The sequence below is a fragment of the Propithecus coquereli genome, unplaced genomic scaffold (genome assembly GCF_000956105.1).
Source record: "Propithecus coquereli isolate 6110/MARCELLA unplaced genomic scaffold, Pcoq_1.0 Scaffold567, whole genome shotgun sequence".
In the NCBI taxonomy this organism is placed as follows: domain Eukaryota; kingdom Metazoa; phylum Chordata; class Mammalia; order Primates; family Indriidae; genus Propithecus; species Propithecus coquereli.
Window position 1 is genome coordinate 52,269 of NW_012151585.1, and position 55,543 is coordinate 107,811.

The window sequence follows — 55,543 nt, forward strand, 5'->3', positions numbered from 1 at the left end:
GGTTCAAATGAACGTTTTATATCATGTATATTTTACCACAATAAAGAGAAAACAAACAGAAGCAACCTATTGTTCAAACAGCATATAAAAGATAAAACAAAAAAGTAGATGTCCTCGAAATCTCACCGTCTATTATTAATATTAACAGGTTGGACTATTTCCTTTTGAACCTTTTAATGATCCCACACAATCAAGTACGTGTGAGCAAAAACAGGCCCTGAGGTCGGAAGGGAACGTGGGCTCCAGATGCCAGCCAAGCTCCTCATCTCTGTCTCTTTGAAGGACAATGTCACCTCTGCGTCCCCAGGTGCCGCGTGGCAGGGTCACGGCCAGGTCAGAACACTGACGATCACCGCCATCCAGTGATGTTGTGGACATGTCGGGCTCAGTGCTAAGCTCTTTACGAGCATGAACTCACTTAATCCTCACCCCAGCGCCGTGAGGAAGGTACGTTTTCATGCCCGATTCCAAGCCCATTCCATAAATGAAGACTCAGAGCAAAGGAGGCGCCCGATCACATCAGTAGGAGGGATGAACCGTGAGGTTGTGGGGATGTACAGAGATGCCCCGGTCACCTCAGCGGAGGGGCACCTGCGTGCTCTGCAGCCATCCCTGAAGTTCTGGCTTCCCCGCTGACTACACAATCCCAGGGACAGGGCTTGTGTCGTCTTGTGCCCTGCTCGGTCTCCCTGCAGCCCTGCAATGCAGTGGCGTTCACCAGATATTTGTGGAGAGAATCACTCTCATTCACTTCTCTGTTTCATCTTCCCCCACACTCCTGTGAGGTAGCGCGTTAGGAAATGCAATTGCTGCCGGCGTTAGTCATCTGGTTCTCGGGTGAGACGGGGTGACTTCCTCCGGGTCACACGGCCGGAGCCCGCTGAGCTGGAGTCTCCGGCTGCTGGCTCCTCTCCCAGGCCTTTCCAATCCTGTTGGTAAAGAACAAAGATATTAATTGGGAGGAGGAGCCCTTTGAGTCATTACCAGCAACAATAATAATACTAATTACAATCGTACTCATAATCCTTAACTCCTGTCATCCCCGTATCCATAGCGCCAATGAGGTGGCTGCTGCTATCACCTCCAGCAGAGCTCTACAGCCAGAGAGGCTGAGTAACTCCCTCGACATCACACAGCTAAGAAGTGGCAGAGCCGAGATTCAGGCTCCATCTGGTTCCAGAGCCCATAAGCCACGTGCCACAAACGGGTCCCAGGAACATCCTCTGCAAAGAGACTCCTGGCTGAGTTGTCATGAGGGAGGCCGAAGGAAGCGTCCATTCATTCTCTCCTTCACTCATTCAGTCTCGGCCTTGGCTGAGACCCACCTGTGTGCTCTGCCAAGTGTCTGGGCCCAGGACACAGCAAGAGCAGGATGTGACCCCCCACTCCCCCCAGGGAGGCTTTGGCCAGGCAGGAGAGGACAACATAATCACGCCGTTCGTGGTTTCGTTAGCGCACAGATGAGCGCCGCGGGGAGGGTGAAGGCTCTGTCGGCCTGTAGCCGGGGCTGGGGGCTGGAGCCTGAGGATGGCAGTCAGGGACCAGAGAGGGACAGCACTGCAAGAGAGGGCCCAGCCCGGGCAGGAGTGCAGCTCCGACTAGCATGCAAGGACGGCGGGTGAGAGAGGAGGAAAGGGTTGGGGGCCAGCACCGACCTGCCTGGTGCCCGAGTCCCCCATACAAAACTGGGGCTACCCTTGCCACCTTTACTTTCACCATTATCCTGAGAGAGCAAGGGGGAAGGGCAATGTTAAGAGTTCCCATTCCTCCCCACATTGCTGGGCTTCAGCGCAGCATCCGAGAAGGGTTTTTACTTTTAGAGATGGGGTCTTGCCATGTTGTCCAGGCTGGTCCGGAACTCCTGGCCTCACACGACCCTCCCATCTCAGCCCCCTAAAGCGCTAGGATTACAGGCGTGAGCCACTGCGCCCGGCCTCCAATAAGCATTTATTTCATGACACCATGTGTCTGCACAGCTGTTTGCACTTGACAACGTGCTTGCTGCCTCGTGTGACCCTCAGAACCACCCGGACAGAGGGGAGGAGAGCAGGTGTCAGCCCCCGTACACAGGAGGAAACTGAGGCCGGAAGTGGCAGCGTCAGAGGTCCAGGCTCTCCTTTCTCGGTGGCCTCTTCTCCTCCATAAGACACACTTAACAGCACCTTTGTCTCTGGGTTGCTGAGGGCTACGTGACATAATCCGGGTAAAGTGCCAAGCAGGCGGAGCTGAGCAAGTAAAGGCTCAAGGTCAGGGTTCAGTAAATGGTGGCGGCTGTCACTGTCATCATAAGCATAGTCATGCTCTTACGGTTCCCACACTCACCGTGCTGGGCCCGTGCCAGGAGCCGGGAGGGAGGAGGTATAGGATGCGGCCCCTGCTCTTAAGGAACTTACAGTTTCAGGGGAGGCAGCTCATTAGTGACCTGAGGAGACCAGCAAAGCACCAAGGAAGGACCAAGGCTCCGGGGAGCGTTTAGGGCAGGCACGGCAGGGGCTGGAGTCAAAGCTGCCCTTGGAAAGCAGCTCAAACCGCTGCCACGGAGAAGGGGACGAGGACGCTGCAGACACTCGGACGGTTCGTGGTGGGCGTCCCCAGGGCTGGAGCAGACGGGGCGAGGCTGGCGAGGCAGTGGGGGTTCCCCCGATGGGGCTGGCGGTGGAGCTCCCTATCTACAGGGGAGCCGGCGTCCCTACACTGGCGGGGGCAGGACACGCCGCGGGGTGGTCGCCATCAACGCAGCAATGAAAACTGCAGGCTGTGTCATTTCATGAAGCCTCCACCCGTGCGGCAGATCCTCTTTGACAATAGCACTTACTTGGAATTTCTTTCTAATTATAGATGTAAAGTGTGCAGAATGCAGAGCGGTGGGACTTGTCGTGCACACACGTGTGCATCACGCACACACAATGGGGGCAAAGCCATGCACAGCTGTCACCGCCACAACCCCGGCCAGCCTGTCGGAGCGCTTCCTTCCCGCCTCTTATTTATCCCCCAAAGAGGTCGATGCCAAGTGCCAGCAGCCGGGGTGGCTCTGGGGAGACGGGGCATTCAGACTCGGCCTTGAAAGAGGGGCAGGGTTTGAAAAGACCACCAGGAAAGGAGAGGGGTTTTGGACGAGGGGACAGCTAAGGCACAGGGGCTGGGGAGGGGAACGAGGCAGGTGAGCATTTGCGGAGCACCTACCCACGGGCACCTCTGTCACCTGAAACGCGAGTTGAGTTACTGTATCCAATCTTCCCGACGACTCCTGGAGCGGGGACAAGAGTAACCTCATTTTAGGGTGTGGAGACTGAGGTTCGGACCCAGGACCAGCTCGCTCCCAAGGGAAGGGGGGCTGCCTGGGATGAGGACGGGTAATATTGGGGATTGGGCCCCTGAGCTCGGGTGGCCTGGGCCCTCAGGGGCCCGTCCTTCTGAGGAAGGGGACGGAGTATATAGAGTCAGGGCAGGAAAGGTGAAGGACGGGGCATGAGGGGACTTTGCCTGTCCCCGTCCCATGCCAAAGGGGCTTTATCGGGGCACTGCAGACCCGGACAATTGCCACTGCCCATCTGAAGCTGGGCTTCTCGGAGCGTGGCCTGCAGCCCTCGAGCCGGAGATAAGGCAGCCCCGGTCATGGGGCTCTAACTGTTGGTGCCACAAGGCCAGTGGCCAGCTGTTGCGGAGGCCTCTCCGGCGTCTTCTGCCTCCCTCCCTGGCTACTCCGGGCTGGGGAGGTTGGGGGGACAGTGTAGGCCCAGCGAGAAAAACAGCAGTGACAGTGATTTTTAAACCCCCTCACATTTATGCTGTGCCTCTTGGGTCACGAAGCACTTTTACTCCCATCTCGATGTGACAAGGAAAGGTGGGGCCCCAGCGCCAGCCTGAGGTCCTTGAGCCGCTTGCTGGCTGCGTGACTGTGGTCACGTGACAGCGCCTCGTTTGCAAAATGACAACTGTGACACCATCTCTCCTTCTCTGAGCTCAGTGTCCAGCCTGTTGCCACCGTCCTCCCCGCCCTCCCCCGCACCCTCCCCTTTCTCCAGAGGACGCCACCTTTGCACCGTGCCAGACACCCCGGCCCTGGCCAGGCCGGAGTTGAGTCAGACCTCGGTCTCCAACATGCCACTGGGTGGACGGGCCCAGACAGCCAGAGGAGTCTTGTCCCGACTCCCATCCGGCAGCCAGCGTTTGCCAGGCCCAGGGGAGGCCGGGTGGGGGGGAAGGAGGGAGGGGAGGAGCGGAGCCCCCGACGGGAAGGCTCCGATTTTGCCAGCGAAGGCTTTTGTGCTCTGGAATGCCAGGCCAGGGCAGTCGGCTCTGCCAATGAGGAGCCTGGCCTCCAACAATAATGTTTTTCCCTGGGTTTTCTAGAATGCATCAGCTGCTTTCTAATTTGAACCATCAGGAGAAGGCTCACATGTGCTGAGTCTCAAAACACCCGTAGAAAGAAAACTGCTTCCCAAGCCAGACGAGAGCTGGCCTGGATGGGGCTTTGGCCGAGGGGCCCCTGCACGGGAGGCTGGGAGTCCCACCCCAGGCCCCTCCTGTCCAGCCCAGGCCCTCAGCTGGGCCACACTGGTGGCCGTACACGCCACCCACACCCAGGAGGGCCCACTGGGCATCAGAACCCATGCGAGGCTTTTGGAGCAATCACTGCAGCTCTTACTGTAGTTCGTGTTCATGGGCAAAAGTTGCAGGCCGGCGACCATGCCCACTACTTAACGCTCGCTATCTCTCAGCCACCTACCACCATCCCATTCCGTAGGAGACAGCGATGTGACTCTCGAGGTGAGAGGACCATGCGTAGAGTCCCCCAGCAGCAGTGGAGAGAAGGGTTCTGGGTCTGCCACAGGGCCCCACTGCCAGGCCTCGCTGTCCAGCAAATAAAAAATGTTAGGCTCACCCCTTCATACCTTAGGATGGCTAGAATCAAAAAGTCAGATAAGGCCGGGCGCCGTGGCTCACGCCTGTATCCCAGCACTCTGGGAGACCGAAGTGGGAGGATCTCTTGAGGTCAGGAGTTCGAGACCAGCCTGAGCAAAAACGAGACCTTTTCTCTACAAAAAATAGAAAAATTAGCTGGGCGTAGTGGTGAACACCTGTAGTCCCAGCTACTCGGGAGGCTGAGGCAGGAGGATCGCTTGAGCCCAGGAGTTTGAGGCCGCAGTGAGCTATGATCATGCCACTGTACTCCACCCTGGGTGACAGAGCAAGACCCTGTCTCAAAAATAAACAAAAAATGTTCAAAAATTGACCACGGTGATGGTCGCGCATATCTGCGAGTACACTAGAAACCACTGAATTGCACACTTTAAAGTGTGTGAATTTTGTGATGTGTGAATTCAATCTCAATAAAGCTGTTTTAAAAAGAAAAGGGTTCAGGTGCAGCCTTTAAGGAATTCCCAGGTGAGAGAGGACGGAGAAGCGACAGTCCCTGTCACAACCACAAGCGCAGGTGGGGCAAGGGCAGGTGGTGGCCTGGGGAGTGGGGCTGGCTGAGGACAGGTGTCTGAGTTCTGGCGTGAAAATAAGTTTCCTGACAGAGGCCACATTAGTGCATTTCTTGCCATGGGAAGAGATGAGGACACCGCTCAGCCTAGGGAGCTGGGATGAAGGGAGAGGCAACCCAGGAGGGCTTCCTGGAGCAGGTGGTATGGGGCTAGTCCCGAAGAATGAGTCAGGCAAGAAAGTAAGAGGCAGAAAAAGATGTCTCAGGTGGTGGCGGAGGTGGAAACCCACTCAGGAAATGTTCTGAGGGGCAGGGCTGGAGTGGGGCAGAGACAGAGAGGGGGTTCCTGCCTGGTATAGCGGGAAAGCGCCCCCCCCGAGTCCGCCTCGACTCCCCTGTGTTCTCTCAAGCAAGCCCCTGCCCCTGTCTGGGCCGGGATTCCAACAGAACCCTTCTAAACAGGTGGTAGACGGAATCAGGAGGCCCCGTCAGGTGTCAGGGCCTGGCAACAGAGGGGCCGGTGGGGCTGGGCGATGATCGCTGCCCACAGGCCATGTCCCCCTCACCCCCAGGCCTCCCCAGGAAACACAGCGACTGAGGAGAAATCGAAACAGAAACACAGGTGTCTCTCCCCGGGCGGATTCCAAGAAAGAAAAGAAAGCGGCCGTAAAGGAGAAAACGCGTGAGCTTTGAAGGGAGGAAGGAAGCCCGAGCCGCGAGAGGAAGCGAAAGAGAGGGTGGGCGTGAGAGAGAAACGGGCCCCGCGCAGGCCACGCCGCCACGGCCCACGGCCACCTCAGCTGTCGGGGTCGGCGAGCCCAACGACAGGTGGCTTCGAGGGCAGAAGTGTGTGTGGAGCAGGACAGGCCCTGGCCACGGTCCCGGCTGGCTCCGTCGGCCTCCCGTCCTCTCAGCCCCTGTCCTCTCTTCCTTCCCCGCATGGCCTCCCTGAGTCGCCGTGGCGCTGACATTTGTGGGCCCTGAGTCTGAAGCCACGGCACCTGGGTTCGGCTTTGGCCCTGCCACGTCTGAAGGGCGATCTCTGATTGTCCGTTTGCTCATCTGTAAAATGCGGTCACCACGGCTGCTCTGCCCCTGCTGTCAGCGGGTACCAAGCGCTCGCTTCACGTTCGTGAAGACATTCGGTCAGCGACGCAGATCGAAGGGACAGGCACGTCGTGGGCATGACGTTAACCTCTTGCGTGGCTTTGCGCAGTGTTTCCGCCTTTCCAAAGCATCTTCCCATCTGTTCCCTCCTCTGAGTCGCACAGCACCGAGGGAGGGAGGCCAGGCTGGTGTCCCCATGCCCATCCGCTGGGACAGAAAACTGCGGCTCAGAGAAGCGGCACCACGCGGAGGGCAGGAGCTCCAGGGTGGGCTCCTCGGGCCTGGACGCAACCCCCAGACTCCTCTGCTTCCCTCTGGCCCTGTTGGCCCCCAAGCTGGGGTGATGAGATCCTTGTGGTTTTCACAGGCAGGAGACCACCCCACGCCCCAAGTCAGACTTCCCTGGGTCACAGGGAGGGCGTTCAGTCTGGGGCAGGGAAGATTCCCAAAGGTGTCCTCAAATATTTGAAAGCCTCTTAGGTAGAAGCTGAACTAGGCCTGTTCTGGGTGGTCCCAAGGGCAGAATGAGAACAACAGCCCTAGGAGGTGCTAGGAACATTGTGAGAGGGACATTCAGAATACACTGATCTGGTTCCAGAGGGAACAGGCTGCCTGCAGGGTGGTGAGCTCCCCGTCACTGGGGGTGCTCAAGAGCAGGTCTGGGAGTTACTTGGTAGAGGTAGCTCAGAGGTTAGCCGAGGGCTGGGCTCCTCAGCCTCAGCACGATTGCCACTCTGAGCTGGGGGCTGTCCTCGCACTGGAGGACAGTGGTCTCTACCCACTAGACGAGCCTAGCATCTCCAGCTGTGACCACCAAAAAGGCTTCCAGACATTGTCATGTGTTCCCTGGGGCAGAATCGCCCCTGATGGAGAACTACTGGCTTAGGTGACCTTTCGGATCCCCTGAGAGCCTACGCAAGGAACCGCAAGAATCACTGTCATTTTGGGGGGCCCGTGTGGCATGCATGCTGCTAAGTGCCTCATCTCATCCAATGCTGAGACCTTCGTGGTGGGACTAGTCTTCCATCTTCTGCCCCACTCCTCGGCTGCTTCTCCAGCTCCTCCCAACACCCCAGATTAAGTGTCGCTGCCGGGGCAGGCCCTCCCTGTCCCTCACCTCATTCACAGCCCCCCCCTTTCTAGCACCTCTTCACTCCCCTAAACAGCACGGTGTCCCTGTGCCTCCACGGCTGTCTTCCCGCTAGATGTTGGGTCCTGGGGGGCCACCCGGCTCTTGCTCGACTCTGGGTCCCCACATCGTGGGGCCTTGACACACGGGCACTGAGGGGCCGAGGCAGAGACGTCAGCGCCGCGGTGTCAGTGCACCTGCCTGGGCCAGACCCGGCTGCCCGACTCTGCGGCCTTCATGTCCCCTGAACGTGCCCTCGGGAAGCAGCCGCTGCCCCGCATGGCCCCGGCTCCTCTGTGCCCAGGTCTCCGACCCAGACGCCGGCCAGTGTCCACAGGAAGGACGAGGGACAGGACGTGTGGGCAGGACCCTCCCCTGTAGGAGGAAATGACCTGGATAGGGAGGGTGACCACAGCCTCGTCCTCCAAGCCCAGATACGCGAGCTGGTCCCTTTCTGCAAAGCGGGAAGGAGGGCACTTCGGGAGCAACGAGGGGAGTCCCAGCTGGGGCACGGTCAGGCGTGGGGCTGTCTTCCTGGGTTTCTTTTGTAAAGTGAGGACGATTTGAACCACATTGGTGGTTTCCAAACTTTTGTGGGTGTTTTTATTTTGTCTTTAAGCAAAAGGAGCCTCTGCTTCTTAAAGAAAAATCTCACGGAATATGCCAATGTGTAAAACCCCACCCCAAAGTGTCCCCAGGTCACCTCCCAGCCCCGCAGGGCTCCTCAGAGCCCATTTTGAAACTCCCAGGGTTTCTCGGAGGCCCTTCTAGCTGCTGTGGTCTGCGATCCTGTAACCAACCCCATCTATGGTGAAATGCACCCCAACATTGGCCCCTCAGGGTCTTGCAAGGCTGGGGGTGATAGCGGTGACTTGGGTTATCCTTGAACATGTTGAGATGGAAAATTCTGGTCATCCGAGCATTCTGTTTATTTCTGCGGGTCCCTGGGTAGACAGGAATCTACAGCACCCAGCAAAGATAAACGTATGGAACTCATTACCCCAGAAAGGGTTACGCACCAGGGACGTGAGCCCACTTGGGCAGGCCCTGCTGTGTTTGGTCCCAGTGGGACAACAGTGGCCACAGCCCCAGGAGAGCAGCTGCCCCAAGGCTGGAGCTCTGAAAGGCCTCGCAAGCATTTTCTCTTCCCTCCGGGGTTTGCTGCATCTTTTTCCCTTTTTTACTGATTAAGAAACTAGGGCTCTTGGCCGGGTTCACGCCTGTAATCCTAGCACTATGGGAGGCCGAGGCGGGCGGATTGTTTGAGCTCAGGAGTTCGAGACCAGCCTGAGCAAGAGCGAGACCCCGTCTCTACTAAAAATAGAAAGAAATTAACTGGACAACTAAAAATATATAGAAAAAAATGAGCCGGGCATAGTGGCGCATGCCTGTAGTCCCAGCTACTCGGGAGGCTGAGGCAGGAGGATCGCTTGAGCCCAGGAGTCTGAGGTTGCTGTGAGCTAGGCTGACGGCACGGCACTCTAGCCCAGGCAAGAGAGTGAGACTCTGTCTCAAAAAAAAGAAAGAAAGAAAGAAACTGAGGCTCGGGGAGGTGGAGTCGCTAGCAAGTGGCTGAGACCAGAGTTGTCACCATCAGGGCACACCCACGCCACCCACCAAGCATCCTGAGTAAATCTGAGCTTGGTCTCCTAACCTGGAAATCGGGGCTGTTTGGGGAAGGTTTTGCTGAGAAGGAGATGTCTGAGCCAATCTAGAGGCTGAGTAGTCAAGTAACAGATGTAGGCAACAGGGAACAGCATTTCCCCCAGAGGGAATAGTCTGTGCTAAGGGGAAGAGGTATGAGGAACCCTCCTATTGAATGATTCTTCCAGCTAACTGCCCAGGGTGCTGGTGGGCCATTAACGGATGATGAGGAAGGAAGACTGAGTGTCCCGGGATCAATATCTCAGAGGAGGAATAAGCATTCTCCTTCCAGAGTCAAATTCTCAGGCTTCACGGACCCTGGGGCTGACTGTGGAGAGCATTCCTGACATTTGTGAGAATCTCTGAATCAGTTCTTGCTGGAGCTGGGAGAGCCTTTTAGAGATTATATTAGTTTCCTGTGGTTGCCATAATAAATCACCACAAACTGGGTGGCTTAAAATAACAGACATTCATTCACTCACAGTTCTCGGGGCCAGAAGTCTGAAATCAAGGTGTCAGCAGGGCCGCACCCATCCAAGGCTCCAGGGGCGGATCCTCCCTCGTCTCTTCCAAGTGGCTTCCAGAAGGTGCTCCAGGCATTCCTGAGCTACGGCTGCATCACTCTGCTCTGCCTCTGTCTTCATGGGGCTTCTGTGCGTCTCATATCTCCTTCTCTCTTTCTCTTATAAGGACACTTGTCATGGGGTCTGGGGCTCACCCGGATGATCCAGTGTGACAGCATCTAGAGGTCCTTAATCACATCCACAAAGACCCTTTTACCAAATGAGGTCCCATTCACAGGTTCCAGGACGCAGACATGTCTTTTAGGGGGCCACCGTTCAACCCACTGCAGGGACCAACCATTCAACAACCTCATTCTGCAGTTGGTAACGCTGAGGCTCAGGTGACACAGGGATCCCCCGGTTCCCCAGGAGCCTCGTCCTGAAGCCACCATTGTCATCGTCGCACAACACACATATCGCTTAGTACAGGCCAGATGTTCTGTGCTGGACATCCGTCAAATCAGAGTAGCCCCATTCTAAAGGGAAGGAAGAGAGGCACAGAGAGGTCTAGGAATTTGCCCAAGGTCACACAGGCAATCTATGGGCCTGTGCTGTCCCCTGGAAACACCACGTGTGAGGTCTGCATGCCTCTGAGGCCTTGGGAGGATAAAAGAGGAGCCCACGGTGTAGCTGGGAGACAGACACACACGGGGTCATTACACAGACTGGGGGGCAAGGGACGGCCAACCTGGGGATGCGGAAGAAGAGCTCACAGGGCAGAGGCCTGAGCTGAGCCACCTCCAGGGAGGAACAAAGCCTGGGGAGGAACAAAGCCTGGGAAGGATGTTCTAGCAATGGGCAGGGAAGCTGGAATGAGCCATGTCCTAGAGACCACAAGCAGTTTGGTTTTGCTGGTATGTAAAGCCAGAAGTGGGAGGAACGAGGCTGAGGGGTGGGCAGAGCACAGGCTGAGGCTTTGGACTCGATTCCGAGGGTACTAGGGAGCCACAGAGGACTGAAGCAGGAGCTGCATCAGTCAATTTGTGTTTTTAGAGAGATTACTGTGGCCTCAGTCTTGACTTCTGTCCTGGGCCAGGCCTGGTGAGGCCAGGGGTGGGTGGGGGTATCTCTGCAGGGACCTCTCCTGAGGGTGACGTGTGCCATGCACCCAAAGTTCACCTCCAGTTCCTTGCTTGGCAGGGGTGGGAAGGAGCTGCAATTTGGGGCAGGAGGAGCAGTGCCTAGTCACTTCCCCTTTTGTTCAGGAACCCCAGGTCACAGCTTAAGCCTGGGGCAAGGAAGAGAAAGGGCTACAGACAGAATTTAGCCGGCGCTGGCCCCCGCTCAGGCCAGGAAGCGGTGGCCTCTGGGAAAGACACTAGCAGGACCTTAAAGGTGGGGTCGCGCCAGCATTTCCCAGATGGCATCCACAGCACATCGTCCTGAGAGAGCTGCTGGAAGAGTCCGTGCACACACTGCGCACTCAGTCCCCACCTGGCTGTCTAAAGGCTCTGACAAGTCTCGCAACAAAGACATCGTTTTGGTTTGGTTCAACCCAGTGTTGCCCAGACTTTTTTGATGTAAAGGCTTTTTTTTTTCTTTGAACATGGATGAACTCCCTTGCGAACGGAGAAAGCAGAGCTCACTTTGGGCAATACCGGTACAGAAGTTCCAGACCAGACCGCACGGCCTCCCTGGAAAACGAATCTTGCGTTTCCACCCTGGGGTGCCAGTCGCTGGCGGGAGGCCAGGCACTGAACGAACACGTGAATGGAAGTCGAGAATGAGGACTGCTTCTCCAACAAGGCTGGGATGGAATTAAGTAGCTGAATGCCTATGAGATGAGCTTTATGTTTGTAAACTTTAAAGCCCTGCTCACCTGGAAGGGGTGACTACTTAATATGGAGTTGTATTTCGAGGGGCCTCGCTCCCCGCCGACTCACCAGGGTCTGAAATTCCACCATTAGTCACTTGCTCGTCTTAGCGCACCGAAGGCCCCAATTAAAATGTAAATGAGCAACTGGTGGTGGCTGCATGGAGCCACCGGCATCCCTGACAAGGCCTCCTGTCGTCATTGTTGGTGATTTGTCCCTCTGATTAATGGGCAGAGGAGGGGTCTAGCTGGGATGACTCAGAACCAAGAGCTTCTATGTGGGAGAGGGAATGCGGGGTGTGAAATGACGCATGCGCGCTCCGGGGGCCCCAGGGAGCAGGGCTAGACCACCGTCACACCACCACCCTCACCAGACGGGCCTGGGCCGTCACCTACCTCCAGGGGCACCTAAGTAGGGGGCTTAAAGGGTACCAGCCAAGCCCGTCCCTTATGGCCGGGAGTGGCCTCTGGCCCATTTGGCCAAGGGCAGCTGGTGGCACAGGGGTCTGCAGGAAGCCCACCGGCACGGCCCTCCTGCTGGGGTCAGGCCAGCCTGGCCAGCTGTGGGCTCGGGACAGGACGATCCCTCTGCGCAAACAGGAAGGGAGGTACCTGCTGGCCTCTGTCGGGACTGGGCCCCTCCCCATCCCCTTCCCCCCAGCCCCGCACCCTTGTCCTCCACCAGGTGGCAGCCTTCCTGGCCAGTGTCCCCTCCTCTTGGACCAGAGGATGAGATGACAGGCACCTTTTGTGGGGTCTTACCCCAAGGGGTTAGGGAGAAACGCTGCCTCTCCACAGAGCCAGCACATTCCTGCCCTAAGCAGCCCCGGCTGCCCTGAGGAGGCAGCAGATGGGGAAACTGAGGCTCCTCCTCCATCAGGTCCCTGCTCACGTCACTTCCCCAATCATGCAGCTAAATCGGCACCCAGCCCCCCACCCCCAGGCTCTGGGAAACCATCCTCATCATTTCTGCCAGGGCATCTTGTCACCAGCAACACCATCTTGTGTATTTATGGACTTGCTCATCACCTCTTGCCCTAACTTGAATCGAAGCCCCACAAGAGCAATGACCCGAGTCCAGCCGGTACCTAGCATGTCATAGGCATTTGGTAAATATTTGTCGAACACACAGAGGAAGTAAGAACTGTGGCCCACACAGGGGAAAAGACATGGCCAAGCTCATTTAAAAGTCAGCAAAGGGTTGGCTTGAGAACCCAGGCCCTTGGACTCCCAGGCCAGGGCTCTTCCAGGCTGTGTCCCCAGGGTGACTGAGGTGCCACCTTCCTCTGCACACATCTCCTCTATCCACCACCCAAAAAAGAGGGCAGTTATTTCAGGGTCCCCAGACACACCCCCCCACCACCATCAGGCAATAGTTTCTAGACACAGACCAGGGCTCTGCAAACTTTTTCTGCAAAGGGTCAGATACTACCTATTTGAGGCTTCATGGACCATTAGGTCTCAGTAATGACTACTCTATTCTGTTACAACACACACACCAAAAAAAAAAAAAAAAAAAGCCAGAGACAATATGTAAATGAATGGGTGTGGCCATATTCCAATAAAGCTTTATTTACAAAAACAGGTGGTGGGCCAGATCTATCAAATCAAAATTCAGGACATCCAGTTAAATTTGAATTTTAGCATCCTGTGTTTTATCCGTAACCCTAGGCTGATGACCCGTTGGCATAAACTCTGGGTTGGTGTGAACCTCGCAGTGACAGGAGGAGAACGACCATCGTGAAATGTCCACTGCATGGGGCACTGGGCCGGGCGCCATCTGTGTATTATCTCAGGCCTGTAAGGTGAGGCATAGGGTCCCCTTGTGCATACAAGGAAATGGGGACTCAGAGAAGAAAAGTCAGGGGTCCCAGTTCCCATAGCTGGTCAGAGACAGAATCAGGTTCCAAACCCAGAGCTGTCCAACTCTAATGCCTGTACTCTCTTACACCAGCCTCGCTTCATGATGGGAAAACCGAGGCTCAGAGAGGTCAAGTGACATGTCCAGGGCACACAGCAATGGGGAGCCCTGCCTGGGACCAGGAGGGAAGACCTCCTAGCTCCCCACCCCTAGAGCTTCCCAGGGACAGCCCAATGCTTCTGTGTATGAACTTGCATTGTTGTTGACCTCTTAGGTTCCCGTGTGAGTGTGTATACGTGTGTGCACACATGTACACACACACACACACACATGCACACAGACACAAGACCTGAAGCCAAGTAGCCAGCCTGTCAGCTTTGGGGGGGTCTCAATTGTGCCTCCTATGTCACCATAGCCTGGCAGCAGATTAGGTGCTAAGAGATGGTGTCTTGATTGACGGGTTCATTTTGACCAGGGCTTCTTGACCTCAGCACTGTGGACATTTGGGGCCGAATGATTCTGTGTCATGGGCGCCTGTCCTATGCCTTGTAGCGTGTTTAGCAGCATCCCTGACCTCTAGCCTCTAGACACCGGCAGCGACCCAGCAGTCGCGTGGGACAACCAGAAATGTCTCCGGACATTGCAAGAGTCCCCCAGGAGGAAAAATCGCTTCCAACTGAGAACTACTGATTGTGAACCCCTGAGGTTGGAACCTCCTCAAGGGACTCATCCTCCCCTCTAGAAGCCCAGGAACCTCCTGAGCCATTGGCAGAAACGTTCTGGGCATCCGGAATGCTGCCAGGCTCTATGTGGGAAATCCCAGAAAGCAGAAGTCAGGTTTGTCTTGGCCAAGCCGCGGTAAAAGTCGCTGTGAGCACAGAAGAAACCCCAGCACTGCAGCCTGTGTTCCATGGGCAGCCAGTGATGGTTGGCCAGGGCTTCCCTGGATCTGTCTGTGACCAAATCTGCCCAGGACGTGTTCCGGGGTCTTTCCCCATGGACCCAAGTGGACTCTGGATGTCGGTCCCGGAATCTGTGTTTCCTCTGTTTCTTTCTCACCCCGCCCTGCTCTGTGCCCCCAGCAGGTGTTTGGGGCCAATTCCTGAAGGCCCCTCGGAGGGAATTAAGTGGAGAGAATTGGGGTGCCCAGGGCTGCCAGCAGGAAGGAGGAGGTTTGGAGAGGGGACTTGGGGTGCATGAAGGCTGCCACGTGGGTGGCTGACTTCTTTGCGTCAGGCTGGTCTGGTGGAGACAATGACCTCACCTGCTTGGAAGAGCCCTTGGCGGCTGCTTGGATCTGGGGTCGGGGAGGGGTCCCCAGGGCCAGACAGAGAGGAGCTTGGGAGCTGAGAACACCTCCCCCCTGGCCTGGCTGCAGCCCAGCGTGGCTGCCTGTGGTCTGGCCCGGGAGCAGGGGACAGACCTCCCCCATGGCTGGCACCCACTCAGCGGCTTCTTCCCAGCCACGGCGGGGAAAGTGAGAGGGGCTGACGTGGGGCTGACCTCACGCCCGCTCCTCCCCCAACCCTAGTGCTTCCCTCGGGGGTCCCTGCTGCTGGGAAGTGGGGCCTCCCGGGGGCGCTGGGGGACGGGGAGGCAAGCAGAGAATGTGGCTGGCCGAACTGAGTGGGGGGCCCTGAGACCCCAGCCAGGGCCAGGGGCTGGAGTGGCAGAGACACCCCACCCAGTACCTCCTCTGTGGCCTGCAGGAGACAGGAGTTTTCCTTAGGAGGATCAGCAAGATCGGAGGGCTTGTGAGAGTTCTAGAATGATCAAGAATGGATGGCCCTTGTGGGCGGGGGCGGTGGGTAGAAGAGGGCAGAGCTGGAAAGGACGAATCCAAGACTCGAACCCGGGCATGTCAGAGCCCTGGTCCTATGCTGGGTGCTGTACGCCAGCTCCTATTGGACTGGAATGAACAGAGTCCCCCGATGATGGCACAGAAATGCAGATTCCAATTCCCCAGGTCCCAGGTGGGGCCAAGATCCCGTATTTCTAAGCTCCCAGGGGTGCGGACGTGGCTGATCTGAGCCCTGCTCATTTTACATCGTGTAACACGGTTAAGTGCCTGACGCAGGCCTTTAATAAATAGCATTGACCTGGGTAAAGTCCCTGCCATGTGCTCCGAGCATAGTAGGTGCCGAATAAACAGTAGGTCCTCGTGATACATGACCGGATGAAGGATGAACCTGGAGAACTCTGGAGCCCCATCTAAACGGACAATTGGAGCTAAAATGGACTTAGAAGGGTCAGAACTGAAGGAATCAAGGAACACTTCATGGAGGAGGTGACATTTGAGCCTTGAAGGACCAGAAAGAGTTTTCCACGTGACAAACGAGAAAGAGCACTCTACACAAAGGAAAGAGCCAGAACCAAGGTGTCCAGAAGTGAAAGGATGTGACATTGACCATGCCTCCGAGCCACAGCCATGACCGAAAGGAAGCAGGTGTGGGGAGCAGCACTTAGAAGGTTAAGACAGGCAGGACGAGCGAGCTATGTGATTTGCAAAAATACTGGGCCCCTCCTTCAAAACGGCAACGGCGGCGGAGCATTAAACAAGCACAGGGACCTTCTACACGAGTGCCCTGGGCGGCTGCCCAGGTTGCGCACACACGGAGTCTGCCTTGCAGTGGAGAGCTAGGCTGTGGTCCACAAGGAGAAGATGTCCTACTTTGTTGGCAACTGGGCAGGAACTTCGAAGGCTTTGGAAGGGAGGAGGTGGTTTAATCAGACTGGAAGCCTCGAGGCAGGGCCGTGAGCCCGAAGGCTGTGGCCGCAGTGCAGGAGACAAGCGGCAGGACTGTGGCAGGGGTGCAGAGAGGAGGCGGTGGCCTGGGGCCATGTGCAAGCTGGTTTGGACACACTGGGCGCAGGTGGCACAGTAAGCGTTGGAAGTGTATGGTGCGTGTACTAGTGTCCTGGGGCTGCCATAACACGTTACCAGAAACTGGGTGGCTTAAAACAATAGACGTTTTTTCCCTTACAGTTCCGGGGACCAGAAATCCCAAATCAAGGTGTCATCAGGGCCACACCGCCTCCAGAAGCTCTAGGGGGGCCCTTCCTTGCTTCTTCCGCTTCTGGTGGCCCCGGGTGTTCTTGGCTTGTGGCCACATCACTCTAGTCTCTGCCTCTGCCTCCTCCTCCTCTCTCCCTGTGTGTCTCTTATAAGGACACTTGTCATTGGCTTAAGGCTGACCCAGAAATCCAGGGTGATCTCACTTCGAGATCCGTAACTGAATTACATCTGCAAAGATTCTTGTTCCAAATCAGGTCACGTTCACAGGTTCTAGGGACTAGGATTGGGCCATGTCTTTTTTGGGGGGGCCACCGTGCAGCCCACTGCAGCAGGACATGCAGGCAACACCCCGTCTGAGGGGGCACCAGGAGAGAGGGCAGAGAGGGTGCCAAGTTCTGCACCCACGGGCTGCTGTGCCAGGCCTCTGCCTGTGGCATGCTTCTCATCTGCAAAGAACCGTCCTTCTGGGGAGCTGGGAGGGTTCCAGCTGGCCTGCCAGGGCTCGAGGGGCAGGAGGAAAGCGCCCGCTGACAGATAGAGCCCTTCCCGGCTTTGATTCATTGACTGTCTGGGCAGGAGCTGGACTGAGCCACTAGGAATTACAAAAATGCCTCGCACATACTTTCCCCCGGCTGGTGGTTTTGTGCTTGGCTAACCCCTACTGCTGCCCCCCCACACCACTGCTTGTCTGTGGCTCTCGCCCTACATCCCCCGGCCCCCCACCCCAGACACCCTCTCTTCACACACCCTCCCCTCGCCCCCAGGCACTGGCGTGCAGCTGGAGTGGGCGGGGCTTGACCGGGTCCTCATAATTGAAATTTTTGTCCCTTGAAGTGAGTCCAGAGCAGGGTGGTGCTTCCCCCAAGTCAAAGGGACGGATCCGAGCTGGGGCCTCTGCCGGGGCAGGAGGAAGCTCGGGAAGTGTCCTAGATGCCTGAACCAGTGACCAACAAAAGGCTTTCTCTCTGGGTCCCAGAGGACCCATGTGGCCTTGGAACGAGGCAGAGACTCAAGGCCACCAATCCCCAAGTCCCTGCCCTGGTCATGGTGCCTTCCTTCCCGCCCCCTCCTCACAGCGTTGCTCACAGACCACCTGGTGTCCCTCCAGCATTCATGGCTCTTCCAGGAGGGAGGAAGCCCCTCACCAATAAAAAGGTTTTTAAAATCCCGGGGACAGGGTGGAAGCTTCTGAGGCACATTCAGCCCCTGCCTGACCTTCAAAAGTCCACCCTTAGGTCAGGTGGACAGAGCCCCAGTTTGTGCCTGTGTCATCCTGGCCCCTTGTGGAATCCCCTTGATTGGACTGTATTTTAGTCTGTTTTCTGTTATTCTAACAGAATATTACAGACTGGGTAACTTACAAAGAAAAGAAGTTGATTTAGCTCCCGGTTCTAGAGGCTGGGAAGTCCAAGAGCATGGCGCCAGGGTCTGGTGAGACCTTCCTGCTGCATCGTGACACAGGGGACAGGGGGGAAGGCACCACATGGCAAGAGATGGGGAGTACGTGTGTCAGCTCACGTCTCCCTTCTGCATCTTATAAAGCCACCAATCCCATCATGGGGGCCCCACCCTGATGACCTTATCTAATCCTAATTACCTCCCAAAGGCCCCACTGCCCAGCAACATGAATTTGGGGCTTAAGTTTCCAAAACATGAAATTTGAGGGACACATTCAAACTACAGCAGGCTGCATTGGGTGTTAGGCACCAGCTTATGCAAAGGCAGCTGCAGAAACAGCCCCCCAGGAATCCACACACCTGCACGGCAGTTGTGTCTGCAGGTGGGGCCCCTCATGTCACCCACTGCCACCCACCATGGGTCTCCAGGGAGAAATTCCCCTTGGAACCCAATCCCAGGACAGGCTCTGCTTTCCCTGAGACTCCTCTTTCCTGATTAGGAGACTCACGTGACAAGATCACGTTTCCCTCTTTCCTTGAGCTGCCAGAAAATTCAGAGCCAACTTTGAAGCTGAGCCGTGGTGATTACAGCCACAGCCCCCTGAGATTTGAAATGTTTATTTTCTTTCTTTCTGTGTTAGTTTCTTTCTTTCTTAGTTTTCTCTTTCTGTTTATGTTTTCTCTGATCCTGATTCTATATCCACTTTAACAGTATTTTTATTACTCATCTGTGCCTTCTGTTGTAAGCTGTTTTACAGGCTGTTTACAAAAAGAGGACTATTAATAGGGAAATAAATACATCGTGGTTCCATTATGACGTTAATATTTATTGCTGAAAATGTGCTTGTTTAGCATAATAAATGGATTCCCCTTCTGCGCTGTATTTGGATTTAGAGCAGAGGTTACCTGGGAGACTCTTCCTTCTCCCAGTAACTAGCCCTCGAGCTGCTGGTGCACAGAGGCCCTTACCGGGTGGGCAGACATGTGGTGCCCATGGAGATGCGCAAACACCAAGAGCATCTCTCACAAGCCCAATGATGCCAGGATAGTCCCTTGGCCTCCCTGGGCCTCAGTTTCCTCATCTGTGAAATGGAGAGAGTAACCCAGTCCCAGCTCACAGAGCAGCTAAGAGGTTCTCACGATGGGTGGGAAAACGATTTGTGAACTATGAAGTGTGGGGCATCACAGAGCCCGTGGGCTTGGGTTCCTGCGGGATGGGTGCTGGTGATTGTCCCTTTGTGGTGTGGGGGGGTCCCATGTCCTGTTGAGCTCCTCAGAGCCAGGAAGGGAGAAGTTTCCACGGGGATATCTGAAATTTCCAACTGACTCACCATATGCCTGAGATCAGGGGCTCTCTCTCTCCTCAATTCCTCTGGGCCTGGGACTCAAGGTACCATCAGGATGAATCAGCTGGGACGTTTGTCCACCCTGCTCGCACCCTCCCCATCAACCTGTCAGTGGCCTTGGACTCAGGGCTGTCCAAATCCTCCCTTCTGCATTCATGGAGGTGGGGGAGCGCGGCCCCCTTTCCCCTGCAACGTGTCTGAGATTCACTCTGCTTTGCCCATCTGCGCCCGTGCATGACAGGGCTGGCCCCGAGTCCCAGGGCATTTCTACCTCCCTACTTGTTGGCTCCTTCGAGCAACCTTGTGAAGCAGACAGGATGGCGTTCATCACTGACTATTGCAATTTCACAGATAAGAGTGCTGAGCTCAGAGAGGGTCACAGGACCGCACGTGGTACAGCCCGGCCACAGCCAGGCGAGGACCCCGGTGTCAGGGGCAGGGCCTTCCCGGCAGAGCAAGCGCCTCCCTTCCTCCCACCAAGGGATTGTTTTCGCCTCTTATTTGGAGAGTGACCCAATAACCAATTAACAGCCCTTTGTTCTCTGTGGCTGGGGCAGGGCCCTCTCCCAGACTGGAGAATTCCCCAGAGGGAGGCAGGGAGAGCCCCCTAGGCCCTGCCCAGCCCCCACCCCACTGGGCCCCACTTAGGATCTGACACCCCCATAATTCCCTCCCTTTCTGCGCTTTGCCATTTGTTTTGTTTCACTCTAGTTTCCCAGTAAACGTTTCTTTCTGAAACTCTTCGACTCTGTCTCCCCTGAGTGGAAGGGAGGGGTGTTTCCAGCGCTGGGCAGCAGGGACAGGGAGGACGTTGGCGTTGGTGGGGTGTGGCCGATGGCCCCAGCCAGCCCAGAGGGGCGGGAGACGCTGGAAGCTGTACTTCAGGGGGGGCGACTCAGAAACAGCTGTGGGCCTGACTGCCTCGGCGATCTGCACTTGGCCGTGGCCTCCTGAGGAATGAGAGATGAAAGCGCAGGGTGGCCGTCCTCCAACTTTAGTGAGTGCACCGATCGCCTGGGATCTCGTTAATGGGCAGATCTTGGGGACGGGGGTGAGGCCAAGACTCTGCATGTCTAATCAGCTCCAGGCGAGGCCAATGTCGTGGGTCCAGGCCCTTCATCGCACAGAGCAAAGGGGACCACAGCCCAATCCCCTCCTGACTCCTAGAGCTGTGCTCCCCCGACCCCGACCCTGACCTCGCCGCCTGCTGTGCGCCTGGTCCATCACAGGCATCCTCCCACAGGGGGTTATTAATTGTCCCTACCAGCCTGTGAGCTTCTCGAAGGTTTGGGCCACATTCTATTCATCTTTGGAATCTGGCGCAGAACCTGACATTTATAAACACTCATGAACGAACAAGTGGGTGACTCTCAGAAACACTGCCCAGATCCCCAAAAGGAACCTCTGCTGGGGAAGCCCTAGACCCAGACCCCAGAGCAAAGCACAGGCAGACACGGGGCCACTCCAGAGCCCCAGTGTCTGTGGCTTCCCAGTCCTGACCTCGAGTTCCCCAAGGAAGAGGTCCCAGGAGGCTGGGAAGAAGGTTGTCGGGGAAGCAGGTCCCCAGGGGTGAAGCAGGAGGAGGGACAGCAGTGTCCCCTGTGGGAGAGCTATTCGGGCCCGGAAAAGCCTCACAGAAAAGCCATCAGGGTGGGTAGAGTCAGCCTCAGTTCTGGCTCCAGTATCCTGTGTGGTTCTGGGCAGGACCCTTGTCCTTCCTGCTCTGGAGTCATTCAGGCCTGTCCTGTTATGTCCCTCTGGATAGGGACACTATCAATGGACCACTCCTGGGTGACAGAGACCTAGGCAGCTTGTATCTTCCAGGTCCCTGAAGTTCAGGTAGGGAAAGAGCATGAGATTTGGAGGTAAAGGGGTGGCCCTAAGTGGTCCTAAACATTTCAGGTGACTGTGGGCGTGTGGTTTCCTCTCTCTGAGCCTCAGTTTCCTCCTCTGGGAAGTGGGGGTGGTCCTGTGGGAGTGAGGTGGGGGGCTGGGAATGAGTGAGCTAAGACATCAGGCAGCACCCTCCCCAACTTCTGAGCAATCCACCCCTTTCTGTGTTGCACCCCATGATCTTGGCACCACCCAGCTTGTTCTATCTTGGCCAAAATTCTGCCCACCCACCCCCGCCTGTGCAGCGCCCCCTCCTCCTTCCTCCTGCCCTGTGCTGAGCTGAGCCCCACTCGGCCGGTACCCAGGGTGGGGACGTCCCACACGCTCCAGCCCGTCTCCCCACATCAGCGCACTCTGCAGAGCCAGTCAAGAGCAGATTCTTTATTCATTTCTTTTTTCTTAAAAAAAAAAAAATTATTCCTTCAGTATAAAAAATAAATATTTTAAATATGACATTGAATAAATAAAAATAGTCTCTCAGTATGAAACATCCCCACAGGGTACATTCATCAAAGAGGAAATTGTAACCAAGGCCAAGTCCTTTCCAGCGGAAAGGCAGGAGGGAAACCTCTAAGGCCACAAGGTAGGTCACCGGGCCAGCACGTGGTACCGGGGTCGGGTGGGGACCGGAGACGGGTCTAAGGTAGGAGCATCTGTACCGTCCGAAGGGAAATTGCTACCTCGCTGGATTCCGGGGCTCCGACCCACCCCACTACATCACCTCTGCAGAGCCAGCAAAGCAGAACTGGACTGCTTGGGCCAGGGTGGACGTCCCCTGGCCAGGGACAAAGAGGAGGACGAGGAGAACGGGGAGGAGAGATGAGTAAACTAGCAGTGCTTTTTCGTTTCAATTTTTAAATAATAAATAAAGGCCCCCATATTTGTCTCTTGATAAATTACAAAGTGACTGTCCTGCCCTGTCCTCTGCCAATGGTCCCTCCCTCCTCCTCTGGCCCAAGGACAGGTGTGGCCAACAAGAGCAGATGAAAATGAACAGAAGTGCAGCTCCCAGCCCACAAGGCTGTGTCGCACGAGGGCTCCGTGATTCAGTGGTGCTATGGGGCCCGGCGGGGTCTAGACAGAGCTGAGGGTTGTGCCGAAGGGCTGAGTCCAGGCTGGGCAGGAGAGTGTCATGGAGCCAGCAGCTGTGTGGATAATGAGGAGATGCTCTGCTTCCTGAGCCCTCGGGGGCCACCAGGCGGGCCCCCGCACAGCATCCGATTCTGCAGGTTGGCAAGGGGACAGGAGTGTGGGCAGGACCCGCTTTCAGACATGTGTGTCTTTCTGCCAGCTTGGGGAAGCACAGCTATCTCCATGCCAAGCCTCTGCGACCCTGGACAAGGGTGAGGGGACCCACGTTTAAACAGCCACATCTTAGTCTTGCTGTTGGGATGGACAACTCCTACCCTGCCACGCCCACCCAGGGCCTCAGGGCCTGCCCACCCGCCATCCAGGTAAAGTGCTTAGAGAACAACAGAGAAAGGTGCAAAGTGAATGTGAAGTACCCTAATTAGTACCACAATCTTGTCACTGAACTTGGAGGACCTCCCTGCTCCGGGCTCAGACTGCTTGCTCCGAGCAGCGATGTCCCTCCCCTGCTCTCAGACTGGAGGGCGTTTCTCCACTTGCCTGGCCCCAGCAAAAGGAAGGGATCGGGTTCCCTGCCTGGGAGCCCAGACATGGGTGGGAGTGGGAGGGAGGTGGGGCAGGAGGGACCACAGCTTCCTGGTCCGAGTCCCAGCCGTCTCAGGCCTCGCTTGCCTCCTCCCCAACACTGCCCCGACTTCCCGGGGTCCAGCCGGGCCCCCACGCCCTCCGTGGGTGTTCAGGCCACCGAAGGAGCTTCCCCGCCGCGTGGGAGCATGCTGGGTGCTGCGGACTGTTCCAGGGCCCCTGACTGCTAGTTCAGAGGCAGCCTGGGGACAAGGGAACAGCGACAGGGCAGGCCACCAGGGCTGCCCTGCCCACTGCTGGAGGTGCCCTTTCAACCAGGAATACGCTCCTCGTGGCACAAAGCCAGGGGGCGCCAGAGAACAATGTGAACCAGCCCCCTGCAACCAAGAAAATCCAGCATCTGGCCCAGCCCCTGCAGCCTGGACCCTGACACCTCCAAAGGGTGTCACAGGGGGGATGGGGGGATGGAGCCGGGTCCCCCACCTCCACCCGGGCCTCGAGTTCTCTCAGATCCTGACACTTCTCTGAGCTTCACCGTGTTCTACTTGTAACATTACCGGCTGCCAGATCAGAACTTGCCAAGCCCCGGCCCTGACTCCTGTGTAAGAAGCCGGCACAAGATGTTTTTTGAGTAAGGACCAGGGAAGGGGAATTAACTTTGCCATTGAAAGCACCAATAAGTTAATATAAATAGGACATCACAATAAATAGAAATCACGCTGGGTCAGACACAGCACTCTTGGATCTCAGGCTTTCCTGAGATCCTGACCTCAAGTTCTACTGTCCCCTTGCATAGGGACCAGAGACGGCCTCTGGTCCCCCTCAAGTACCTTTGTGTGACCTCACAGGGCCTCTGTGGGCCTCGAATGGGAGCCGCTGCTCTGAGCCACCCCAGCCCTTCCCCTACAGACCCTGCCCAGAAGGAAGATGCTGGGTGTCCCCAGAACCTTCACAACCTGCCCTGCGCTGCCCACCTGCACAAACCACACCTCCGGGTGACCGCCAGACCCTGGCCGGCCCAGGCTGCAGGAAAGACCGCAGGGAAGAGAAGATGAGCCTGCCAAGGCTTCCAGGGTCTCCTCCTTCCCAGGCCTGAAGGTGGCTTTTCTGCCTCCCCAAAAGCCTGCACACCAGTGACCTCCTTCTAGAACCTTCCACCTGACAGTTCCTAGGACTGAGCTCACGAGAAGACAGCATCCCACCACAGGGCCCCTTCTGTGTCTTCCACTCACCAAACATCTAGAGGACAAGGAGTCCTCTGGGATCCCAGCCCCTCTGGCACACTCGAGTGCCCCCTGAGCCTTCCGAAGTCTACTCAAGGTCAGCAAAGGCACAGTGGTGGTCATTCGCTGGGGCCAGCAACTCTCCTGAGCCCTGCTGTCTCGCCCTGTGGCCAGGGCTGCTGTAGACAACTTGTGAGATTTGCTCACTGCACAGAGAGAGCAATGGGCCAAGGGGACAAGAGGGGGCAGAAGTCCAGCCCACACCCCCCTTGCCAGTCCGACACCGTGGTTGCATCTCCCAGAGGAAGGGGCACCTTCTTGGGGTGGGCGCTGGCTATAGGCCCTGCCCATGGAAGTGACGACTCTGCTCGGTTCCAGCACAGCCCACCTGGAGCTCAGTGGACCAGCCAGGAACCCCGTGGGGTCTGCCAGCAGCCCCCATTTGGGTTTAGCATGTCCCCCGGCCACCCTCAGAGAGCCCCCCACATCTGGATCCCGCTCCCGAAATCCCTCGGTTCACGGCGCACTTCGAGACCTCCCGCCTAGAAGGCCTGGGCCACCACGGCGATGACCTGCTTGTACTTCCCCAGGAGCTGACAGCCCAGCTTCTTCTTCTGGAAGACGTCCTTGCCCGAGGTGTCGGGGCCGTAGGTCACGTCCACGTGGGCCACGTGGTACTTGCTACACAGACGGCACAGCACGTTGCTGAGGAGGCCCCGCATGACATCCACGGTGGCATTGAGCTTGCTGTGGAGGCTGAGGGCGTTGGGGTTGAGGAGCTTCTGGTCCCGGGTGATGTTGCCCAGGGAGGCACCCAGGTACGCGATGATGCGATACAGCTCCACCAGCTTGGCCTTCTCCGTGCCGTTGGCATGGAAGGGCGGGAAGTCCGTCACGTTGGGGCCACACAGCTTGTCCAGGTTGTTGGGGAATGGCTCCCCCTGGGCTGTATACTGAGGAGCAGAGGGGCAGAGGAGAAGTGTCAGGGGTCAGCGTCCCAGCCCTGCCACCAACCCTCTGGGCAAAATCTGGGGCCTCCATTTCCCCACCTGTGACATGGGCACCCAACTCCTTGCTCTATAGGCATCCAGAATAGTCTGAGAGCCGGGAGTAATCCCAGTGTGAGCGCCCTTGCTGGAGAGCAAGACCTGAACCATGCAAGCGGTCATCATTATCACCACCGTGACCAAAGGGGTACAGAAGGGAAAACCCAGCGTCTCGCCCCAGCTGGTGCACACGCGCACGCTTGCTTCTACCCGCCACGCTCACACTCTTCCTGGGGACCCCTCGACACCCAGCGCTCCCAGCGCACTGTCTCCCAGCACACGGTGCCTGTGATCCCTGCTTCCCGCCCCTCCACCCAGCAGTTGCAAGACTAGAAGTGCTGGGGCCCCCTTTGCACCCCAGCTCTGCCCTCACTGACTGGGCACCTCAGGAAAGCACGAGGAGGAAGTCCCCTCCCCATTCTCTCCTTCCAGCTCCAAAGGGTCCCCTCGGCCCGAGTCAGGGCAGCCCCTGCTGACATGTGCAAGCCCCCTCTATGCACCCCCTCAGGGTCCCAGGGGCAACTCACATAGAGAATGAAGAGGGCGTTGGCGCTGCTGTTGAGCTGCGCCAGTTGGTTCCTGATCTGGTTCATGAGGTTGCTGTGACATGGGTGGCGTGTGGCACAGGTGGCATTGACAGGGGTGATGGGGAGGGGGCTCCCTGCCCCATGTTTCCAGTGCAGAACCAGCAGCAGGGGCACAACTCCTGGGGACAGGCAAGAAGGAGCCATGAGTAGAAAGGCAGGAAAGGGTGGCATGGGGACAGGCAGGGCACTCGTGGGAGAGGACGCCCGTCCCCTCTTGCCACCTGCAGCTGTCTTCCTCAGGCCTAGTTTTCCATCCATGGCAGCATCTGTTGCTCTATCTCCCTCTCTCCACCTTCCTGTCCCTCCCTGCTCTCTTCTGGGGTGAAGGGACAAGGGGCAGGACATCAGCTGTTCCCACCAGTAGGAAGTGGGGTCCGGGGGGATCCCAACCACCCAGCCTTTCTCTCAGGATGGCAAAAGCCCCACGAAAAAAACCCACGGCCTCGTGGCCTCTGGCTGGAAGGCCCTGCTTGCCCAGCCCAGTGGGTGCAGGAGAAAGGAGGCCCCCCTCTCCCCACCTCCCAGAATGGGCCAGATTCCTAAGCACGGTGTCCTGCTCACTGGCCCACTGCAGCCCAAGTCTCCCAAACCGGGTGTCCATGGGGACCACAGTGGGGTGAGGGTCTTCCCCCTTCCCCCTTCCCCCTTCTCCCTCCCAACCTGCCACTGGATTCTGGCTCCCTGGGCCGGCTTCCCCCTCATTCTGCCACCCTCCCCCCTCCCCGCCCTTCCCTAGTGTGGCCACGCCCCCCGTGTAGGACCCTCAACTTCACACCGTTTCCGCAGGTCTGTCCCACTCTCCATCCCAAACCGTCATTCAAAACTTCCCGCCCGCCAGCTCTGGGCAGCCCCCGACTCTACGCTCACCCCTCTTGTCTACGGTTCCATGCCCGGGGACTGGGTTGGGGTGAGCAGAACCCAAGGGTCCCACATGCCACCCGCCTCCACCCAGCCTTGGGAGGGAGAGGAAATGGTGCACGAGGAAAGACCAAGGGGAAAAGGTCACACCGGCAGCCAGGTGGGTGGGGAGGAAGGAAAGTGAAAGGTGACAGGCAGCTGGGAGCTGCACGGGCCTGTCCCAGATCGCCCCTCCCCCCACCCAGGGCCACTGGGGGGACGGGGGTGCTTCCTCCGACCGAGGCTCCCTGAGACTAGCCCTTCCAGAGCTCCGCTGGAGGCACCTGAGGGTAGCAGGGACCCGCTAGGCTGGAGACCTCTAGCCGGGATCCCCCTGCTGGGCCAGGAGGGATGGTGGCAGCCTCAAGCCACTTCTTCTGGGTCCCCTGTTCATGTCAGCATCCCCAGGCAGTGCTCAGGCCCCGGGATGGCTAGGGGGCCCCCACACCCCCATCTCACCTAGCGCAGACCGCGGCTATCCAGGCACGAGCAGACGCAGGCGGCACCTGCTCCCGTCCCAGGCCGGAGTTTGCAAGCTGCTCAGCCGCCCGCGCCCTCCCCGGGAGCAGCCCGGGACGCGGTTGGAAAAGAGAAAGCGGAAAGAAAGAAAGAAAGAAAAAGAAAGAGGCAGGGTGAATCCAGGAGGAAGCAGAGAGGGAAGAGCAGCACGGGACAGTGGCGGGAGTGAGGAGGAGGAGGAAGAGGAGGAAGGCTGCGGCGGCCCCCTCCCTGGCTGCCAACCTGCTGGCGGCGGGCTGGGCGCGCGGTGCCCGGGACCATGTGCCTGCGCTCGCTCCGGCCGCCACCCAGCGCCTCCGGCGGCCCGGGCGCTGCGCGGGCGCCCCAAGCGTCCGTGTGTCTGCAGCGGGTGGGTGTCCCGATCGCGCTCGCCAAGTGCCCCAAGTTGCCGCCGCCGCCCGCAGCGGGGACGCGGAAGCCGGCGCGGGGCGGGTGGATTTACCTGCCGCCAAGACCTTCATTATGGGCTGGACTCCAGAGGGCCTTGGAGGAAACCTCAGATGCCGGCAGTTTTCAGAGGTTCATGCTCAAATGGGGAATTTGCCTGATTTATATACCGGAGCCTGTGTTGTAAGACAGAGAAACAGCTATATTTAGCCGGGATCCCCAGTCCAGGAAGTTGTTTGAGGTGCATCATAGGAAATTATGAATGGAAGAAAGTGAGAGAGAAAGCGGGGGGAGGGGACGAGTGAGGTGGGAGGGTAGGGAGAGCAGACTTTTTCCCTCTTCTAAGAATCTGATTGATAAAATTATAATGAAGCCTGCGACAAAACGCCTGCGGTTTTCCTGAGTGGCTTGCCCTGGGACTGTTTGAAGATGGGGATGTCGGGGAGGGGGCCCCAGGCCGAGTCAGCGAGGTCCCCAGCAGTGGGCGCCCTGACTCACCTGGGTTTGGGGAGGTGGCGAGACACTGGACAAGAGATGGAGGCTGGCACCTGTGGCCCCCTTGTTGGGGGGCTTGTGGGGGGCAGTGGGAGCCGGCGGGCTGGGGCTTGGCTGAGAAGGAGGCTCCAGGAAGAGGGGCTGGGGCCCGGCTTGGACTTTAGACAGCAGTAAAGCGAAGCTGAGCGTGGGCGCTGGAAGCCACCCCAGAGGTAGCCTCGTCCAACCTGCCCATTGCCACTGGGCCAAGAGGGGCTCCAAGGGGAGCTCGTTGCCCAGGGCCCCAGAGGGTCAGGCCTCCTGAGTGCCATCAGTGTACCTGCTCTACTGACCACTGGTCCCCGGGCTAGGAAGACGTGGGGGTGAGCTGGCTGTGACCCGGTTCTTTGGGGACAGTCTGCAAGATAGCTTCTGAAAAGGTGGTCCAGCATTCCCATTCTGAAAAGGACACCCACAGCAAAGACCGAGGGTGGCTTGGCAAAGTCGGACCCCGGCTTTCTCCCCAGGATGCTGGGGGCGGGGGAGAGCTGAGCCAGCCCCTCCCAGACCTGCCTGGGAAGCCCCTCGGAGCTCAGCCTCAGAGAAGGATGGCGGCCCCAGCAGGTGCTTCTGGAGTCACAAACTCTGGTGTTTGCCAGCGCCAGGCAGGTTCTAGAATGAGGAGGGTGGGCACCAAGGAATGGTGGTGAGCAGGGCAAAGTGAGCACAGCGACTCCTCCTCCGTGAAAGGCAGTAAAAAGTAAAACCAAAACACTCCATGAGGTGGGGGGTGCTGGCCAGACAACATGCCATACATCCAGGCCATGCTGTCCCCAAAGCTGCTAGCCCCCGCCCCCACCCTGTACCAGGAGATATCTCATCCCCCAGGGACCCCATTCCAGCCCTCCCACCTGACCCTGACCTGAGATCAAGGTGGAAGAGTCGGTTTTTCAAGGCCAGGGAGCTCCTGCAGCCTTGCCCTGACCCTACCCCTAAGACCCCCTTGGCCACCCTCCATGACCCCAGCTCCTGCCTCTTGCCACATCCCGGACCTGCCCAGCCACGCGCTCCTCCCTCATTGTGCCAGGAAGAGCCCTTGTGCCTGCTGCCACGCCCCCCCACACCCTGTCCTATCCAGGCTCTTGGTCCCCCATGCTCTCTTGGCAGGGCCCCATATGTGAGGTGATAAAACTGTCCCAGCTGGCATTTCCCAGCAGGAAGGAGGCCAGTAGAGCCCAGACTGGCTCTCCTTCCTCCTTCCTGCCTCCCCCATATCTTGTCTATTCCTTGGGGGGCCATGGAGGGCCCACCTGGCACTTACTGCTACCACACACCTGCTCTCGGGTCAGCATGCACCCCCAGGAGGCCCACCCGCCCCGGCCTGGCTCAGGACACCCCAGCTGACCCCCCCGCCGTCCCCTCCCCGCAGTGTCTCCTGCACGTGAGCTCTGCATCAGCCTCTGGTTCCACTTCCACACCGCCCAGAGCCCTGTCACCTGACCCGGCCTGACCTGGACCCTAAACCCATGTGACCAGGGCCCCGTTGTGACCCCTTCTATCAATCCCCTGTCCCCCCGCCTGAGTCTCTCACTAGGTGCTCTAGTTCTGGAGGCCACCACCCTGTCCACTGTCCTGCCCTGTCTGTCCCCTGCACCACCCTTCCAAGTGGACTTCCAGGGCCTTGCACCGCCTCTGGCTCCCCAGACCCCACACCAGCCATATGATCCACCCCCAGTCGCCATTTAATCTCAGCCCCACCCCACAGGAAACAGGAAGTGAGGACAGGATCCAGAACGCGCTGACGCTAGGGCCACTTAACCCCAGCCCTGACCAGCCCCTCCCGTGCCTCAGTTTCCCCTCTCTCGGTACCTGGCTTGGTTCGTGCTCCCCAAGTGCTCTGGGCCCAGCCTCCCCCTCCTGTCCATGTCCAGGCACCACCTGCACTGGGCCTCTGGGAGGAATGCCGGGCAGGGTCTCGGAGCGCGAGTCTGGGAGCCGCCTGCAACGTGGCTGCGGCCCCCCAGGAATCAGCCGCCCAGGCTGCTCTCCAGGCCAGCTTTGGTCTCTGGCAGTTTGTTTTCTTCCCTCCCTCTCTATGCTGCTGTGTGTGTGTCCCCCCCTCCCCGGCTCCCTCACGGAAGGCATCCTCCCTTCTTGGCTGCCTGCTCCCAGGGTCGTGACCCCAGGCCCCACCCTGGAGTGGCAGCCCCAGCCCAGCCCCTTCCAGCTGTGACTTCATCCTCAGCCGTCCCAGGCTCCTGCAGACTGGGCCTGCTGGGGATTTGACCGGCCTCAGGGAGAGGGGGACAGTTGAGGCCCACATGGACACCCCCCCGAGGCTGGGCAGAGGCTGCCAGGCGAGGGCCAGGGGTGCTGCCTCCACAGTCACTCCTCTCCCCTGTGCAGGAAGTGAGTGCATGGGCTGGCCTGGGCCTCGGCAGGGCCCCTTGGCGCGCTGTCTCTCTCTCTTACACACTTTGGCACAGACGGCCACCCAGCCCCTCTAATCCTGCCGACTTTTACCTGCCATCCACCAGCCTCTTGTAGAATGTCACAGCTGCTTATTTTTCAGATGGGGAAACTGAGGCTGGCAGAGGTGAAGGCACTTGCCCAGGGCCACACACAGAGTTGACAGTAGAGCCGACTCTGGAGCCCGGGTCTCTGGCTTGCAGGGCACAGCAGTCCCCGCACCTGAAGAGGTTCCCTGCTCTCAGGGGAGCCAGGGACATGGCAGGGACACATAGGCCGGCTTCTTCCAGGAAGCCTCCCTACCCTCCACCAGCTCCGGTCTGCCTTGTCCCGTCTGCTGTTGTTTCAAGTGGGGACAAGTCTCATTCCCCTATCTTTGAGGGCTCGGAAGGGGTCTGACACTCATTTGTACGGTCGATGGCACCTGGCTCAGGGTTACACCCAGAGTCGATGCTAAGTATTTTTTGAAAGCGTTTTATAATTTCCAAACCTGTCTGTGCCAAATCTCTCATGGAGAGGAGACGGGAAGGTCTGGTGGCTTGAAGGATGCACTCTGGCCTCATTCAGAGCCAGGCTGGAGCTTGGGCTCTGCCAGGTATGAGCTGGGTGCCTTTGGGGAAGTGACCACTTCCTGGCCTCAATCTCTTCATCCGAGAAATGGGAATAATGGTATCTACATAGTGGGTTTGCTGGGAGGGCTCAGGGCTCAGCGTGGTTCGGGGCACCCCGCGAGCCCTCTCTCTACATGCGAGCACTGATTGTGTTGATGTCCCTGTGAAGAAGGGGTTCATGTCCCCATTTGACAGATGAGGACACTCTGGCACACTCCAGGGCTGAGGGCAGAGGAGCAGGGCAGGAGAGGGACCTCTCAACCTCCTACTGACGGGAAATGGAGGCAGGAACCCCTCATGGCCTCCAGCGTCAGGGGTGCCCCAGAAAGATCGGATGGGTTGGGGGGTTAGCATGGCAGTGTGTCCCCATGGCCCAGCCTGGCCCCTCACCACCCCCACCCCAGGCCTGAGCTAGGACAGCAGCTGACCCGGCCTCACCGCCCCCAGAGGCTGATTCACCCCCAGGCCCCATCTGAGAAGGAAGGAGACACAGCTCTGCTCAGAGGGGCTTGAATCACCAGACACCCCCTGCGGAGCCCCAGTGGGGGACGAGGGGGCGGGAGCCAGCCCCCTGCCTGTCTGTCTGTTTCTTTCCTGGGCCCCGGGGCGCTCAGGAGAGAGGGCAGCATGGCAGTGGCCATCGGCAGGGGTGGGGGGCGGTCCCCTCGCAGCCAGGCATCCTGTGTGGGCAGCAGCAGCAGTTACTCACCAGGTAAGCAGCTCTCTGGGCATCGGGAATTCCCCAAGACCAGTGACCCAGAAACTGAGAGCTCCGGGCACCCCCTCCACTGCCCAGGCCAGACCCCTCCTTCCTTCACCACCCCCTCCCTGTCCCCAGCTAGGAACTCACTTCTCTGAAAACCCCACCAGCAGCAGCTATCAGCCCCCCGCCCTGCAGCTCCCACCCGGAAAATTGGCTCAGAGCCATCAGGTGGGCCCGGGGAGGGGGCTGGGGGCTGGAGGATGGGTCCTGAGCCCAGGGCTATTGAGGGTGGCCAGAGGAGACGGGCATAGCCCAGCCACTCAAATGCCCTGTCCCGAAAGGCAAAGGCACCTCCATACTTGAGAAGTGAAGGTGCAGCTACACCAGCGGCCTCCACTGCCGTGGGTTTGCAAGTCAGCTGTGGGCCGTCTGGGGCTGGATTGCTGGTGGCACCAGGAGGGTAAGGCTGTCGGCCTTAGAGCCAGCAGACCTGGGTTTGAATCTGCCCACACCGCGTACCGGCTCTGTGGCCTGGGGCAACTCAACCTCCTCCCTCTGAGCCTCGATTTCCCCTCTGAAAATGGGGATGCTGTAGCAGCAGCCTCGTGAGGCTGTCATGGGGATGGTGAGTGGAAAATGCAGATAAAGTGTCAACATGTGACAGCCGTTCTAACTAGAGCTCCGTGTGGCCCCAGAAGGGGCTTGAACCCCAGCCCTGGGCCTATAGCCTGCCCCTCCTCGCCTGCACCCCAGCCCATCCCTGTAGGGCCGGCAATACCCCCAGGGCCAAAGAGAAGCCAGAAGCCACCCTGGCCCCCTGCCAACTGCCCCCATTGTCACCCTGGCATTTCCCCAATTATTCTGCGTCAGGAATCGAAATCGAATCCCCCTGGAGGTGCATCAGAGTGACTGCATTTTTTTTCTTCATTTCTCATAGAAATTGCCGGGGAAGCGGCAACTCAGGATGCCCTGATCACAGTCAGGGTCAGAGGCCTTGCGCGGGGCTCGTCCCCCTCGGGGCTCGTCCCCCTCGGGGCTCTGCCCTCGGCCTCTCCGCCTGTAAAATGGGTTGCAGCCACCCTGCGTCCACATCCAGCGGGTGTGACATTTTAGACTCTGCAGGCACTTTTACCCCCTCCAGGCTCTCGGAATCTCCAACCAGCCCGAGACTGTCGCAGGCAGATGTGAGAGCAATGTTTTCACACTGGGGTCCCCAGCCTCTTCGTGGGTCGTGGATTCGGTTTAGAGGGTTGCCACCAGCACTTCCAGAAAGGAAACGGAACAGCAGCGTCGCCTGGACTTGCCCAGGTCGAGGGCGAGCGTCGCTCCCCGGAGCATGGCTCCCGTTGTCTGTATGTGTTGGGTACTCCTGCTTGCAAGGTGCAGTGTGTTTCTTACTGTGGGTTGTGGTCAAAAACGTTTGTGAGCCACTGGTATCGGTGACGAAAGCCAGGCCCAGAAGGGCAGAGGAGTGGACCTGCCCAAGGTCACTCAGCTGTGGGCAGACGGGGCTGCACACTTCCATTCCGGCTCCGGAATGGGCCAGAGGTGCCGCAGGGCTGGGTGGGGCGGGGCAGGTGCTCACCGTGGGGGGTGGGCGGGGCCGGTGCCACCCTGTGCCATGACAAAGGCCCTCCCATAGCACGGCCTCTCACTGTCCACTCCCTTTGGCAGCCTCAGACCCCTGGGCTCTCTGCCCTGCCCTGTCCCACCTGGGCGGGGCCCAGGATAGTCACAGGCCTTTCCTCCCCCTGCCACGGTGGCCCTTCATCCTCACCGCGGGTGCGGGCGGAGGACGTGGCCACGGGCCACCTTCCCAGGGCATCCCGAGGCCGGGAGGCCTAGCCTGCGGTGGGACACACACCCTGTGGGTCTGGGGACATGGCTGGGTCTGTCTGTCTGAGACTGAGTGGACATTGGCCTGTGCGTGTGTGTGAGTGTGTGTGAGTGTGTGTGTGTGTGTGTGTGTGTGTGTAGTGAGCGCCTTTGTGTGTCTGTGCACGCCTGCGTTCAGCTGTGTCTGGCCCTGTGTGTGTGCACGTGTGTGTGCATGGACCTGTTTGCACTGTTTGCTTTGTGTAGCTGGGAGAGAGCTAGACCACGGCTGACACTGTGAGCCCTCTGCGTGGCTGTGTGTGTGTGTGTGTGTGTGTGTGTGTGACACCACGGGTGTGAGTCCTGTGCGAGTGTGTGTCTGACCTCATGTCCGAGTGAGTCTGTGTGGGACACAGGGTCTCTGGGCATGACGGCCCGGTGAGTGGGAGGCGTGACCCTCTGCATGCGTGTGCCCCAGCGTGTGTCTCCAACAATCCCTGCCGCTCACCCTCCAGCCCCCGCCCCTGGGAACCATGTGGCAGCCTCACGTCACAGGGGCCACCAGCAGCTGGTTTCCTCCTCACCCCACCCCGTCTCCCCCCGCCGCCCCCCGCCCTGGCCACCCTGGCTCTTGGCGCAGGGACAAAGCTGATGTCAGAGCCAAGCTGACAGCTTCCTTCTCCCACTGGATTTTCCAAAAGAGAGAGACCACAGCGCGGCTCCTATTAAATAATTGCGGGGCGGGTCGGGGGGTGATGTGTCACTCAATGATTTCCTGAACTCAGAGGCAATAAACAGAACAGGAAGCGGCCGCGGACCCATTCAGCCTGAAACTGGCTGTTCAGCGGCGGGGCCTGGTCTCCTGTCCCTCCCTTCTCCCCGAGCCAAGCTTCCTGGGGCCACCCTGACCCGATCCAGCGCCCCGGGGGACCTGAGGAATGTTCTGAGGATGGTGGGCTGGAAGGTGATTGGAGCCCCACGTCTAGTGACGGTGATACAATGGTGACATCGCGTAAAAAGCAAAGTGGTCCCACCCATCTCGGGGGTGGGGAGGATGGAGGGGCTGAGGCCCGGTTGGGGTTGGGCCAGAAGGCAGATGAGCTGCCTGAGGCCAGTGGGGGACAGGAGCAGGTAGGGCAGCAGCCGGGTTTAGAGGGGCCTCCTCCTGTATCCGCCCAGTGACTGGGCACCATGCCCATCTCCCACCAGCCCCGCACCCTCGGCCGCCCCCAGGCCTCAAGGAGCATCCCAGCCCATCGTCACACCCTTCCCGGGGCACGTGGCTGGCACAGCACAGGCCCCAGAGGCCTTCAAAAGCCGCTCTCCCACCCCTCCCCCAACAGAAAGCATCCCCATGTGCTAACCAGGGCCCCTGTGATCTCGAGCCCTAACCCTTATTCTCAGTTTAATCCCCACTTTACAGACTTGGAAACCGAGGCTCAGAGAGTTGAATGTGTCTGAGGTCGGGCAGTGTGTAACGGAGCCAGTTCTGCGCCCCGCGCCTCTGTGCCCCCACCCCCACCCCCCAGCCCCCCTAAAACAGGCCTGGGGAGGCCCAGGTGTGTCCAGGAAGCCAGGTGCTGCTGCCCGGCAGCGGGTGGCCTGTGGGGGTCCTGCCACCGAGTCACCCCCGGGAGCCCCTCCTTCTGCCTGGGCTGGCCGCTCGCTCGGTGGCTTATCAGCCACAGGACTCCATGACACAATCCCGCTCTGATCTCCTGCCCGGCCGAGCCTCCTCCCCCACCACGCCCCTGGACCCTGTTTCCGTTTCCTCCCTTTCTGGGTGGGACCCACGCCTGGCCCTGGCGTCACAGTGGGCTGTCGGGAGAGCGGTGTCTCTGCCGGACTCTCAGCTGTTGAGGTCTCCCCCGCGTCCACTCTGGCCAGCAGGCCGGCGGCAGGGAACCCTCGGAGAGAGGACAGTGACCTGTGGCTCCCCACCCTCACCTGCCTTTCCCCAGGGACGCGACCCAGGAGGAAACTTAGAGCCCATCAAAAGGAAAGGTGGGAGCAGATGAGGCTGTGCGGTGGAGGGGAGGAGGCTAGGGACACTCTGGGACCAGCCAGACCCCAGGTCCAGTCCTGGCTCTGCCCCTGACCAGCTGTGCAACCTCAGTCACGTGACCTCATCGCTCCCGCCTCAGTTCCAACATCTACAAAACAGGGGTTCAGTGTGGTCGCCTGTGAGTCGAGCACTGTACTCGGGAAAGCCCAGCAGGCTCTGAAGACATGCCTTTGTTATATTGTCTGAGCTGCTACTACTTCACTGGTGGGGCCCAGAGAGGGGAAGTCACTTTTCGAAGGTCACACAGCAAACTAGTGGCACATCCCCAATAGCGTGTGTGCCAGTCGCCTCTCTTGGACCCCCAGACAGGGAGTCAGGAACCTGGACTTTGGTCCTGATTTGGTTGTGAGAATTCCAGAAAGAAGCTTCTTGGAGTCTCAGTTTCCCTTCCTTGATTAGGTCATCAGTCTCAAAAGGGCTAGAAAAGGCTTTTTGAGGAGTGGATTGGGGTGGGGGTGGGGGATAGAGCTACCCAGTTCCCCTGGAAAGCTGGGCCCAGCGCCAGGGGAGGGCCAGGTGCAGGGCTCCCTGCCCTGCACTCTCCAACACCCAGCCACCTAGCCCTGCTCCAAGCCACGGGCAGCAGCGCCCCCCACTGCCCAGTGGACAGCAGGCACCGAGGCCACGGCCCTGCCAGCCCCAGGCCTGCCTGCAGCCAGCGCCTCCCCCAGGGCCGGGCGGGGCGAGATTTGGGGATTTGAGGAAGCGCGTGGGGATGCCTGAGGCTCAGAATGGAAGTGGGCAGATAGCGGCCAAGGAAGGGGAAGGGGGCACAGCTGAGGGGGTCCTGGAAGGGCCTGTGCAATGTCCAGCACCTCCTGGGGGGAGCCCTGGGATTGGCCACAAGGGGGCGTCAGGACCACATGCCTCTGCCCGGCTAAGGCTCTGGGAGGAGAAGGAGGAGGAGGAGGGGAAACTTCTCTTCCCCCAGCTTGGGTCTCCCTGCCCCTTCCTACTCAGGGGTGACCCCCAAGGTATCCCCTAGCTCCCCGGGCACCATTTACGGTCCTCACAATTGTGCGTGGTGGGGATCACCATCTCCGCTTTACAGAGGCATAGACCTAGACCCAGAGAGGTGAGACAAGTCCCCCAGGTCACACAGCAGAAAGCAGGCAGCGCAGAGACTCCAGCAAAGCCAGGGCCTCCCAGCTGTGGAGCCTGGAGGCCCCCACCCTGTCCCGGGAAGCCAGGCGACCCCAGGTCCAGACCCAGGATGGCCCCGGGGGGACCGTTTCCCTGCCCGCCTGGAAGCCCCTCCTGGGTTCTCAGGAACTGCCTACAATAGGGCTGGGCTGCAGCCCCTTCGCCAGTTATCCGTGCCAAGCCCCTGAGGCCGGGTGCCGTGCGAGGACCCTACCTGTGCTCTTTGTCTCTGCACCGGGTGCCATCATTAGGCCCGTTTTACAGAGCAAGTGAGGCACAGAGAGGTCAAGTCCTGCACTGGCCCAAGGTCACGAGCACAGGGGCCATGACCTTGACCTATCACACACCCCAGAGCCAACTATGAGGGATCCCGGGACAACCCCCCAGAGGGACAGAGACCCTCTGCCCACCTCCCCTCCATCTCCAAGCCCTCCACGGGCTCGGTGCCCTCCACTGCTCCAGGGAAAAGGGAATTTGAGGGTCCCTGGGGGATCCAGGAATCAAGACCCTCGGAGGGGCAGCTCCTCCAGGGTTGCACAGCCTGGTTCCACCCAGGCCTCCCTCCAGCTCCCTGTCCAGCGTCCCTCCCCTGCCCTTTAACCCCTGCAAGATCTTTAACCCCTCACGTGGCCACCTGACACCGTCACGTCCAGTCTCTCCGGCTCTGCCCCAACATCCTCAGAGAGATGTTCGGGGAGTTCATGACCCTGTCCGTTACACAGATGGGGAAACTGAGGCCTGGAGAGGGTGCGGGGCCCCAGGTGCCCCCAGCCACATGAAGAGTAATGTTTGCCCTAGTGGAAGATAAATTGGGGGGCTGGTGTTACCCCCCAGCCCCGCCCTGTCGGGAAGCCTACCGTGGTCTGTCCGCGCGTGACCCTCCGGAGTCTCGAAGGTTTTCCAGGTCTTCAGTGGGACACCATCGTCTTCAGGGCCAGGCCCCCTCTGCTTCCCTCTCCTGCTGAGTCTCCTCTGGCGCTGGCTCCTCACCCCGCCCCCCACTTGACTTCCCGTCCGGAGCTCCCCCACTTCCACCCCGCCCCCCAGCTCAAGGGCCGGGGGCAGCAGGAGCAGAAAGCCCCCCTCCCGCCCGTCTGCACCTGACACAGGTGGGGGCAGGGTCTTCGGGGTGGCTGAGGGGAGAAGCAGGGCCAGGGCTTGGGGAGGGGGCGTCCCTCTGCCCGATGCCCCTGCCCGCTGCTGCGTGGCGCGGACGCTGGGGCCTGAGTCATGGCTGACTGGGCCGCACCCAGCCTGCCTGGGTGACCCAGGCCGGCATAAGGCGATGACTGGGCAGCCCTCCGCATGACCGGCCGGGGTCGGCCTTAGGTGTTTTGACTCAGACCTGCCACGGGCCGTGTGCACCACAGCCATCCTCCCCTTGTCCCTGTCCCCAGAAGAGGCACAGGGCTGCAGCTGCCCCTCTGGACACGGGGCCCCCCAAGCCGCCACTCCCTGCCCTGGCACCCACCTCAGAACCCCGGAGCCACCTGTCCATCTGATCCACCCTCCGCCACAGGCTCCAGGGCCCCACCCGCTCCCTGAGACCTTCGCCCCTCCCAGAGCCCAGCCCTGCGGACGCCCCAGGAAGCAGGGAGCGGCCTGCGGCTGTGGAGGGCCGCCCCACGGCGTCCGTGGACTGTGACCCTTCCCTTAGCACTGGGCAGGGGCTCCAGTGGCCTCCCCACGTCCAGCCCTGGCGTGGAGGGTGGGAGGCAGTGGGGGGCAGAGACAAAGAGAGAAGAGCTAAGAAGAAAGACACCAGTAAGTGGGGACAGGGAAAGTAAGAGGGAGAGAGAGAGAACCCCGGCCACCGCATCGTGTTCACGCCGTCTCACGGGACAACTCTGCTCCAGCCGGGAGGTGGGCCGAGGCAGCTCATTACCCAGAGGGGGAAGCTGAGGCCCCGCCGGGCAGGTTACCCAGCTGTAAGGGCTGGAGACCAGGCTTGACTATTTTGGCTTAACTCTAAAGTACTTTCTCATTCCCGCTAAAGAGAAAAAAAACATCGACGTCACAACTGCAGGACGCAGCGCATCCCAGGCAGCGGAGACCCAAGAAAGACCCAGGTTCGCATCCCGGCTCTGCTGTCTCCAGGCTGGGAGTTTGTTCTGTGGATGAACAACACGTGCCAGGCCCCCAGCCCTGCCTTTTTCCCGAAGTTTCTCTGCCCTGGGGAACTTGTAACCCACGTGTGTTACGAGCAGCATTAGCTGAAAGTCCGTGAATGTCACTCTGAAAAACTTGAAAACGAAAAAGAAAACCCAGCTAGGACCCCTTTATCTTCCCAAGCCTGGTGCCTGCTCCCTGCTGCCAGTGACAGCTTTGTCCCCTCACGCGAGGCAGTGGAGGGAGCGCGGGTGCATGAGCAGCCCCCAGGGCACTGCCCCTCTGGGAAGAACTGCCTGGCGGGTGTCATGTCACGCTGTGGCAGCAAAGCAGTTGCCGTGAGGCCTGTCCTGTCCTGCTGCCTCTCACAGCGGATGGTCTCGGGGCCCCAGCCCACTACAGCACGTGCTGTGGGGGGCAGCGGGGTGATTACAGGGGGCTTGTCCTGCTGGTGGCTGATGGAGACTCCACAGACGCCCCCCTGTGAGCCACCCACAGCATGAGGGTAGCCGTACAGGCCCCCTAGATGGGGGGATCACAGAGGTGGGGGCACTTGAGCCGGCTGTTACGGACGGGGGTGGGTGGGGTGTAAGGAGTGGGGACGGGGACGGGGGAGGGCACACTTGGTGGGACACGGGGGAGGGCAGTGCGAGCTGAGCGTGGAGGGAACGCAGGGAGGAGCTGGCAAAGTTGCTGGGGCCTGGGAGCTGGGGGCCTCTGCTGCTGCCACCAGGAGCTTGGGACGGCTGCTCCAGACAGTCGGGGAGGAGGAGTCAGGGAGGGGCTGCGAGCAAGAGAAGATAGGCCGACAGCGAGGTCTTTATACCGTGTCCGGGTCCAGAGAGTGGGACCCTGGCTGGCGATGGGGAGAGAAGGAGGTGGGTGTGACGGGTGTGGGAGGAGCGCAGGACTGAGGGACCGCGGGCAGAGGGGCCGAGGGAGAAGCAAGGGAAGGGACCCTGGAACTCAAGGGAGGCCACGCAGGAAGCAAGTGCAGGATTTGCAGGGAGGATGGTGAGTTCGGCTTTGAGGCACCCACACGGCTCCCAGGAGATGACCCTGGTAGCCGGGTCTGTCGGATCTGGGCTTGGGAGAGGATCAGGCTGGAGACGGTGGTTGGGGGTTACCTGCAACTGTGACTTATTGGGAAACACTACAGAGGTGACAATCCTTATACATGGGGTGCCTGAGACCCCCTACCTGGAGCCAAGCTCCCTCATCTGCTTCCTGTGGGGCAGGCGGGCCCCAATTCAACGCCAGCCTCACACACCCCTCCTGGGTAGGGGCCAGCCAGGAGTTGGGGGCAGCCCTGTCTAGGGTGGGCTCCCAGGTGTGCTCCTCAGGGCCTCAACGTCCCCCAGCGCCACACTTGCCTCTGTCGTCTCCTGTGGGCTGGGAGGCGGGGCCCACCTGCCCCGCTTCTCCTTGAGCTCCTACTGTATGCCAGGCCCCATGCTGGGCGCCGGGACAGAGGGGAGCAAAGCAGATGCTGTCACTGTCCTCAGCAGCTCCAGGCTAACGGAGGAGGCTGTCGCTAACACAAACACCTCGCAAGGTCTGCGGCAGTTTGAGAGAATGTGTAACCTAGTTGCTGGACACAGACCACGGGTAGGTGGGGGAGAATTGCTGAGGATGGACCCTGAAGCTGAGATCTGATGAGGAGGGGAGTTAACTTGACAACAAGGATGGGGAACAGCATTCTAGACATAGGGAACAGCATAGGCGGGGACCTTGTGGTAGGAAGAAGCCCCAGGCATTTCATGAACTGAACGGTGCCATTGAGGTAGGAACCCTGAGGACAAGGGGGAGCCCAGTGCGGGCAGCAGAAGACCCTTATGGGGCTTGGCAAGTAGCCTGGACTATATGGGCAGCTGCCCATGAAACTAGCCAGGAGTCAGGGGCCCTGCACTACCTTGCTCAAGCGATCCTCCTGCCTCAACCTCTCGAGTAGCTGGGACTACAGGCATGTGCCACCACGCAGGGCTAATGTTTCAATTTTTTTGTAGCGTCGGGGGTCCCACTATGTTGCCCAGGCTGGTCTTGAACTACTGGCCTCAAGCAAACCTCCCGCCTCGGCCTCCCAAAGCACCACGGTTACAGGCATGAGTCACCTTGCCCAGCTGAGCTCTGTGGCCTTGAGCGAGACGCTTCCTCTCTCTGGGCCTTTGGGTGAGTCGCGATGCACTCGCTCGCTGTACTCTGATCCCTGAACGTCGGAGCCTTTGCCCCATCTCCCTTTCTGCGTGTCACTCAGACCACAGCGAGGACGTCACCTCTCCAGACACCGCCCCGACCACTCACGTCGTCCGGCTCGCTCTCTCTGTTACATCACCCTGCTGTAGATTTGCTCAGCACTTACCGCACTCGCGGATGCTCCGACTGGTCCTTTTGCCCGTCTCTTGTCTGTCTGCCCCTTGCCCCGGACTTCTGTGCCTTCAGGCACTCATGACATTGTCAGCCAAGTGACAGAGGCAGAGGAAGGTGCTCCTGCCCTGGAGTCCCACGGGCCTGAATTCAAACTGTGCCGGCCCCCAGTTAATTTGCTCTGAGGACACGGGCAGGCCCACTCGAACTCTCTGAGCCTCAGACTTCTCATCTGCAAAATGGATCGTATCTATTGCAGGGAGTTCCACACTGGGTCCTCCTCCAGGCCAATGTCAAGCCCTGTTCCCATCCTGTCCCCAGCTCTGTCTGCCATTTCAGACAGGAAGTGGGGGTGGCCAGGCACCGATCCAGGTCAAGTTCATCTGCTTCTGTGAGCCCTTGCCTTGTACCTCTTGGCTCAGCATTTCACCGGCCCACAGGTGCCGACCCTGGGCCTGGTTTTCTGGGGGTGAGATGGGCACCCTAACTCCTTGGGGCTCCCCAGGAAGCAGTTTTAAACACATGGCAGGTCACAGGCCCTGTCTGAGGCAGGATCTGTTATTCTTTTGTCCATTTCACAGATGAGGAACCAAAGGCCCAGAGACAGCAAGCAATTTTCCCAAGGTCACACGGAGACATGAGATGGGGCTGAGAGAGGATCTTGAACCCAGCCACGTCTGTCTGACTCAAACCCTGTGCTTCCATCTACCTTAGGCAACCTCTTGCTCTGTACACACAGTGCACACACGGCCAGGGCTGCGTGCTCACTGCACATCGGGCAGGGTGCTGGTGGCAGGCGTGTGGCTCTGTTGATTCATTCCACAAATGCTAGGGCACTTGCCGTGTTCTAGGCACTAGATGCGCCTGTGCCCCCCCCATATGATCACCGTGAACATATATGACAGGATACATTGGTACACACCTACACGTGCACACGTATGGATATGTGTGCAGAGACACGCCCAGATATACATGTGCACACACACACACACACACACACACACACGGATACAGACATAAGTGCCCATTAGGACACCAACATCTAGGCTTCAAGATGAGGCAAGAGAAATACACATGCAACATGCATCAGCACATACACACCAGCCACACACCCACAAGAGCCCAGGGACACCCCCCACACCCCACCCCTCCTCCCACCCCCCTTGCTACCACCTCTCAACACCCCAACGTCTCAAGGGAGCCCCACTCAGCCGTGACGAACGCCTTGTCTGTGTTTGAGATGACGCCCCCACGTTCAGAGCCCCCGTTTGGCCGGAGCATGTGGCTTCCCCTCCTGGACAGAGCAAGGATGTCCAGTGTCCCCCCAGGGCATGAACACTTTTGGCCTTGGCACCTGGGGACCCCCTTTCTCCAAGAGGCTGGGCTCCCTCCCACCCAAATTCCCCTCCCACAAGGCAACAGAGAGACAGACACAGGGGCTTTAGAAATCAGGCAAGTTTTAAATACATGTTGGCACAATATTAACATTAAATACACATCATAAATAAGCCTTATAAATATAAAACTGATAAAAAGTGATAAATTAATCATGTCCCTCCAGGGAATTGGCCCAGCAGCTTCCGGAACCCCCTCCGGGAGGGCAATGGTTTCAGCGTGAGAAAATTCCAGGATACGCCACCAGGGGGAGCAGCCGCAGTGAGGCGCCAAGGCTGGGCTGCCAGGGGCTCAGAGGTCTGCGGAGAGCTGGGCCTACACCCACCCATCGCCATTGGCACCGCGTGTCCTGATTTACAGAGACTCTGATAGCCGCCCTATGTCACAGGGTCCCAGCAATGGACAGACAGAGGGGGCCTTACATGGTCCCCAACTCTCTGGCTTCACAAGGAGAAAACTGAGGTCCAGAGAGGTAAAGTGACCTGCCCGAGGTTACACAGCAAGTTGGGGACTGTGCTGGGACCTGAGCCCTGTTCCCTGGACCCTCAGATCAGTTCTCCTGGGACACCGTGCCCCTGATACAGCTGCCTAAAGTGAGGTCACCCAGACATCCAGGTGTCTGGCCTGAGACGCAGTGAGGCATAGGAGGCCCGCTCAGGCCGTGACCTCCCTGCAGAACCACGGGAAGGAGGAAGTCTGGGGGCAACGGCCCGGCAAGTCATGAGAGGGAAGGGCCGGCAGGCCTCCGGGGAGCAAAGCAGGGGGGCAGTCAGCCCAGCCGTGAGTCACCCTGTGTCATCAGACCCCTGAATCAATGGAAAGTCAGCCCTGCGTGGCCTGACCTGGCCACCCCACCGGGACTCGGGAACTCGGAGCTGGGGAGTGCAACCACCTGACTCTGCCCCCCAGCCCGGAGGAGGTAGAAGAGGCCGCCCAGCTCCCACCTCTTAAAGTGCACTTCTGAGCCGGGGTGGGGGTGGGAGCAGGTTTGGAGACCCCGGAGGTGTCCTCCTGCCACAGTCCCCTTCCATCCACAGACACCCGCCGCATCCTTCACCTGCAAAGGGTGCTCCTGAGGCTACCGGGGCAACTGCCCCCTAGGCACGAGTCTCTTGCTGCTCCTGGAGGGTCTGGGTCTGCGGGCCTCCTTCTGCAGGGCCCGGGGGGGCCTGTGTCTGTGGCTCTGGCTCGGGCTCTTCCCCCACTCACCGAAGACCTGCCCCACAGAGCTCATGAAGCGGTGGTAGCCGTGCAGGAACCTGCAGCCCTCCAGCTTGCGCTGAAAGGCACCTGGGTCGGGGGTGGGCGGCGGAGAGGTCCCCGGGGCTGCCTGAGTGGGCTCGGCCGCGTCCCAGGAGCTGCCCAGCAGCCGGGACATGCAGAAGATGTTGTTCCTGAGCCCGTGGATGTTCAGCCTGGCCATCTTCAGCATCTCCAAGTCTTGGGTGCTCAGCCTCGCTGCGGGCGGCTTCTCCAAACCCCGGGCCTCCGGGAGGTGCTGCTGTATGGCGGCCAGTCTGCGCAGCACGAGGCCCAGCGTAGCATTGAGGGTCCGCAGGAAGCTCCGCCTGCCCAGCCCCCGCAGGGCACCCTCACTGGGGAAGGCCCCGGGGTGCTCCTTGCAGCGCTCTCTCAGCTTGGGGAAGTCCAGGCCCTGGATGCGCATCTGGGGGGAACAGGAGAATCAGGGGGTGAGCGCTGGGGACCCCAACCACACACACACACAGATGAGTCTGCTCTGGTCAGCCTTGAAATGTAAACTTCACGCACCCCTATTCGCTCCTCCCATCGTACAGGTCCAAAAACTGAGGCCTGAGAAAGCAGGGGACCCCAAGATCACTGCAGGCAGGGTTGGAGAGATGTTGGGGGGCTAGCAGGGGTGACCGCATGGGTGGTGATTGTGGCATGAGGGTGTCAGTGGGGAGTGGGGGGTTTCAAGAGGGCTGGACTCTGTTTTGCTCACTGCTATGTCCCCGTGCATGGAACAAAGCATGTGACAGGTGTGCGATAAAAAATGCTGGACACAGAGGGACGAGGCAGTGGTGTTGGATTCACGCTCCGGGCCCACGGGGCTGGGGAAGCTGTACAGTGTGCGCCCTTAGCCTCTCAGGGTTAGAGCTGGAATAACAGGGGACTCAGTTTCCGCCCCCCCCATATCGAGTGGGGGTCCTCCCGGCCGCTCACTCCCTCCCTGACTCCCGCAGTTCCCTGAGACCCAGACGCCACAGGGGCTAGGTGCTCACATAGGGGTCCAGGAGCGTGCTGGGGTCCTGCATGGAGTGCGCCTGCTTCTGGAGCTGGCCGAGGAGCACCTGGAAATCTCCCGGACAGCTGCCCATAGCTGTCATGCTTGCAAACAGGAGTCCGAGGACCAGACCTGGGGCAGAGAAGGGAGGTGTCACCTGACTCGGCCAGGAAGCCGCAGGTGGGAGCCTGGGGGAGGTGCTTCCCCTCATCCCCGGCTTTGTGCAGCCAAGGGCAGGGCTGGGCACCGCGGGGCGCTGTGTGCACAGAAATACCCGCTGGGGCCACCACCACCTCCCCGGTGAGTCACTGCCCAGGACTCGAAACAGGAGTGGGAGGGCCCGGGACAGTGGCTGCGATTTACCAAGCAGGTCTTTTTGTGGAGGGAGCAGTGTCCGGCTGGAGCTCAGTCCTGCGGACACCGCAGTACCAACCTTAGGAGCTGACACTGGGCGGGCAGGTGGGGCTGGCTCTCTGCAAGACCTCACGGGTAAGGGCCGGCCACTGCCCCAGGGCCCTGCCTCGTCAGCTACCCTGGGCCCCCAGTAACAGACCCCCGCCCTCCACGCAGAAGGGTTTAAGAGGGCTTTGGGGCAGGCAGCCCGGGAGCAGCCGGAGCCCTGAGCTCTGTCCGCAGACCCAGGAGAGCCTGCCTGTCCACCCAAAGGCTCAGCCTGCAGGAGATGCGGGAGATCACCCTGTCCATGCCCCCGTTTTACTCACAGGTAAACCGAGTGGCAGGAGAAGGGCTTGCCCAGGTCACACAGAGCAGTGCTCTGCCCCGACCTCCCATGCCTCCCTCCTCTCTCCATAAGTGGCCACTCTGTCAGACCCACCAGGGATGCTGTGAGCCCATCAGAAGGTTCCAGGGGGGCGGGCACAGTTACTACTCGCCACCCCTCCCCACTGGGCACCGGCAGCCACATGGTCGGAAGGGGCCTGTGGCGCAATGGCCCGGAAGGCAGTGACACCATCGTTCCCCTCCTAAGAACCATCCGGCCCCTAGGGGAAGACTGGCTTCTGGGGAGGGCAGAGGGGCCGAGCGCCCAGGCACAGCCGCCCCTGGTCACCCTTGTCACCTCCCCAGGTATCCACTGCCGGGCTCTGGGCAGGGGGGCCGTGTGTGTGCGGCAGCGAGCGCGTGGGACTAGGGTGTCTGCGTGGCTGTGTGTCCGGGTCTGTGTGAGGTGCTCAAGGGAGCACCTGCTCTGTTCACTCCAGGGCCCTGATCTGCATGTGGGGGCTCCCAGGTCGGTGAGATTGAGGGCTCTGATGACGTCACCATGTGGGTGTGGCTGAGTGTGCCGTGTGATGGTGAGGGCTCCAGGACTTTCTATCCATCCCGGACCCCCAAGGCCCCTGCACACGTCGCCTGTCCCCTGCCTGGCTCCTGCGGCTCCCTGCAGCCTCCCTCCTGCTTCCCCTGCCTGTCCCAGCCTATCCTCTTCCCTCACACCCTGGCTCCTGGAGTCGTTTCTACGTCGCCTCCCCCTGGAAGCCTTCGGGGATACCCCTTCTCCACCTGTGGGGATGCTGGGCTCTCAGCGGACCCCTGTGTTGGCCTGACCTGCTGGCTCTGTCCCCTTCTCAGCATCCTTCTGCCCGGTGTCCTGCCTCCCCAGCTCCCAGAGGACAGAGGGTGGCCCTGCGGCCCGCGGTGCCCGTGGGCACAGTAAGCGGGTGCTGGCGGGGAGGAAGGAAGTACTCACTGAGCAGCGTCCTCCGTGTGATCTGTGTCCGCATGCTGGGTGCCCGCGCTACGGCCCGTGCCTGCTGGGGGTGACACCTCAAGGCTGGGAGCCCTGCGGGCTGGCAGCCACTTTATGCCCGCCGGGGCGATTGGCCAACACCTCGTGAGGTGGGTGGGGAGGGGGTGGGGGGAGGGCAGGCCTTCTGGGAACATGACCCCAAAAACCAAAATTTCCACAGCGGCCAATGGGCGCTGGGCGCGGTGGTGCGCCCGCTCCTCCTCCTGTTTTCTTCGAATTCGTTCTTCGAGGTCAGCCCCACGCCCAAGGATGATGCAAACCGCAGCCTCAGCCTTCCTGGGGCAAGTGGGGAGGAAGGGGGTCCGTGCCATCTTTTGGGGGCCGAGCCCGGGATGGGCGGGAGGGACGGGGCCTCTGGAGGCCCCAGGCCAGTCTCTGCCCAGGAGCCACTGGCCTGGCAGGTCTTGGGGCTGAGGGGAGCGAGACATCTTCCTTCTCGAGTGCCCTTCCCGCCCTCTCGCCGGAGCTGTTGGGACATCTGTGAGCGGAAACCACCGGGCTCTGGGCACAGAGCCAGACCCAGGCTGGCAGCCCCGAGATTGTGGTTCTGGCCCCGGGACCAGCATCCCCCAGCCCAGCTCCCAGCTGTCTCCTTTCCTTCATTGCGCACCCCCTACCGCCCTTCCCCATCCCAGGCCCACAGCCCAAAGCCGGCCCCTTCTCTGCAGACAGTGTCCTCTGGGGAAAACGGGACACTTGGAGCAAGAAAAACAGGAGACCAGGGTTCAAGCCCGCTGATGTGCTGTGTGATCTGAGGCAAGTCACTTAACCTCTCTGGGCCTCAGAGGCCCTACTTGTAAAATGAAGAGGAGAAAAATATTTCCCAGCTCACCTCACAGGGCTGTTGCCATCATGGACATAAAAGGCAAAAAAGCCTTTGAAGGGAAAAGAAAAGATGAAAACCTAATTCCAAGTACTAGCCGTCGGGGGTGGGAGTGGTGAGGTTCGGGGTGTCAGTGGGTTTGGGGAAGATGGGGAAGCCGTGAGCTCAGAGGGGAAGCCAGGAGGGGGAGTTGCCTCTGTGACGGTTGGGGACCAGGTTTCACTTTCTCTGAAAGATAGCGATCGTGGGTTTGTCCTCCGCTTCTTGAAGATTTGTCTGCACTCAGAATGAAGGGCCCCTGGAGACAGCGCCTCCCTGGCCAACCTGCAGCTTTACTGTGGGGTAAACTGAGGCCCAGGTGAGGGCAGACAAGGTGGGGTAGAGGGGCTGGGCCAGGCCTGCAAGCCATGCCTGGAGACCCTGGCACATCCACCAGGCCCAGAAGAGGGTCCTTGGCCTGCACCCTGAGGAGCCTGGCTGGGAGGAGGCCGCAGAAGGCTGGGGAGCCAGGGCAGGGTCCCTGGGGGCTGCCAGGGAGGCACGAGCTGCTCTGTCTGGAGAGAGCACTGCGCTTGCAGAGGCCGGACAAGGAGAACCAAGGAAGCCAGAAAAGAGCAGGGCTGGAGGTGCCCTGCATGTCCACCAAGGCTGTTCCCACCGCCTCCACCTCTGTAGACACACCCACCATCATGTATTCATTCAACAAACCTTTATTTGGCCCCACTCTGGGCCAGCCACTCCTGGGTGCTGAGGATTCAGCAGTAGGCAAAACCAGACAAGCCCACGCCCAGGAGGCTGCCCCTCCCCTTTTCTCCCCCCACCCCACACACAGGGAAAACCTAATACCTCACTGTCGCCACTCCCACGGTGACCATTTCTGGATCCTCATCCTGAGAATGTCGCTTCCGCTAAATCCCTCATCTCTGTGCCCACCCCCGCAACACTGGGTCCTGGGGCTCGTGCCAGGCCGGGATCCTTCTCCATTTCACATCCCTGATCTCATCGTGCAACAGGCGGGTCTAGGATGCCTCACGCTCGGCCCACTTAGAGGAAGAGATCGAGGCTCTGGGAAGGCCAGGGGCTGGCTCAGGGCAGATGGGCTCCTGGCCCCTCTCAGCTGTAGCTGACGACCTGCCAGACTCAGGGACAGCCAGCCCTGGGCCTACACCCTGTTCTGCCCACCCCAGGGGCCAGGGAGGCCGCCCTGTCTCCTCCCTTTAAAGGCACCTCCGTGACACTGGGGTCGCCTGCGAGCAGTTAGGAGAAGAGGGACATTCAAACCAGGCCAAACGACCATGCTCTTAGCACACGGCTGATCAGGCTGCCAGGCACTGGCCCAGGGACCACGGTCACCAAAGGCAGGAGAGCTCGTGTATCAGTTTGCTAGGGCTGCCATAAGCGAGTCCCACAGGCTGGGCGGCTTGAATAACAGAAATGTGTCTTCTCACAGTCCTGGAGGCTGGACATCTGAGATCGAGGGGTGGCCACTTCTTAGGCCTCTCTCCTGGCTTGTCGATGACTCTGTCTCTCCCTGTGTCTTCTTCACCCGGTCTTCCCTCTGCCTGTCTGTGTCCTAAGCTCTTCTTCTTATAGGACACCGGTCAGATTGGATCAGGGCCCACCCCATGACTTCAAGTGACCTTAAGTACTGCTTTCGAGGCCCTAAACACAGTCGCATTCTGAGTCGGTGTGGGTTAACACTTCGACATACGAATGCAGCGGGGGACATGATTTAGCCCTGCAGCCTGCAAGAGGAAGGCGTGGCTGGAGGGCCGCAGGGAGTGGGGGCCCCGGTGGAGGGTCCAGAGCGGGGCATGTGCAGGGAGGACGGGGAGCCGCCCGGAGGCCAGGAGGCCCGACCATTGGAGCGAAGCGTGAGGGAAGATGCGTCAGCGTTTCTGGTGAGGTCAGCGCCCAGTGACGTCCCTCTTGCCAGCAGGAAAAGCTTGCAACATGGCCTAGCCAGTATAAATAGGCTCCCCGACCACAGGGCCCGGGCTGTCCCCTCTTCCCGGGCCACGTCAGCCTGGTCCTCGTGACTTGGAGGGGAAGAGAGGACAGGCTTGGTTCCTCAGAATTGCTGTTTCATGGTCTCTCCCTGTCCCTTGAAATGCAAGGACAGGCCTTGGGATGGCCTGGGGGGGTCGGACCAAGCTGGAGGCAGGGGGCCGCTCCACAGCGGTGGGGAGAAGGTGGCCCCCAACCTAAGTTCCAGTCTCACTCCGCAGGGAGCCCCTGTGTTTTTGGCCCGGTCACACCCCTTTTCTGAGCCGGTTCCCTCTCGGTAAACTGCAGGGACACAGCTTAACAACAACAAAAAGACAAACAATCCAATTTCCAAATGGGCAAAGGATTTGAATAGACATTTCTCCAAAAAAAAGATGCACAAGTGGCCAATAAGCACATGAAAAGATGCGCATCATAGGAAATGCAAATCGAGACCACGGTGAGATACCACTTCGCACCCACTGAGGTGGCTATGATCAAAGACACACGATGACAAGTGTCAGCAAGGGTGTGGAGGAATTGGAACTCCAGTACATTGTTGGGGGGAATGTACAATGGTGCAGCCAAATTGGAAAACGGTTTGCCAGGGCTGGGGTGGTGGCTCAGGCCTGTAATCCCAGCGCTTTGGGAGGCCAAGGCAGGAGGATCGCTTGATTCCAGGAGTTCGAGACCAGCCTGGGCAACATAGTGAGATTCCATCTTTACAAAAAATTTAAAAATTAGCTGGGCATGGTGGCTCACACCTGTAGTCCCAGCTACTTGGGAGGCTGGGGTGGGAGGATCCCTTGAGCCCAGGAGTTTGAGGCTGCTGTGAGCTATGATCTCGGCACTGCACTCCAGCCTGGGCAACAGAGCGAGACCCTGTCTCTAAAAAAAGAAAATAGTTTGGCAGTTCCTCAAACGGCAAAACATAGAGATATCATATGACCAACAATTCCACTCCTAGATGTACACCCAAGAGAATTGAAAATACAGGCCTACACGAAAACTTGCAAACATTTATCGGAGCAATTCTTTACAATAGCCTGAAAGTGGAAACAACCCAAATGTCTGTTGATAGAAAATGGATAAACAAAAAGTAGCTTACCCACACAATGGAATATTGAGTCACAAAAAGGAGTGAAGTATGGATACAAGCGATCCAATGTGGATGAAGACAATCCGCTAAGTGAGAGAAGCCGACACAAAAGGCCACACATTGTGTGACATGTCCAGAGTAGGCACTTCCGGAGGGACAGAGAGTAGGTTGGTGGTTGCCAGGGGCTGGGGGACCCAGGGATGGGAGAGACAGGTAAGGGGTGAGGGGCTTCCTTTGGGGCGATAAAAACATTCTGAAATTTGGGCCGGGCGCGGTGGCTCACGCCTGTAATCCTAGCACTCTGGGAGGCCAAGGCGGGCGGATTGTTTGAGCTCAGGAGTTCGAAACCAGCCTGAGCAAGAGCGAGACCCCGTCTCTACTAAAAATAGAAAGAAATTAATCGGACAACTAAAAATATATAGAAAAAAATTAGCCGGGCATGGTGGCGCATGCCTGTAGTCCCAGCTACTCGGGAGGCTGAGGCAGGAGGATCGCTTGAGCCCAGGAGTTTGAGGTTGCTGTGAGCTAGGCTGATGCCACGGCACTCTAGCTGGGGCAACACAGTGAGACTCTGTCTCAAAAAAAAAAAAAAAAAAACAAAACTCTAACGTTAAACAAGGGTAAGGAAGTCTAACTGAGTTCTGACTTTTCTCAGGATGATAGAGTGCAATGCCTATTTTGTTTTTTAGTTTTGCTTTGTTTTCTTTCTTTTCTCTTTTTTTTTTTTTTTTTGAGAAGAGGTCTTGCTATGTTGCCCAGGTTGGTCTCCAACTCCTGGGCTCAAGCAATCCTCCTACTTCAGCCTTTCAAGTAGCTGGGACTACAGGTACGTACACTGTGCCCAGCATACAATGCCTATTTTGAAACATCAGATTCTGGCCAAAAATGTTTGAGTGCCCGGGGTGGCAGTGGTAACAACCAGGCACATTTCTGGAGCCCAGTGCCAGACATTTCACGGGGGCCACTTTGTTGAATCCTCACAACCACCTTAGGAGGCAGGTATCATTGTTTTTGCCCTGTGGATGGGGAAACTGAAGCCTGAGATGCAGAGTCCTTGGAGGGAGCAAAGACAGGTCTGAGCCCAGGCAGCCCTCCTAGAGCCGTGAGGTCGCCCAGCGTGCCCAGTGGGTCATCCAGTACTGAGGTTACCAAGTGGCTGAAGAAAGCAAAACCTACAGTTTTCATGGGGGGAAACGGGGAGATCCCCTCCCCCCTGTCCCCTCCCACCTCCCAGCCCGGACAGAAAGCAAGACTGCACGGGACCAGTTTGGAGAACAGTAGATGTGGCCCAAAGTCTGACTGGAAGGGAAGAAAACAAGGAAGGAGGGGTCACCACATGCCGCTGGGCTTTGCTGCCATCGCAGCCCCTGGAGAGGGAACGATACAACGCAGCCTGGTCACAAGCCTTTGCTTAAAACACTTCCCTGGCTTCCCCTTACCATTCCAAAAAGGCCAAAGTCCTTATCATGGCCACCAGGTCCTGCGCACCTCCCCAGCCCCACTCATAACTCTCTCTCACCTGCCTCCTCCTCTGACCTTCCTCAGTCCCTCGGTGGGGCGGGGGCCGAGCTCTCACCTCAGGACCTTTGCACATGCTCTTCCCACTTCCTGAGCATTCTACCTGCTGAACTGCCATCCAGACATCAAAGTCCAGACCAAGTTTCACCTTTTCAGGGAAGCCCTCCCTGACCTTCCTCCAACCCAGGCTGGTCCCTGTGACCCTCCCAGAGTATCACGTATCCCTCTGTGTCGCACTTTTCACAGGCGTGAATTTTTACAACTATAGCTTGTCTCCCCCAGCGAGACTAAATTCTAAGAGGATGCACTGTGGTTGCGTCTCCCCATAGCCTCTCCAGAGCACAGCAGAGGCCCCAGGGTGTAGTAGGTGCTCAGTAAATCCTTGGTGAATGGATGAATGCGTGGCCATGTACATGTGGCCATCTGAGGAAGCCCCAGGAAAAGTGAGCTGTGGCTCCCATGCTGCAGGACCCAGTTGTGTCCCTGTCTGTCCCACATCTGGCACACCTGCAGCCAGGCCTCTGGCCGGGCAGGAGCAGGTCTCTCAGAGGCTTTTCTGTGCACTCTCCGCCCTCACTCACAGCGCACCAAAGCATGTGACCCTGTTTCTGGGCGGCCTCAATTTCAAAGATGCTGACATTTTCCTTTATGATCATTTTTTTTTTAAAAGCAAATTCAAAATCTGCTCTTTCCCGCACTGCAGATTTCGACACTTTCCTGGAAAACAAACCGAAAAAGAAAAAGCCACCGATACTTCTTCCAAAGAATTCATCTCAGAATGGATTCTGCATGAGCAGCACCTGATGGTCTCATACAAAGAGGCCAGTTCTTCACAGGAGGGACAATCCTACATTTTGCAAAAAAAAAAAAAAAGGCAGACAAATCCCAGGGGCTTTTCAGTCTTTCATTCAACTTATATTTAAGTACCCACTGTGTGTGCTGGCACCAGGCTGGGGAGAAATCAGAGAGAAAGAGCAGGCTTAAGGTCGAGTGAATTTGCTGTGAATGCCTTTTTACATCCGGCTTTTGGAGGGTGAATAAATACACTCACACAGGAACACACACATGCCAACACCACCAGCACACGGAAGGGCCTGGAAGACCCACTTGTTGGACTGCCCATATCTTATATCGGGCCACAGGAAGGGGCGCCTGACCCAGCCCGGCCTTTGTGGTACCCCGTAGTCCAGCAAAAGCACCAGCATCCTGGGCAGGACCAATCAGATCCCTTCCCTGGGACTGACATCAGACACAGGAAGCACGCCCCTGTCACAGGGCTGGGGGTTCTGGCTGGGATGTCACCAGTTTGCCACTATAGGAAGTCACCTTCCCCAACCCCACAGGCAAGGTCAGGGTCCTGCCGAGCAGGCAGGACCGTGTCCAGCACAGCCAGGGAGGCTGGAGAATCTCCCTGAGCCCTGGATCCTGTGGAAGCCAGGGCCATCCACGCAGCGTGTCCCAGCCACACAGGACAAGGTGTGGGTCTCCTCTTCTGCTAGCTGAGCTGGTTTTCTGGCACTTGGAGGCGGGAGTGCGCGGCACGGGGATGAGGGAGGTGGGGGCGCGTGGAGGAGGAAGTAGGCTGGGCTCGGGCACAGCGAGTGCAGCAGGAGTCGCAGCCTTAGCTCAACAGCAAAGGCAACCGGAGAGGACAGTGGGAGGAGGCCAGGGTCCCAGTGGGCCTGTCTCCAAATGAGCCTTGACCCCAGGGAGAAGTCTGGGACACAGAGGTGGGACTCGCCGCCCAGAGATGACCTGGAACAGGCGCTGCGGAAGAGTTGCCTTCTCCCGACGCTCTCGCTGAGGAAACTGGGCGTTTATCTTGATGCAAAAAAGAAACAAGTCCTGCAGTTCCGAGGGGAGAGAAAGCCATCAAGCCTTGCTCTATCCAAGGACCTACTGGTGACCATTCAGTGGGTGACGGGGTGTGACCGGCTGGGGCCAGGTCACCCTGTCCGCAGGACAAGTGTGTAAGGAAGAGGAAACTATATGGCATTAAACACAAATGCTGGGCACCTCCGCGGTCCAGAAGGCAGAGCTTAACAGCCGAAAGGTGGACGCAACCCGGATGTCCTTCAAGAGGTAACGAATGAACAACGTGGTCCAGCCACCCAGGGAGCAGTACTCAGCCATGAAAAGGGACAAAGCACCAACACCTGCTACAACATGGACGAACCCCAAAAACAGCACGCCAAGCAAAAGAAGCCGCATGCAAAAGGTCACATATATGATTCTGTGGATCCAAAATGTCCCAAACAGCAAATGCGCAGAGGCAGAACGCAGGCTGGCGTTGGCCGTGGGGTGCGGGGAAGGAGGACTCGTGACAGCTAGTGAGTACGAGATTTCCTTTTGCGGTGACGACATTTTGGAACCAGATAGAGGTGGCGGTTGTGCAACATTATGAATGTACTCAAAGCCGCCGAATTATTCACTTCAAAATGGTGAATGCTGCATTACAGGAATTTCACCTTTAAACATTTTTTTAAAAGGCAGAGCTTAAAAACACAGCAACCCCAGGAAAGCCAGGGGGCTGGAAAGCGGCCAGTAGGGCTGCAAGGGGACAAGGGAAAGCCCGAGCCTCCCCTGTCCCCTCCCCATTCTGCTGCCTGTGAGCACTCTTCCAGTGGGAGAAGCAGGGAAGGCGGAGGGGTCGTGGGTCCAGGGAAGGGGAGTGGAGGGGAGGCCACACATGGGGACACGTGCAAACACAGAGACACGAAAGGTGTCAACATATGCACACACACTCTCAGGACAAAACCAGCCCCAGACACACACCAATACAGACATACAGAAACACGGGACCCCCCGCCACGCTCACACGTGTACACACACTCACAGATGCACAGACACATGCAGGCACGCGTGAAGAGAGGGAGCCAGGCATGCAGCGGACGTTCACACATAAGCCGATGCACGTGCGTGCAGCCACAGACTTCTAGACCTCCAACTGAGGTCCAAGGGGACAGTCACACTGGGACACACTGTCACTTCTACACACATGAAGACTGTCTCTCTCACACACACACACACACACACACACACGCACACACACACGCTTCCCTGCCCGAATGACTCATCTGCAGACACACACACACAAAGGCCTGAAAGTGCAATCCCATCCACGCACACCACGCGGCACACACGTCCCCCTGGGAAGGAAGCTCTGGGCTCCCCCTTAAGAGGTGGCCTTGTCTCTGGAATCCCAGCACGAGGGCCCGCCTGGAAAAATGAGACACAAACTGTGGTCGTTCATTGCCCAACACACTCACCCTGCCCTGCCCAGGGTCAGGGAGGAGCCAGGGCCAGGCCTCGCGTGCCTGCCCACGCACCCATTGCCACCGGCAGCAGACACCCGGCCACCGAAGCAGACAGCTGGGATTGCGAGGGTTCTTGCAACATCTCCCCTGTCCTCAGAGTTCAGCT

At 58.8% G+C, this 55,543-nt stretch overlaps 2 protein-coding genes across 2 annotated transcripts; both read right to left on the reverse strand.

Annotated features, from left to right (window-relative positions):
• Window positions 1–21,671: 21,671 nt before the first annotated feature.
• LIF (leukemia inhibitory factor) lies at window positions 21,672–27,649 on the reverse strand. The gene is made up of 3 exons (XM_012657965.1): window positions 27,589–27,649; window positions 25,671–25,849; window positions 21,672–25,050 (listed from the first exon to the last, which is right to left on the reverse strand). Exons 1-3 carry the CDS (start codon window positions 27,605–27,607, stop codon window positions 24,640–24,642), a joined length of 609 nt encoding a protein of 202 aa, XP_012513419.1. The 5' UTR covers window positions 27,608–27,649; the 3' UTR covers window positions 21,672–24,639.
• A 15,101-nt stretch (window positions 27,650–42,750) lies between these two features.
• OSM (oncostatin M) lies at window positions 42,751–46,697 on the reverse strand. The gene is made up of 3 exons (XM_012657966.1): window positions 46,635–46,697; window positions 44,925–45,058; window positions 42,751–44,347 (listed from the first exon to the last, which is right to left on the reverse strand). The coding sequence occupies exons 1-3, from the start codon at window positions 46,666–46,668 to the stop codon at window positions 43,760–43,762; spliced, it is 756 nt and encodes a 251-aa protein (XP_012513420.1). The 5' UTR covers window positions 46,669–46,697; the 3' UTR covers window positions 42,751–43,759.
• Window positions 46,698–55,543: the final 8,846 nt, after the last annotated feature.

What these genes read in the sequence shown, in the direction of transcription:
- LIF (XM_012657965.1), bottom strand. An exon ending in ACGCCCTCTTCATTCTCTAT is followed by an intron (nt 25,051 to 25,670) that starts GTGAGTTGCCCC and finishes TCTGCTCCTCAG; the next exon opens with TATACAGCCCAGGGGGAGCC.
- OSM (XM_012657966.1), bottom strand. Translation starts at nt 46,668, where the DNA reads ATGCGGACACAGATCACACGGAGGACGCTGCTCA. An exon ending in CACACGGAGGACGCTGCTCA is followed by an intron (nt 45,059 to 46,634) that starts GTGAGTACTTCC and finishes TCTCTGCCCCAG; the next exon opens with GTCTGGTCCTCGGACTCCTG. An exon ending in GCACGCTCCTGGACCCCTAT is followed by an intron (nt 44,348 to 44,924) that starts GTGAGCACCTAG and finishes TGTTCCCCCCAG; the next exon opens with ATGCGCATCCAGGGCCTGGA.